Genomic DNA, 55679 nt, shown 5'->3' with positions numbered 1-55679 from the left:
TTAAACAAAGTAGTTCAATGAAATCACACAGTAGCCATTCAACGCAAAAGTTTGGTGATAAATAGATTTTTTGCATCACACTCGGCTATGAACATACTTCTTCATACAAATCGTTTAGACTTCACTCGTACTGCAGCACTTATGACTTTCTTGCCTACCATGGGAGGTATTTTTGGAGGACCGATTTTGGAGGTCACTCTACTCCTATGAAATCATAGAATGTTGTCTTATTTGCAGATTCTTCTCATTTTGTGGCTGGGAGATCTGTTTTACTGAGGATAACATTTGAAATCATATTGTATTTCGAATGATCAACAATTGCCATTCACTTAAAAAAGCCATTTTGTATTTTAGGCCACAGAGAGAAATAGAATTCGAAATAGTTTTATTGTATGATAGTTGATTATCATATTCCGTCTGTTCCATTGTAGAATCCATTCCCAATAATTTATTCTTATGACTTCGTGTTCAACCAGTTCGTTTAGCTCACAAGCACACACTTTCACAAAAGTAATTAGTCTCTTCTGCATGCGCTATAATCGGCTTAGTTTTGCATGTGTTGCTTTGTCTTTGCTCATTATATACTCAACAAGTGACAGATTGTTTTGAAAGTCGGTGCATAAATACATACGCACGCATAATACCTAATTGCTTTTTCGCTTTGCAGCAATACAATTTGCCATAACATCCGAACATCTCATTGGTCCTTCGGCGTTTGTGTGAACAACAACTGTTATTCTTTGAGAGAAAAACAATTTTGCGACAATATTCATATTCATCTTCAAATACTAAAAAAATTACTCAAAAACCAAGAACTTCATCTCAATTTTTGATTCATTTTGTTCACAATTCATGAAATGGCTGGTGTGTTGAAGAATACCGCTGCTTCCGAAGCGTGTGAAAAACTATACCTCAACGAAGAATTTGCTGATGTTCATTTTGTGTTCAACGTCGATGATGAGGGTGAAAAGGTTCCGGCAAACAAAGCCATTTTAGCGGCTCTCAGCCCAGTATTCAAAGCGATGTTCTTTGGGTCGTTGAAAGAGGGAAACGAAGTTCCAATTAAAGATGCAGATGCCGACGCATTCAAGGAGTTTCTGCAATTTTTCTGCCTAGGAGGGGTGAGTCTGACCATGGAAAATATCGAGACCGTCGTTCGTTTGGCTGACAAGTACGATGTCCTCGAACATGTTAATGCGTGTGCCGTGTTTCTCAAACGTGAACTAACACTGGATAACAGGTTCTGGGTTTATCAATTGGCACTGGCTCTCAAAAATGAAGAACTGATCAAGTTCTGCGAGGGCAAAATCATCAATTCGCCGAAGGGTGTTTTCGCCACCGACGCATTTAAACGCTGTGACAAAAGTACTCTGAAGCGAATGCTGGAGCTGGATTTAGTTTGCACAGAAGCCGATGTATTCTATGCATGTCTGGTGTGGGCCAAACACGCATGCGAACAAGACGATTTGGATGCAACGTAAGCGGTGAATTTGAGAACTCAACTCGGCGATTGTTTGAAGTTAATTCGATTTGGCTCAATGACAAACGATGACTTTTGCAAATGTTACGTGTTACATAAAGGTTTATTCACCTCGGTCGAGTTCGAAGATATTATGCATCGTTAACAATGAAGGAATATAAACCGAAAATATTCAATCGAGTTCCAAGACTCGGGGTCTTCATATGGGATGCGAATAATATTTTGCGATGTCAGCGGGAATCTAAAACGTTTCCGCACAAGGATATGCAAACTCAAGAAGTAACTACGTTTTCATCGAATAATCACGTACTATTGGGAGAAATTCACACTGCATGCACATACACTGCATTCACATCTATCAATGAAATAGTCGGAACTGAGGTCAAAGTAACTATCACCGAACGCGAGAACCTTACATTCCAATCAACTGTGTTGCCAAAAGTTCTTCATGAAAATACGTCTATAACGTGGTTTGGAATTTTTAAGAATCAGCTGAAGGTAACGTTGTCACAGCCAATTTTGATTAAGCCACAAAGAATGTATGAAGTTTGTTTGGGAGTTCGATCATCCGATGGATCTTACTACCACTCAGATTGTCAGCCAATGGTGGAAATGAAAGACGGGACTAAAATTCAGTTTCATCGAAATCCATCTCTGGACTACGATAATCTAACGAATGGATGGATTTGTAAATTGATCTTCAACAAAATTTAAATTTGCAATAAGAATATATGAAGAAGAACAATTGAATAATAAATAAACGTGACATGAGATGGAAACATTCTCAGTGGTCGTTAACAGTAAAGTCAATCGACATTGAAAAATAATGATTTTTTATTTGTTTCTTTTCTTGCTTTATTTATAACCGATTTGTCAGCTAAAGTTTTTTACTCGGCTTTTTGAAGAATTTTAATGCATTTTTGATTTACTTTCCTTCAGGAGAGGGCGAAAAAGAATCAAATGTTACGCATTTGATTTGATTTCCAACATCAAGAATGAAAATATTCGACTCCGAAAAGTCAAGGGATATTTTATTGGTGCACACTACACACAATGTTTTAACACTATCCTTTCTTTTCTTTGTAAATCATTCGAATATTATTGTGTCTTTGGTTTATCTTCTGTCATGACTGTAAAATATGAATTCAGATTTGTTTGTCGAACGATTCTACGATTTCAGCTCAATACACGGTCAAAATGTATATGCACCAAAAGGTTGTTGAAGCTAAAAATTGCATGCACTAAATAAGGCCTCGCTGATGAAAATCTTGGACGAAAACTCACGATGAATGTAATTTATCTTCCTGCTCATTTTTAAAGTCTGACCAAAGTGAACCAATTGAGACGTTTATAATGAAATCATTGTCGAATTATTTGCAAAAATGGAACCACAATAAATCTATATTTGAATTGTGTTCAATTTATAATATAAAATTAACAAATTTAAGCTTCTGGTTTGCAAGTCCTGCAGCTAGGCTCAAACATGAAAATGTGCTGAAATCGCTTCTTCAAATATATGCTGTTCACACATCGCATGCTACGAACCAAAGATGCAATCAAACCATATAACCATAAAGTCATTTACAAGAAATATTGGTTCTTTTTTTTGCATCACCGACGAAGAAATGGATGAAAAAATGGCTGTTAATGTGTTTGAACAAGGTCAACAGCAAATACACAACGCACTAATATTCTGGCCACCAAACACAAGACCCATCTCACATGCTTTCTTTATTTCGACGTGATAATTTTATGATTCTGGTCGCAAAAAAGAAAGCCAGCAAAAGGAAGTAACGAAGAGAAATGTGGAAAGAAACCCCAAAGGCAGAGATTGTTTCGCGGAATTTCCATATGTATAAATTTTGAACTTTCTTCTGAAAAATAAAAGAACCGGTGACAATGTAGTCCGTTTCAAACAATTCTACATATTCTAAATCGCGGTAGTTTGACGAAAATTACGTTTTTAATCATGGAATTTTAGTAAGTACATATATTTAGTGCTAAAATTGAGACATTATTAGAATCGAATACATGAGCCAAGTAATTTTCAATTGATCAATCGATTGGCTGTAATCATAAATTGAAATTCCTCCCAGAGTTTGCTACTTTTCAGGAAAATTCAGTAGAATGAGCTGTGAATAGTTCAGTTTGTCTCCTTATCACGGTATTCCTTTTGGTTTTCTTCGAGTTTGTTTATTGTTATGTGTTTTTCCTTCCGTCTTCGCTTTGCTGTCAATGGACACTTTGGCTGGATGGGTGCACCTGCTGTGCATTCGAAAGGAATACAAAAAATAAACGTTGACAACTTTATTTGCGAGTGTATGCCTCGTTTCATGTCGTCACTTCGGCTTCATTTTCATCTTCATCGGGATTGAGACGTCCTGCGGGACAACATGGAGAGTTATTCTGTACTCAGCCGGACTGAGCTGGACTGAGCAGAGCATTTAAAGTGAAAATCCGTGGTGAAACAAAACAAAGCCGTAAATAATTGCAAACATCAATTTGTGACGGTAACATTCCTTTGAGTGACCGGTGAGCGTTAGTTTGGTTTCCAGTTGAAGCGATACCAATTTGCGATTGGATAACGTCAGTCGGACGATGGCAGAACAAAAAGTTGCATGCATTTACAATGTACATAGTAGGCGATTTGTTTGTTTTTGCGTAGCTTACTGGTTTTCAAACGGAAATTCACTGTGAAGTTGTGATATGTTCACGCGTTTCGCTTCCCAAAAAGAATGCCAACAAATTGCATTTTTCGATGTGTCACTAATTTCCTTCGAAGCCATACAATTTTAACTTATTTGTAGATTCGTCTCAATTCGCATTTGGGCGATATTAGTGGGAATATCATTTGGAATCCATCCTTGTTCCGTCTTTTTCATTCCGAATGAGCAAAACAATGAGCATATAGGAACAATGTCCCGTCATAAAATTTCGAATTAGTTCTCATGAATTCGTTTTCAGCATGGGTTTCTGGTTCTTTTTTTACTTTTCCACACGACCATGTCGTGTAAGAAAAGTATTGGGATCGCCCCAGATTTTTTGACCCACTAAAAATCAGTTTTTTTTCGATTTTTGAACGCCGAAAATCAAAAAATCTAGTGTTATTTTAGGGTCGTAGGGTATGTGTGTGGTACACTGTACGCTGTAAGCTGTACGAAAAAAATGAGAATAGCGTTCACCCCAGATTTTTTGATCTATAAAAAAGCAGTTTTTTCGATTTTTAAACGCCAATCTTAGAGATAACAAGATGGTTTTCGGCAAAGTTGTAGGACAGCTTCAGTACTACAACTTCGCCATAGACATCAAGTCGTTATCTCTTATCAGTTACGCGGAAACCGCGAAAACCGCGAATTTTTTCTTATCATTTTTTAGCGTAACTGATAAGAGATAACGACTTGGTGTCTGTGGCAAAGTTGTAGTATTCGATCTGCTCTATATTTCTGCCGAAGAAGCAAGTCTCTTACTTCTTATCAGCTTCACTAAAAATGAGGTGGGAAAATTTCGCGATTTACGCTTTTTTCGCGTTTTTTCGCGGAACTGATAAGAGATAAGTAATATTTGTTGCAGCAAAATTATAGCAAGACTCGAGTATTACAACTTTTCCACAGACACTATTTTGTTATCTCTTATCACAGTCCAGATTTCATATGAAGTACATATGGGGCCCTGGAGTCCCCAAAGAACAGAAATAGGTAAAAAGTGTGAAGAACCGTCAAAGTGTTAAGGTTTGATTAAAATATGATGCTTTCCTAATTTCAATCATTGAATCATTGAAATTCACTGCAAATGTAAGTCACAGGTTCGCATTCTATTCAAAATGTCATTCAAATGTGAAGAAAATGTGCTCGATACTCAATTCTTCGTTGTTCAGTTCGTTCATGGTGGAAAAGTGGAAAATTGCACGCAGCCATAACGGTTTTAAATTAATACTCTGAAGGATGGTAGCTAAACGGCGTAATCAAGCGCGATGAATGCCGAGAACTAAGATCCTGACACAATACACATGCGAAAAATAATGAAAATTAATATCACTTGCCTCGAACCATAAGCGAGCATAGAAAATGGAGAAGCAAAAGTAAAACTGAAATGCGTACAGTATCATTAAATCCAGCGAAATGTGCTAAATGCACAATTAAATTCAGACCAGAGCCAAGTAATATCGCTTCGTCGATATTATTACAGCATCGAAGCATGTTTTTATTCATTCTGCACCGTCGCTTCACATTTGCCTTCGTTCCCTTCCCTTACTCCGCTCCGCTCCGCTCAATTTTCGCTCGATCATTGTGTTGGTGAGAAGCGCCGCTCTGTTGCTACAGCGAATTTATATGAGAATAATTTATGCCGAATTGGCTGAAAGAAATAAAAAGAGAGGTATACGCTTCGTTATCACGCCGATGTGAAAATAAGAGCGAGAGAAGGGGTATTATGTGGATGCTATTTTCACGCAACGCAGCCAAGAAATAAATGCGTAGACTGTTGAGTAGAAGTTGTGATTGCGTGCGAGATGATGTCAGTGTGAAACGGTGTGAAAATTGCCAAAAAATGACTGTCATCAAGATGAGCTGATTGCCTCAATGACTACAAATATACAAAATGAACATAACGGAATCGCTTCAATGAAATTTTTTCATTATACCCATGGGAATAAAGCTTCATTTCGAATATATATAAACAGACAAAAAATCCAATATTCAAACTAACAACATTACAAAGGCTGGTTTAGCGGCATAATCGCTTTAGTGAAGCTTAAGTGTCATAACGATCGCTCACACTTATTAAATTATGCACACGGTTAGTTGTGAATATTTTTGGCTTTGTGAATAAAAACATTTTGCCATACGAAATTACTAATCGTTTGACAAAACGTTAATTTTCCCAAAGCAAAAAATTTATCATGTGCCATTTTTTCAGTTTGGTGAAATACCCCTTACCATCCATGTTTAATTAAAGAATATCTACATTGTTTCAAATTAGCATCGGGATTAAGGCTAGCGAGCTTGATGAAATTTATATAAAAAATCTATCAAGAGAAAAAGTAATAAATGAACTCTTTGCCCGCTTTTTGGGGGAACCTATGTACAAAATTTCGTACAGCATGCGTTCCATTCATTCAAAATACAAAAATTACATTGTGTGCATGCGATGATACGCAATTAAATCCAGTTTACATTTTGATTATGCTATAATTTGTGTGCATGATGATCACAGTATGACACACAGTGAAAGTAAATAGAAAGAGCACTTCCACTCTAATCCACCCACCGTCGTCATCGTCGTCGTCGTCGATTGAATAATCAGGCTCTATTACATGGAAACGGACCGAAATAGAGGGATATGATTCAAAACGCTAATCTGTCATCAGCAGAAAAGGGACGAAAACAACGTCGGCACTCTTCTAACTATATGTAGGGCTATAGACGTAAGCGACGTTCTTGCATAGAGAAAATACACTTTTTTGCTACCTTGCGCACGGTCAACGCCCACATTGTACATACATAAGAACATATACACTCATACTCACATGCGTAGCAGCAATAGTACACCGAATATAAGCAGGGAGCATATTCATCGTAAAATAGTATAGATTCTATACTATCTACACTTATTCTATGGAGCATAGATTTTTTTCCCGTTTACTCATATTATAAATATCATTATTTCTTCAACATCAAATTCATAGAACGGATGATAAATCGACTGAAAATGTGTCGTCCATTTCATATTTCGATAAGTAACAATTTATTCTGCACAATAATCCATAAACCATTCTCTCGATACAAGACGATAAGAATTTCCTCTACCCATACATCGAAACATTTCCATTTGTGTATTTGAGGTTATGAGAAATGCCATTATCACTGAAAACCACCACCATTATTGAAGTTCCTTTTCACAATTTCTATACTCCGTACTATTTCATATTGGATAATCGGCATTTACTACAAGTGCTGTGTCCACGCCCACTCATCTGATGCAAGCATATTTAAAGCGATGCTAAGGATTGCTATGCATCAGTCTCAACTTGAGCTTCAACCAAACAGTTTGTCCTTTTAGTTTGTTTTTTCGTTTCTGCGACAAAACTAAAAACGAAATCAACAATATTTTACCTGCTTTTAATTGTGTATACATATTCAAATAGTGTAATCCAAACAGTCAAACGAAATTAAGTGAAACATTTTGTGAAAAAACAAACATTTAAAATGGAAACAAGCAACGAACATATCGATCCATCGGCTCGCCGTTACCGTACCGCATTCACTCGTGAACAGTTGACGCGACTGGAAAAGGAATTTTACAAGGAAAACTATGTATCACGACCACAACGATGTGAGTTGGCCCTTCAACTCGGTCTTCCTGAATCAACCATCAAGGTGTGTATATATTTCGATTTTGTGTATATTTTCTACCTTTCAATAGAGTGAAAATCGATCGAAAATTAAAATTGCGAACTCATTTGATGATTTTGTCAAATTTATTACGCTAATGATTTAGCTTTTGTTCGCAAATATCGATTTTTTCCTACCCTAGTTAACATTCGATTTGAATTGGTAATTTCCAACTTTACTAATGAACGCATTCTTTGTTCAATTCAATAGGTTTGGTTCCAAAACCGACGCATGAAAGACAAACGTCAACGGATTGCCGTTGCTTGGCCATACGCAGCCGTCTATGCTGATCCAAATTTTGCAGCTTCGTTGCTTCAGGCGGCAGCCAATTCAGTCAGCATGCCATACTACGCACCCAACCCAATGATCCCACAAATGCCAGTGATTCCACCGTCACAAATACCGTCGGCTGCAGCAAATCCTTACCCATACGGCTACCGATACTCTCCATACCAGATTCCGCATCGAAATGCAATGAATATTCCAGCTCATTCACATGCATCACCCTTGTTAACACCCCCTAGTGGACCAATTTTCACGAGAGGAAATCTTGTCAATGGCTTGAACACCTCGTTTGGAAGTGATTATTTACAAAGTCCAAGCTCACCAATGTCACCGCTATCACTATCACCTGTGTCAGATACAAATTCACAAGAGACACAACAGCACCATCAAATCATTCATCATAAAAATAACCACAACAACAACAACAACAACAACAATATCGGCGAAACAACGATAATCAAATCAGAGAAGCCAAAATTATTCAAACCATACAAATCAGAGGAATAAAGTCGCGAACATTTCTTCAATTTCAACATTTATCATATTTACATGGTTCCAAATCCCGGTTCTGTAAATAGTGTAGCCTATTGTAAAAATTGTTTTTAAGAAATTAGTTGCTAAGTGTTTTTTTATCAAAATTACAATATATTGGCTCTAATAGAGTTCTTGTTTTAGAGTAACATCGATTTCATTCGAGAAGAAATCGGAAAATCAGTGAATAAATCGAAAATTACACATAAATCGTAACATGTTTGAATCATTTGTTTTTGGTCTCGTTTTTATTTATCTTCGTTTTCAGGAGCATTTTCCGTTTAAAATGCTCTCGCGTCTCTGTTTGTATTCCTTTTGCCGAGTTAGTTTCGCTTCACCATGAATGAATTTTGCGATTTCTGTTTGAACAATATTTTGTCGTTGAATAGCAACAACTGCAAGCATAGTGTTCAGAATAAATTGACACAACAACCACTTGCTAGCAAAAGCTGCATTGCTCAGAATAAAGAAACAAAGAACAATGAACAATGAGCATCTGTGTCAGCATGAATGAAGCAGTTCTTTCTATTTTCTAAGAGTAGATGTTGTGAGAGAACTGAAAAGAGATTGAAAGAAAACTGAAAAGAGGAAATAAACCAAAAGGCTGACATTGACCGCATTTCAACTATTGTACGATTTTAGCCCATTCTTACCCATTGCGAATCCGAATGAATGAATACATATGGACAAGCTAATTTTCATGGTGCAACGGCGTGAGCAGTGGAAACAATGATATAACATAAAATGCTTCCGAATCTACAGTAGAAAAGAGGGTGTCCACAAGACCGCAAATCAATTCATTTATTGATAAACATTGCATTTATTTTCGATATGGTATTACCTATTATGGTAATATCCACTGTGAGCTTTGGAAATACGTCATTTGTATGAGGTTCAAATGACTGGCTTCGTATTGTACACGGGATTTTGAACAGTGACACAGTGGCAAATTGATTATATTATTAAACAGCAAATGATCTTTAATTTCCCAACGATTAGCGTGTGAATTCACTTTGCGGTCTATACCATCGGTATAATACCAATACGACGTGGTTGTTTAAATTGAGCACGAATTATTCATTTTTCTTGAGAACTAATTAGGGATGACGATTAATTTGGCACAGAATTAAGAGCCTGATATTGAGTGGCCCCATAAAATTCGTAGAACTCTGCGGTTTAATTGGACTTTCTTTTAACCTATAAAAAAACGATAGTTGACGTATGTATGCGCTAAAGCCCAATAGATCGATATAAACAAGAAATCAATGATTTTTTTGGAATCAAAACTTTGTTTGTTGAAATGTTTGAAAAACACATGTTTAGACCGTGTGGTAACTACCTGCCAAACAACTACTCAGTGATACTGAGTACTGGCTCACACTAATGAATTAAACGGACGGGCCAAGCATGTGTGTAGTGTTGGAATGTTCAAAACAGGTAGTCGATTGTATAATTGCTTCAATGTATTGGTACATATTATAAACTAGATTATTGATTTTGTTTGTTTTTTTTTTTTGGTTTTTTCCACTATCGGTTCCATTCGCCTTTCTCCGTGTTTTTCTTCGTATTTAAATAGTCGGTTTGGTTTCAGAGTTAACTTAGTTTCTTAATTGCAGTGAATTTGAACGCACGTCAAGTAAAATATTTTTGAATTTTATACATTTTTATAATAGAGATGGACATCAAAGCTAAAATTGCAAAAAATAGTTAGAGTTGCTGCTATAGAAAATAAAGTGTTTGGAACACTTATTCGAGTGAATTAACGATCAGCATTAAATTCTATTTATTTTCTCCATTTTTTTTTGCCAATATGGCTCATTTTAATGCAATGAAAACAAGACGATTTTGGATGGAACATAGAAACTAGCTAATGGTGTCCATTGCTCTATACTTTACTCATTGCACAAAGAATCAGCATATTTGAAGTCATCGGGAATTGTACATCAAATTGCAATTTACAATTGTTCTTATTTCAGATAAACTCCAGAAAAAAAATTCAAAATGGCAAAATCAACAATTGTGATGGTCCTTTTGCTGGGAGTGGTTTGCAGTTCTTTTGCCCAACAACCAATTTCACCCAAATTTACCCCGGCTAACATCGACGCAATTCTAAGTAACGACCGTGTTCTTACCAACTACATCAAATGCTTGTTGGGAGAACAACAATGCACACGTGATGGTCGCAGTATTAAAGGTATTTTGAATGTTTTTTTTTAAATTTAGGATGGAGACAAGGGGTTTAGAGTCGTTTGTTAAACCTTTTCATCTTTTTCAACTTTTAACAAGATGCGTTTTTCAATATCAAGTAATATCAAATCAGTGTATTAATAATACACTGTATTATGCATAGTCTTAATTTTTCTTAGAAACGTTCGAAAAAAAACACTTCTTGTCTTCGAAATTTGTTGAAAATATAAAAGTTGAAAAGACTGGGCTATATTTCTAACAAAAAAAGGAAATTGGAAAAATTAAAAAACGATCAAAAGATGAACAAAGAAATGAAATTTCTCGAAACTCATTTATTAGCGTACACAATTTGAACTGTAAAGAATTAAATCCGAAAAATATAGAGATAAAAGTAATTAAATTGTGTTTTTACTTTTGCAGATCTTTTGCCAGACATCATCCAAAATAATTGTTCAAAGTGCGATAATACGCAACGGATGAACTCCATGAAAGTGATCAATTACGTGCGAACACATAGACCACAGGATTGGCAAAAATTGATCAGAAAATACGATCCACAAGGTTTACACATCCAACAACTTAATTCCGGCAAATTTTAAACATATCAAATAAATTAAAGGGATCTAGTCTTCATCGAAATAATACCCTAAATCGACTGAAAATGTACCTTTAATTTCCTTCTGTTTTCTGTTTTCTGTCACAGCAAAATTAGAAACCCAATAAAATATGTGAAAGAAAACAACAATTTAATTCCAGCATATTTTTTCTATTCCAAAAAAGTTGACAAGTAATCTTCAATTAGAAAATATTTGCTTGAAACAATACAGATATATATCTGTAGTTCGAATGTTACATTGACAAGCAAGTGCTGTTGATGCAGCTCATTGTGTTCTGGTGCGCCATCAATGGCGTTACTAATCAAATGCAAACATGGATATATGTGTAAATAAATTGATAGTTTCTTCATATGGAGGTGCTGTTTTCTGAAGTTATTTTGTATCGTTTGTGGTCTTTTACGCGCATCATATCGCGCTTGCTCAGTCATTTCATTATAAATTGATGAATTTTATTGCAGCTTGAAATCACTCTAAGGCATTCATCTTGTGAAATGTGTTAATAATGATTTATTTCATCTGATCCAACAGACACGAAACGGCGAAACATGAAAGACAGAGTCGGAAGAAAAACCACTGGAACCGCCGAAAATAAAATGAATATTCCACTTTAGTTCTTGTCAATTGATGAGGCGGCGAATGTTTTCTCTCTCTCTCTCTCTCTCTCTCTCTCTCTCTCTCTCTCTCATATTTGTTACTTTTCTAAATCACATATCGTTGTGTGAGTGTTTCCCATACCAATTTCGGCAATTATTGTGGTGTTTTCACATAAAAATGAGTCAATAGACAAGTGTCATATTTACAATTATGACCTTAATATCACTGTATCTGACAGAATAATTGTTTTCGCCTTTGGTTTTGAATGTGAAATGAAGACGATAAGTCGATGACTCAAATACACAATACTTTCAATGATTTTCGTTTGGTTCCAGTTTTTGTTCAACAGCAACGACAACTATTTTGTCGAAATTTGTCTCGTCCATTGTCATTTTTGGGTGGGAAATATTGCATAAACAAGTAATTGGCGCAATAGCAGGTACAGCAGTCGAAGTAATTTACTTTTTTACACTTCAAGTGGCACTTTTTACGTTTTGCAATTTGAAGTTGCTAATTGCCAGTATCAAAGTAAATGGTATTTCATATAAAATCCAAAGCCTACGTAATAAGCACTTTCAAGTGAATTAACGAACAAAATTTATATTATTTTCAAGTCTATCTATCTAATTAAATATAAAATTGAAATTATTCTATCAAATATTAGATTCTTTGTGAATATATAGAAAAAGGCAATGAATGCGATAAAAATATCGAGAAAAAATACAGTGTTTATTATGTTAATTTAAATATATTAGTGAAAAATGAATGAGAACGCGGTTTTAAAACATTTCAGTCAAGAATGCCACCTACGTACGCCGTTTTATTCCTTTCATCTTACAGCTAGTCGTTAATAATAAGAATAAAATGATTGTGTTTGCTTTGATCTCGCCACCAAGTTCGCTCATCTACGCCATCAAATGTCCAAATAAGCACGCCGAGCTGGCACATTTGAAGCAGATAATCTCTCGAGTTTGCTCGTTTGTTTCGACGGCATTTGTATCACCTAAAATACGCGAATCGTTTTATTTTGACTGCGCCATTCTAAACAACATTTGTTCGGCGATCTCTAAATGTCACAACATTTCCGCTTTTATATTTTGAAATCATAACTCATGATTGCGATAGCAATTACGACGTTCCGTATTTTGTTCACTTCAAATACTTCCTTAATCATTGTATTTGATTCTGAGAACAGCACTCAAGTCGATTTTTCTCCATTCCGTCGTAAACGAGTCGATGGCGAACAGAGAAAGAAAAAACCTCTCACCTTTGGACGAAGACGATATGTAAATATAATTATTACCATTCCGAATGACGTCTTTAACACATTGTCTGCCGCTAATCAGTTTAATGAGTAAATTTAAGAGATCACGAATCATGACCGATTAATCGAATACACACCATCAAATCAATCAACGTATGGAATTTTAACTAATTTCGCATTAAATTTATTTCCAACATCAGGCCAAGAACAAAAACACAGCATATATTTCGGTGGGGCTAATTGAATTGCGTCCGTGCTGACGGCAATCCGCGACGCCCGTAATTAGTGGCAAATTAGACCAATTTTGCAATTTGTCGCCTCCGAACATCCGATAAGAAGTAAGTCACCGATTGTTGAGCCAGTTTCAAAGTGATGGCGTCATTTCATGCCGCGATTCGCACACGACTACCCAATCATTTGTCGCTTGTCATTCGCATCGATGAATGAGTAAATTGACGACGTCATCGACGATAACGCAGTGATAGATCATCAGATAGACGATGTACTCTTTGTTTGTTATTCGGATGATCGGTCGGTCAGTCGATGCGCAAACTGATGCTAATGAACGCATATACCACAGAAATATTATCGACATTTAATTATTACTTTCGGAACCCATTGAGTAGCGCTGATGGAATTTCTTTGTCGGACAGTCGATAAATACCAGATGGTAGTGTTGCTTAGGAGCTTTTTCTGCTTCAATCATATAGAATTACTTAGCGGCAAATTAAATGCTTCGCTTATCGCTTACATGCCGGCCTCAAGCTTTGCTTTTGCTGTAATATGCGATTCGTCTGTTTTGTTTTGCATTGAAGCTAATGCTCACTGGAAATCGCCGATACTCAAAAAAAATCGATAGAAACGACCGATTCAAATGTGAAGCTATACACACATATTTTGAATTATTATCGATAATTGGTAAATAATTTGGGTCCCTATTGGGTCACAATATTCCATGATACGTTAGTTGTGTTACGAAACGCTGCTGCTTCCATACATTTATGTACTATAGCGAGCGGAAAGATCTGGCTGGTAACCCGAAAGTATTTCATTAGGTCTTAGGCGAATAATCCCGAATAATTTGTTCGTTTTATGAGCTTGTAATCTTGGCAATTTGCGAACACAAAATAAATAGCGTGTTTAATATCGACGTTGACTTACAACCAACTACCGAACTAACACCAATAAAGAGAAGAAAATGAAATTATCTTATTACACATAGGACCTGTTGGCGCACATAGCGAAATAATTCTGTCTCGCTTCTCTGGTATTAATAAGAACAAACCAATTGCAGCAGTAGAAATGAGCTAAAACGAGGTTCACTATTGCCAAGATTCGAATTTCTATGTGTTTGCTGTACAATTTTAATACGCTATAGACTGTGTTCAGTGTTCACATTTTGCAGCTTACAGGTTTTGCGGCATTCAAATGATGACACAGAATGCAAGTACATATAAAAGTGGATGAGCTTGAAATTTATATGGAAAATTGGAACACTGCGGGGTGGAGTTGTGTTTATTATATAAGCCAAATACAAAAAAAGGAGATCTGACCGACATGAGCGTAAGGAAACAGTCGGCATCCACACAAAACATACACGACTATTTCTTACCAAAGCCATAACATCGTCCAATATACTTTATAAGCATCATAATTGTCGATTATAAAACACATGAATGCCCTGATGATAAAATATCCTCTTAAAATTCGCCACCAATCATAAATTCACTCCAACGTTCATGCTCACATCTACTCTATTTGCTCGCCATCGCTGAATCACTGCTCCGCATTCCACTCAAAATCCCATTCCGGTGTGTGTGTGGGGGTCGATGAAAATCTGGTCCGCATTCACTTGTTCGTCGTTCAATGTTCAACGATTGCTTATTCACGTTCATGTTGGAAAGTTCCACGCAGCCAACTGTTATGGAATTAATAAACTGAAGGGTGGTACGTGGTAGCTAAACGTCGTAATCAAGCGCGATGAATGCTGGGAACCAAGAGCCAAACACATGCAAAATGTAATGAAAATTAATAACCCTCGCCCCGACCCATAAGCGAGCACAGCAAATGGAGAAGGAACACAAAACGGAAAGGCGAATATGCGAACGGAAGCGACTCCGGTAGTATTAAATCCAGTGAAAAGTGCTAAATGCACAATTAAATTCAGACCAGTGCCAAGCGATATGGCCTCGTCTATATATTATTACAGCATCGAAGCATGCTCTCCATTTTCGCCCTCGTTCCCTTCCATTGCTCCGCACTGCTCCATTTCCACTCGATCATTGTCTTGGTAAGAAGCGCTGCTCTGTTGCTACAGCGAATTTATATGAGAATAATTTAGGCCAAATTTGCTGAAGACGAAATGAAAAGAGATTTCGGGATTGAGGAAAGGGGCCTTATGTACACCCGCTTATTTAATTTCTACGCAACGCAAGCAACAAATAAATGCGTGAGTTTATGTACACGGTTGAATAGAAGTTGTGATTGCGTGTGACGATGCCACTGTGGAACGGTGAGAAAATTGCCAAGAAAAGCGACCATCATCAGAATGAGCTGATTGCCACGATAAACACCACATAAAAAATGGACATTATGGAAATAATTTTCTTCGCTAACACATTTGCTGGTGCGTTTATTATTCTCAGAGGAATTCTGGGACATTTTTATTCAACAAATCCATTTCATAAAGGAAAAAGGGGCATCGCCGCAAAAAAAACTGCGCTATTTGTGTGTGTTTCTTTATTCAAAATATTTTCTACATCGTAGTCAGCAGGTTTTCCAATTTGAAAAAGTAAAACATTATCACCGTTGAATAAATCCATTTGAAGAATTGCCACACTGCCATCTTTGAATCACACTCAATCTTCCCTTGCCAACCTTAACCTTGATGGTTAGTATAAGAGTCCCAAACAAGAAAATCCATCCATATACATTACTCACGATTTCTATTTGACTCACATTCCAAAAAAATAACTCAAACGAAACCCCGAACAAGTTGGACAATATTGAAATCGAAACACACGGACACGTTCAAAAATAGTAGTCTCAACGCTGAAATTAAAAGTAGTGCATGCAATAATGTACAAATTGGTTCAATTTAATTTTTGATTACACTATCACTTCGAGATTATGCAAGTAGCAATGAAACGTTATGCCCATGTATATTGTATATCAATTGGTTCAAGTTGTATGAATTCATGTGTGTGAAAAAGTGAAAATGAATCAAAAAAATCGTCTCTCGTATGGAAGTTGAAGACTTGTGGACCACCCACTAGCGATTAATGAATCAGATATTTCCATGTCGAACAGAAAGAGACAATATCTGCTACTGCCGCAGAGAGAGAACCAAATGGAAATGCATTTTGTCCTTATCAGACTAACACACCGACTGCCGCGCGAGTACATACACCGCGACGCAACTCCAAAATCTAAGACGTTATTGGTTGGTTACGTTCCTGTGTGAGTAAGTATGACGCAGTAATACACGAATACATCCATGGGTAGGAAAATATAGCGCACAAGAATACGTAGCGAAGAAAATCCTTTTATCCAGTTAGCTCATAATAAAATTGGCAGTATGTTTCTGAAAGTGGAACTCATATTCGCATTAGATTCTTCTGTTTCAAATACAAAATTATAGATTGGCAAACGAAATGATTGGATAATTGGATTTTTTTGATTGGAAATAAACCTCATTTATGTTGGTGAATTCGAAATGTTCTTTTGAAATGCCAATTAGATACGAAATTTAAAATGATAAGAAATGCTATGATTACTCGAAACCACTACTATTATTGATACGCTTACAGTTGCTCATTTCTCTCATTTTCCTCGCAGCATTGTCGACGATGCATGTAACATGATATTGTCGCTTACTGTGTGTATATATGAGTAGCGGTTCACGCCCATTTCACATTTCAACTTATTTAAACCGATGCCATAAGTGTGAATGCATCATTTTCAATTTGGTCTTCGTTGACATACGTTTGTATTGGTTGGGTTTTGGCATAATTTTACTATTAAACAGCAATTTGTTTCGTTTTATTTGTACACACCGTATTATTGTTTTTTTTAATAAGTGACAATTGAAGAGATGTCAAAGAAATTCGTGTAAATAAATTTTGTGAAACGAAAATTGTTTAATTGAAAAGTTAAAAATGGATACACTCACCGAACATGTTGATCCGTCGGTTCGCCGTAATCGTACTTCGTTCACTCGCGAACAATTGTCGCGGCTGGAAAAGGAATTTTATAGAGAAAATTATGTGTCACGACCCCGTCGCTGTGAATTGGCTGTACAGCTCGGTATTCCGGAATTAACCATCAAGGTGCGCGCGATAGTTTTAACGTTTAGTTATGGTTGATTCAGAGAAAATCGAATCCGAAACAGTTCCAGAGCAGTTTCTCTTATTATGAATAAGGTCTAGTTGAGAGCTAAAAGCAGTTGATTGATAATTTTTTAATAATGTTGTTCAGTACTAGACATTAGAGAGTCTAATGGATATAGTTTAATATTTAGTAATCAATTTAACGATAAACAGGATTAAATCATTCACAAAAGTTGCTCGATTAATAATTTATATTATCTTCAGTGTCGCGGGAATATTGATTTGTCGCAATAATTCCTTAAATCTTGGTTAAATGTGGTTATTGCAAAGTCTCATTGACTTGTGAAACGTGAACCAGATAATTTTCAGTAAATATCAAAAGCCAATGACCAAAACTCGTTTATTTTTGTCTAAATCCATAGATTTGGTTCCAAAATCGTCGCATGAAAGACAAACGCCAACGGATTGCTGTTGCTTGGCCATACGCAGCCGTCTATGCTGATCCAAATTTTGCAGCCTCCTTGCTTCAGGCAGCGGCCAATTCAGTTGGAATGCCATATTACGCGCCGAATCCGATGATTCCACAAATGCCTGTGATCACACCATCTCAGATTTCATCAGCCACTGGAAATCCCTACACATACGGCTATCGATATTCTCCATATCAGATTCTGCATCGCAGCCCATCAAATAATCCACACTCGTCACCCATGTCAACACAATCGAATCGACAAATACCCATGAAAGATGATCTTAGAAATGACTCACTTTGTAGTATAAGTCTGCAACTCTCCTCTTCATCTCTTTCACCTGTGTCTGAATCGGATAAGGTAAGGGTTTTTTATTATTCTTGCATTTTTCTTTTATTAGAGATATAAATTTTGAAATAGGTTTTGATAAAGAAAAAATGATCAAACGGTTTCGATAGTAAATTTCTCACTTTTTACTCTTTGTTTCAGTTGTTTTCATTGTCAAATTCAAACGCGTCGCTCATAAAACATCATAAAATTAGTCATCAAAGTAGTGTCAACCAGATTGATGTCTCGACAATACTTAAATCGGACAAACCGAAATTGTTCAAACCGTATAAATCGGAAGTGTGAAAAGTGATCTGATTCTGTACTGAAACCTTGATCTCTGAACTGTTTACATTTTTGTAAATGTTTTAAGCATTAGTTTCATAAGTTGATTGAGAAACTCATTGAGTTCAGAAAAATTACGTCATAGCGATTAAATAAAAGAAAATTGGAATTAATTGACACCCATAGAATGAAAGAATAACTTATGAGCTCTTTATCTATAACTAACCATGAGACGGAAAAAAACTTAAAGCAAAAAGAGAAAAATAAAGTTGCAAGCAAAAGTGAAACAACTCAGCATTGTGGGGAAAAGACGTTTTTTTGCCTTTTTCTCGCTCCTGGATAGAGATAGCGATTAGGTATCTTCGGCTCATTTGTGGTTCTTTTTATTTTCTACAATAATGCCAAAAACACCTAATCGTTATCTATTTCCAGGAGTGAGAAAAATGCAAAAAACGTCTTTTCCGCTCAATGTGTCACTTTTACATGGTGTTAGTTATAGATAGAGAGCTCATAAGTTGTTCTTTCATTCTATGGGTGTCAATTGAATTTATTTCTTAATAAAATAATATTAAACTATTTAAAATGTGTAAATGGCGTTTAATAATAATATTCACCCAAATAAAAAAAAACGATTGTTCTTCACACGTTGAAATGCTTGTGTTTAATTTCATGATACAATAACATGAGACTCATTTCAATTAAAGATATCGATAAAAAAATACGTATACGCTAGTATCGTATTTTAAAGTCTTTAGTTCAGCAGAAACAATTTAAAACGGAATTGGTCATTAATTTTACCATAGAACGCCTAACTTTTTCTCTCAAGGTTGAATACAATACACACATACGTTCATTATTTCGATGTTGTTTGAAGAATAGCAAAATTAAATCATGTATACGAGGTAAGAAAATGGCAATGTTACCATATGACTGTATATTCAGTGTGTTGTACAGGATCAAATCGTCATTCGTTTTACATTTTTTCTACACAATGACACGGCTCATCGACAAAACCATTTGCGACCATTGCATTCATATATTATTGTATAGACATTTGATGGATATCGAATGACATTTGCGGAAAATACAAGCATAACAGATCATCAATCGCGCCTGCCATGATATTCCTAATATGAATTTAATGTGACTCCTAATTTCAATATCAATATTTTATCGTGTTTTGGTAAAAGGTAAGTAAAAACAAGCAATCTGATATGATTTAGCCATTCTAAATTTTTTCCTTCTACTAGATGAATCGACAGAATGAGTACAGTATATAATATGATGGAGGGGAAGGCGTGAAATCTTCAACGGTTTGATAGAAACACAGTAGCGTTGTTCGCTGTCTCATATATACCGCAAGTGTGTTGTTCAATCCATGCATTGGTTCACGCCCATTTCGTTGTTACCATCTCCACTTGGCTGAAATGCTATATGCTAGAACAGCATTCAGTTGTGGTTTCATCTTCAAAGGGAAAGCTTGTTCAAATATTGAGAAAATCAATTAAAACGTGTACTCTTTCGGCAAATTTTGATTTTGATTGTTAACTCACTGGATTTGGGACCATAAAACATTTAGACATTATTGGGAGTTATATTGGGACAACGTGCGAAAAAAGTGAATATTGTTTTGATTCGTGACAAAGTAGTGAATTTTGATAGAAAGTGATTTTGACAAGTGCAACAATGGATACAAACAATGAACATGTTGATCCGTCGGTTCGTCGATATCGGACGGCATTCACACGTGAGCAATTGGCTCGATTGGAAAAGGAATTCTATAAGGAAAATTATGTGTCACGACCGCGTCGCTGTGAATTGGCCATTCAACTTGGTCTTCCTGAGTCAACCATCAAGGTGTGTGTGCGTGTGTGTTTTTCTGTCAGTCTTTTGTGATTTTCGATCATTTATTATCATTGGCGTAATAAAAATCAAATTCAGCCGTGAATCATAGCGCAAAATCATTTGATATTCACCGCCGGTTCAATGAAACGTTGTATTTTATTTTATTCGGTATTAATCACTCAATCAAAAGCCCCAAATCGAACAAATGAATGAATCTCGCGGAAGATGAAAAGACTCATGCTAAAACGCTTCAAATTTCACACTATTACCAGAAGAAGAAGAAGAAACAACACCATCAGTTCATAAATGTTTTAATTGAAGGCGATTCCATAGCGTTGGTCGCGCTCAGACCAACCCAAAACCCATCATCCGTAGATGGATGATGAATTCGATCATAAAAATTCTTGTGTTTTTTTTCTCTTGCTTCTTTTTCATCGAAACTCATATTTTCGATTGTAAATTGCGTTGCGGGTGAAATGCTTTGGCGGCACATATTTCTTTATCTGCTAATTTCTCTATTATTCACTATTCTTCTTTTTTCAAAACGAATGATGAGTTTTGGCTACCGAAAATCCATCGCTCATTTACCTCACGCAATAAAATTCTAATAAAAAAATTAACTCGATTGTTGCTGTGTATTGGTATTCTCTCGACGTATTCTGTTTATTTATTCGGGTTATTATCAATTTTTTTTAAGGTTTTCGGACATTTTTAGCTTTGATTTCCTTATGGGAGCTTCGTGTAGCTGACTGACTTATGCTAAATGATTGAATGATTTCGATGTGAATGAAACGAATGTGAGAAAATAATTTGGATGCCAGTCGATCTCTTCACCCGCTTTTATTAGTGAATTTTTATCACTCATGTGCTAAGTGGCCAATCTGATGCTTTTAAATGTGCGTGTAGTGGATGTAGTGCCATTAATATGCTCACATGTATATTACCGAATGATTTTCTTTCGTCTGTTTTAATTCAGTCTCAAAGACGAAAATCGAATTGTTAATAAAGCAAAGCAGCGTAAAATATTATCGATAATTAAAAAAAAAGAATATAACGATTTGATTATTATCATTATTAGCATAAGTCAGCAGTGACCATTACCTTTTCTTGTGCGTCGCTCTCTGTGTATATACTTTCTGTTGTTTACTCTCTCTTTCCTCCTCTCTCTTTCTTTCTCTTTCTCTCTTTGGATGATTTCGCGGTTACATAAAGCGAAACATTGCTCGAGATCAAAATGAAGTGTTTACTTTTCCCATCATTTGTTTGTTTGTTTACTTTTCGAAACAAACGATTTTCCACCAAATGCTCAATTTAAATTCCTTAAATATTTACTTGTTTGTCTTTTGGATTTGTTAGACTAACCGAACCATCTGAACTAATTTATTTTGACTACCGTTCAAAGAAGTTTCGGAATTTCGGTTCTTCAAAACAATGGCTTTAAGGCATTTTAAAATTGCTATGTCTCTTTGTGTGTGTGTTTTTTGTTTTTGTTTTCAATGATTCATTTTACTCTACTTGTTACTGGAGCAACATTATCCCCGGCATAGAAGAAAATCGACTCTCAATTTAATTTAATATCTATCAAAATCATTGTTTTTATTTCAAATCTTTCAAAACCTTAAATGCATTAAATGAACCTATTTTCTCGTAGGTCTGGTTCCAAAATCGGCGCATGAAAGACAAGCGCCAGCGGATTGCTGTTGCTTGGCCATACGCAGCCGTTTATGCCGATCCAAATTTTGCAGCGTCGTTGCTTCAAGCGGCGGCCAATTCAGTTGGAATGCCATACTACGCACCAAACCCAATGATCCCACAAATGCCTGTGATCACGCCATCCCAGATTCAATCAGCCACTGGAAATCCCTACACATACGGCTATCGATACGCTCCATATCAGATTCCGCATCGAAACCCAACCAGCATTCCGGCACATTCGCACTCCTCACCTTTATCAACGTCTCCGAGTGGAACAATTATTACGCGAAATGACATTGGAACAGGCCTAAATAACTCATTCGGCAGCAGTAGCGATTACTTGCGAAGCCCTAGTTCACCGATGTCACCACTCTCACTTTCACCTGTATCAGAATCAGAAAAGGTATTTTAACCCGAATTCATTTTCAATTTTTGGTTTTCCCAAATTCATTTTCAGAAGGTTGGATTCAATATTTTTTCTGGAATTTTACGATTGAAAATGTAAATGATTAATGTGCAAGTGTTTTCTCTTTCATTTTCAGTTCGCACCAATACCATATCATTCAAATTCACAGTCAAGTACACCGCATCAAATCACAAACCATAACAACAACAATATTGGTGAAACGACGATTCTTAAGTCAGAGAAGCCCAAATTGTTTAAGCCATATAAATCCGAGTAATTTTACTGCACCGAATTAGATTTTAAATTGAAATAATTTCTATTTTGTCTGCCATACATCTTCGTATCATAGTTTAAATTTTTAGTTCTGTAAATAGTTAATGCATAAGCTGATAAGTCAAATCGAATGTTCTAAGAAGATATATCCTGTAAGGCAACGAAACAAATTGTTGAAAATTAAACGCCAATTATTTATATGTGATCGATACAGTTGAAGTTGATTTGACGTTGTTTTCTTTTATCTCATTTCGAATTAGACTGATGCAGTGTTCAACATATGTTTTCAGTGGCAATAATACTAAACCAGAAGTTATTTGTTTTATCGTATTATCTTCACTTCCTTCCATTCGAGTCGATTTTTTTCAGACACTTTGAAACATCCCGCTGAGTCTCTTTGAAAAATGTTCGCCCATTAAAATCCGGTAGCAATTTGTTGCGACCGTTTCAATGTCGAATTTTGATTTATTTCTGGTGGGTTTTCTTTTATAAGGTCATCCGCAAATAGTTTCCACTTTGATTTTACTCTATGAATTGAAAAGGGTAGCAGTACTCGTGGACATCCGCTCAAGTTTTCACTTATATAACAGACATTTGGTTCCCGTTCACACTGACATAGAAATAAACGAAGAACAAGATTAGACGACGGATAAATCTTATTCAAAGCCATGGAAACAAAGAGAAACAGAAAAGACTGCTTCTGGTTAGTTTTGCTCAAAGCGTTGAATGTTTTTGAAGTGATATATTGATATGATGACTTTTACAAATATTCAAGGCATCTTATTTGGGAATTTTGCAATTCTGTTTGGAAAATCATTTAAACTTCAAATTCTATAATTGCTTTAAAGAAAGAATAAACCGAACTATGGAATTTGTTCCATAATGTAAATGATCGTAATGGTACTCGTGGACTTCGAGGAATCAACGTCTTAATCAAATTAAATCGCATGAAAAAAAAACTACAGGGATTTCATTCCATTCGATAAAATAAAGGCGAATGTGTTAGCGAAGAAAATTATTTCCATAATGTCCATTTTTTATGTGGTGTTTATCGTGGCAATCAGTTCATTCTGATGATGGTCGCTTTTTCTGGCAATTTTCACACCGTTCCACAGTGGCATCGTCACACGCAATCACAACTTCTATTGAACCGTGTACATAAACTCACGCATTTATTTGTTGCTTGCGTTGCGTAGAAATTAAATAAGCGGGTGTACATAAGGCCCCTTCCCTCAATCCCCAACTCTCTTTTCATTTCTTCTTCAGCAAATTTGGCCTAAATTATTCTCATATAAATTCGCTGTAGCAACAGAGCAGCGCTTCTTACCAAGACAATGATCGAGTGGAAATGGAGCAGTGCGGAGCAATGGAAGGGAACGAGGGCGAAAATGGAGAGCATGCTTCGATGCTGTAATAATATATAGACGAGGCCATATCGCTTGGCACTGGTCTGAATTTAATTGTGCATTTAGCACTTTTCACTGGATTTAATACTACCGGAGTCGCTTCCGTTCGCATATTCGCCTTTCCGTTTTGTGTTCCTTCTCCATTTGCTGTGCTCGCTTATGGGTCGGGGCGAGGGTTATTAATTTTCATTACATTTTGCATGTGTTTGGCTCTTGGTTCCCAGCATTCATCGCGCTTGATTACGACGTTTAGCCACCACGTACCACCCTTCAGTTTATTAATTCCAAACTGTTATGGCTGCGTGGAACTTTCCAACATGAACGTGAATAAGCAATCGTTGAACATTGAACGACGAACAAGTGAATGCGGACCAGATTTTCATCGACCCCCACACACACACCGGAATGGGATTTTGAGTGGAATGCGGAGCAGTGATTCAGCGATGGCGAGCAAATAGAGTAGATGTGAGCATGAACGTTGGAGTGAATTTATGATTGGTGGCGAATTTTAAGAGGATATTTTATCATCAGGGCATTCATGTGTTTTATAATCGACAATTATGATGCTTATAAAGTATATTGGACGATGTTATGGCTTTGGTAAGAAATAGTCGTGTATGTTTTGTGTGGATGCCGACTGTTTCCTTACGCTCATGTCGGTCAGATCTCCTTTTTTTGTATTTGGCTTATATAATAAACACAACTCCACCCCGCAGTGTTCCAATTTTCCATATAAATTTCAAGCTCATCCACTTTTATATGTACTTGCATTCTGTGTCATCATTTGAATGCCGCAAAACCTGTAAGCTGCAAAATGTGAACACTGAACACAGTCTATAGCGTATTAAAATTGTACAGCAAACACATAGAAATTCGAATCTTGGCAATAGTGAACCTCGTTTTAGCTCATTTCTACTGCTGCAATTGGTTTGTTCTTATTAATACCAGAGAAGCGAGACAGAATTATTTCGCTATGTGCGCCAACAGATCCTATGTGTAATGAGATAATTTGATTTTCTTCTCTTTATTGGTGTTAATTCGGTAGTTGGTTGTAAGTCAACGTCGATATTAAACACGCTATTTATTTTGTGTTCGCAAATTGCCAAGATTACAAGCTCATAAAACGAACAAATTATTCGGGATTATTCGCCTAAGACCTAATGAAATATTTTCGGGTTACTAGCCAGATCTTTCCGCTCGCTATAGTACATAAATGTATGGAAGCAGCAGCGTTTCGCATCACAACTAACGTATCATGGAATATTGTGACCCAATAGGGACCCAAATTATTTACCAATTATCGATAATAATTCAAAATATGTGTGTATAGCTTCACATTCGAATCGGTGGTTTCTATCGATTTTTTCTGAGTATCGGCGACCAGTGAGCATTAGCTTCAATGCAAAACAAAACAGACGAATCGTATTTTACAGCAAAAGCAAAGCTTGAGGCCGGCATGTAAGCGATAAGCGAAGCATTTAATTTGCCGCTAAGTAATTCTATATGATTGAAGCAGAAAAAGCTCCTAAGCAACATCACCATCTGGTATTTATCGACTGTCCGACAAAGAAATTCCATCAGCGCTACTCAATGGGTTCCGAAAGTAATAATTAAACGTCGATAATATTTCTGTGGTATATGCGTTCATTAGCATCAGTTTGCGCATCGAATGACCGACCGATCATCCGAATAACAAACAAAGAGTACATCGTCTATCTGATGATCTATCACTGCGTTATCGTCGATGACGTCGTCAATTTACTCATTCATCGATGCGAATGACAAGCGACAAATGATTGGGTAGTCGTGTGCGAATCGCGGCATGAAATGACGCCATCACTTTGAAACTGGCTCAAAAATCGGTGACTTACTTCTTATCGGATGTTCGGAGGCGACAAATTGCAAAATTGGTCTAATTTGCCACTAATTACGGGCGTCGCGGATTGCCGTCAGCACGGACGCAATTCAATTAGCCCCACCGAAATATATGCTGTGTTTTTGTTCTTGGCCTGATGTTGGAAATAAATTTAATGCGAAATTAGTTAAAATTCCATACGTTGATTGATTTGATGGTGTGTATTCGATTAATCGGTCATGATTCGTGATCTCTTAAATTTACTCATTAAACTGATTAGCGGCAGACAATGTGTTAAAGACGTCATTCGGAATGGTAATAATTATATTTACATATCGTCTTCGTCCAAAGGTGAGAGGTTTTTTCTTTCTCTGTTCGCCATCGACTTGTTTACGACGGAATGGAGAAAAATCGACTTGAGTGCTGTTCTCAGAATCAAATACAATGATTAAGGAAGTATTTGAAGTGAACAAAATACGGAACGTCATAATTACTATCGCAATCATGAGTTATGATTTCAAAATATAAAAGCGGAAATGTTGTGACATTTAGAGATCGCCGAACAAATGTTGTTTAGAATGGCGCAGTCAAAATAAAACGATTCGCGTATTTTAGGTGATACAAATGCCGTCGAAACAAACGAGCAAACTCGAGAGATTATCTGCTTCAAATGTGCCAGCTCGGCGTGCTTATTTGGACATTTGATGGCGTAGATGAGCGAACTTGGTGGCGAGATCAAAGCAAACACAATCATTTTATTCTTATTATTAACGACTAGCTGTAAGATGAAAGGAATAAAACGGCGTACGTAGGTGGCATTCTTGACTGAAATGTTTTAAAACCGCGTTCTCATTCATTTTTCACTAATATATTTAAATTTACTCACGAAAATCATCATGTTCTGCTACAAAGATTCGAGCGTTCATTTGAAAACGTTTCAATAAGCTTCATATACGTTATGTATGTGACACAAACCACGTGCTTGCCACAAGAAAGGAAGTTTTTAAAACACCCCTCGGGTATCGTAAGAACTTGTAACTTTTACCACCGCATGAAATGAAATCATTCGAATTTGTCTGCATAATACATGCTATATAACCATGAAAGTGATTGAAACCAACGTACATTGTTGTGCCCAAGAAATGTTGAACACTTCTTCGTATTCCAACACATTGATGAATGTTGAAAGTAGAGAAAAAGCAATAAAAAGGAACTGAACAACAAAGGAATCGAGGAAAACCAAGCTGGAAACGTATTCATGAGAACTTATTCGACATTTTATGGCGGGCCATTGTTTTTGCTTATTCGGAACGAAACAGACGGAACAAGGAAGAAAACCAACATGAAAACCCACACAAACCAATAAAACTATTTCGTGTTCTATTCGTTTCTGTGGCCTGAAAAATAAAATGCATTTTTAGAAGAAATGTGTTCGTTGATCATTTCCAAAGAGCTCATTCATCAGATTTATTCATGAAAAACGATGGACTTGTCAATATTTCCGATTTTTTTGATCATATGGAAATCAAATTCACATTACATATGGCCAATACTCAATCGGATGTTTCGAATATTTCAGAAGAACCGTGACACATTAATGAATGTAGTGTTTAGTTGACATTCTGCTTTGGAGACGATACACTACACGCCTTTACAATTTATTTTCTAAAGAATGGCCATGCAAGAACAAGCAAAGTCTTAAGAGTACCGCCTACCGTACACATGACAAACTACTTGTTTCGACCGGCTTCTATGTTTCATCCGGCGACTGACGATATCGAATCGCAAATTGGTATCGCTTCAACCAAACCAATGCACACCGATCACTCAAAAGAAATGTGGGTTACCGTCACAAATTGCTGTTTACAATTATTTGAGGCTCTTTGTTTTGTTACACCACGGATTTTCACTTTAAATGCTCTACTCAGTCCGGCTGAGTACAGAATAACTCTCCATGTTGTCACGCAGGACGTCTCAATCCCGATGAAGATGAAAATGAAGCCGAAGTGACGACATGAAACACGGCATACACTCATAAATAATGTCGTCAACGGTGACTTTTGGTGTTGCATTTCTTTCGGATGCACAGCAGGCACACTCAACCGGCTACAGTGTGCTTTGACAGCAACACGAAGACGAAACGAAAACATGCAACAATAAACAAACTCGAAGAAAACCAAAAGGAATACCACACTGTGGATACGAGTTGAATCGAATAGCTCATGCTATTCAATTTTCTTGAACGAAATTGAAAAGAAGCCCACTCTGGAAGAAATTAAAATTTATGGCTTCAATCAATGAGGAAAATTTCGCTAAAGTCCCAATCATCAGTCAATTTTCACTTTCGTGTTTGAAAAAGTTGGCATTATATGAAAAAATCATTTTCACTCATCGACCAAAAATTTAAACCAAAACCATTCTAGTCACAAATGCCATTTTCTAGAGAAAACAAAACTTGACAGTATTATAAAACTAATTCTGCGAAACAATCTCTGACTTTGAGGTTTCTTTTCACATTTCTCTCCATTTCCTCCTTTTGCCGGCTTTCTTCTTGCGACCAAAACCATAAAATTGTCACGGCGAAATAAAAAAGCATGTGAAATGGGTCTTGTGTTCGGTGACCAGCATATTAGTGCATAGAATGTTTGCAAATCGACCTTGTTCGAACCCATTAAAAGTCATTTTTTTTCATTCATTTCGCCATTGGTTATGCAAAAAAGGAACTAATGTTTCTTGTAAACGACTTTATGCTTATATGGTTTAATTGCATCTCTGGTTCATAGCATGTCACATGGTCGTGCTGACGTTGCGTTGTCAATACGAAGATCGACATTGTCGAAATCTACAGCAAGCGCTATAGCACTTGTGCCCCCAACTTTCCCACAAAATCAGTCGACCACATTTTAACACTCGATGCGATAGAAAAGTTTTTTAATTGCTTAATAGAGTCACCGAAAATAGAGCCATCATTACAAATATGAATGTTTCGCCTATTGATCTTTGTTGTGTCGAGACCGATTGAAACTATGGGAAATACTTGAAACAGATACTAGTAGATGAGAAATATAGTAAGTGATGTGCATAAAATGATTGCTTCCGACGAATTGTGATGTCGAATTCGAATTATAATGATTTTTCTCCTCACTCAATATTTCGGCTTTTTAGTGTTGACTCAAATGGCTTCTTTCTGGTCACTTTAAAGCGCTTTCAAGCAGCCATAAAAGTCATCAATTCACAATGAATCGACACTGAATGAGTGAACGTGAGTGAAAAGCCGCAAACGGTGTGAAAATAACGTTGACAAACAGTGGCAATTAACATTTCATTTAACACATCCTAATCTTATTCGAATTTAAGAAATGACTTTTGGGTATGTATGAGTTGTGAAGGAGCGAGATAGCAAGAGTGAGGCAGTGTCTTGTGCCCCAAGTTAATTCATCCTCCGCCGAAATATCGATGGAATGATGTTGTTGTTGACATGAATTGCATCGGAGCTAAAATTGGTTCAACTGAATCATAATATTCTTTGCTACGTCATAAGTAGACTCGACTTGAACACCAACATCATTACACGAAAACGAATTTTGAAATTAAAATATTTCTGCTATCCACTTGAACATCAAATCATTTTAACGGTTGGGTTTTTTTTCTGCTAAAGAGAAACCAAAATATTCCGTTTGAAAATCTCAAGTTTTTATCAAGTGGAAACGGAAGAAACTAATAAAACATAAAAGCCGAAACATTTCTGCTCATTTATTCGCAGATAAAAATATTATTAGTTGCAGCAAATTACGAGGTGTTCGCTTGTGCTGGCCATTAGCACAGGCAATCCAACATTTTAGGGTATGTCAAATGGTTCCGCAGTTGATCGTTTCGTATGTTCATCGACTCTGGACGTTATTTTTAGATTTGCACTTCATAGAGAAGATCATGATTGGGTCCAATTCTTTTCCGTTATATGTGTGCCATACTTTTACCTCGTTGTTAAACGCCAAAATTGTTGGTCCCAATCACTTTTACTGATCATCGGCGCGATAGAGTTAGGCAATTGACTGATCGGTCATCATTTAATCTGATATAATTTCATAAAAAAGTTCACACCATAAAAAAATTCTTTGATGGTTTGGACATACAAATGTTTCCCTCCCATTTCTCATACTTTCTTGATTTCACATTCAATACGAGTATTGGTTTGACTCTGTGTTTTACGCACATTGTTTTTGTGTTGCGTTGTTTGTTTGTCCTTTGTTGTTGTCGTCTTTCTCTTCGCACTCTTCAGCTAGTCTCTTCTTACCTCTCGACCGAAAGGCACAGTTTACGTCTCATTTTTCTTCTAATTGTATTCAATCCTGTACTTCTTTCCTATTAAGCAATATAAACGTCGATGCGCTGCATTTGAACACAATGTGCGAATACAGCAGAAGTGGCGACATGCGGTGCACGAGGAAATGTTTATGGCAACACGCAATTTGACCATGAAGCGATTATCAAAAGTCAATGGTTTTTCTTTCTTTTGGTTTAAAAATTTGTTGACCAACGTTCCGGTTTACTTGAATAGTTGAGTGGAACGCCATTTGACTGAGATGAGACTATGACAAATGTTTCACTACGAAATCTTTTGAAAGTTGCACACACAAAATTTCACAGTTTTTCGGTTGAACCTGCGTTTGGTGACCACTGAGAATGCTGGTTTTGGATATACTTTTTTCTTAGTTTTCTCCTTTCGTTTGGCAAAGAGAAAAGACAAATGTGAAAAATGTACATGGAAATTTGCGCTGTAGCACAAAAAGTGGTAGTCGCTCTTTCCCACCCTCTTTTAGTCTGTCTCTTTTATAGTAGACCGTGAATAATTTATTTTGTTGTAATGCGCAGGATGGCTGACTTTTTAAGAATCATCGCAGTCGTGATTTTTTCAACATATCCGCATCGGAATTTTCTACTATGTGCATGGCCAGGACCACTGTAACCGATTTCTGATTTGTGGTGCTGTCAATTCATTGTAAATGGCAAGCAAGCGGTTCCTCTGCATGTTGAACGAAATTGTAACGCACGCAGTGATGACTAAAATCTTGTGACCAGTATAAATGTGGTTTATTTTTATAGGTTGATAGGAAAGTGCTTGACCAAAATGGGAAAGTGCTTGACCAAAATGGGAAAATGTTTGACGAAAATCGGAAAATGATTGACGAAAATCGGAAAATGTTTGACCAAAAACCGGAAAATGTTTGACCAAAATGGGAAAATGTTTGACGAAAATCGGAAAATGCTTGACCAAAGTGGTGGAAAATTGTCTGACCGAAATGGGAAAATGTTTGACGACCCAAATTTTATTCAAAAAAAATGGAAAAACAACACATTTGGGATATGAAAATGTAGGTCTGGACCCATTCAAGGCATCTTGTGTTTGCTAGTTTTAAAATAAAAATAACTGGAATTTTTTATTCGCATATTGCGAATTGGTCTATATTGCATTCACAATTTTAGAGAATCTACTTCGAAATGAATATGTGTAAATCGCTATCTCAGTTTGGCGTTAGAGTAATGACGTGGCATAGTGTGAGGTGTTTTCAAGCAAACGGTTTCGAATCCGATGGAGAACGAAAGTTCCCGCCGATTCGATGACTGAAAGCAATTTCAGCATGGAAAAACCACGCTGTTCTAACGAACACAAGTGTAAAAAATGGTCATTCAACTCATAATACAATCTCTAAAATTGTGAATAAAAATAACTGTAATTTATCACAGGTTTTAGATAATTTAACTTGAAAACTATTCATAGTTAACAATATTTCAATATGGTATTCGTTTAAATACTTGAGCAAATCTAAGGAAAATATTGAGCATTTTAATATGAACTTTACCGCTGAACGAGAATGCACTATGAAATTTATTATGTATATTATAGATGTTAACCAAAGAATATTTTTTTAAAATTATATAGTACAATGTATTGTAGTTCGTTGGATGGGAGGAGGAGAATTATGATTAATTATATTATTTATGTTGTGAGAGAGGTAGGAGGATTTTATCCCGCGCGCGCGCGGCGCGATTTCTGCTCCACCAGTATTTTGTCTGGGATATACCCTGGCTGGGTTTCCGCCACTAAAGAAGGATTCTCTATTCTTATTCACATTCTTTTTTTTATTATTATTATTATTATTCTGCACCATACAGCGTTTCTTCGCCAGAGGTGGTTCATTTGATATGAATATTCTTTTATATATTTACATTATATAACATTAATTGAATTGCTACACAGAGAAAAATAAAATCATTTTCGCGTAGCAAAATATTGTAATGTGACGAATTCCAACACATGTTGAGATTTTCACAACAAATGTTTTGTTCCATACTCACTCAGTGAATGAGGAAATTTAACTCAAGTATTTGTCAATTGAGTGACCGTTTGCATACGTTGTCTAATTTGACAAGTAGTTTCACTCAGTTTTGAGATTGTCATTTGTGTATATTTGCATAAAATTTATTGCTCTCTCCATAATCTATTTCATTTAAAATATTCGTTAATTCTCTGTTTAACAGTATTTGTACTCGTGTTAAAATCAATTAAAAAAGTATCACAGACTGGAGTAGGAACATTATGATAATTCTTATTTTCTTTATGAGTTAAAGGTGGCTTAATTGGCACCAACTTGTTATAGAAATCATTCTAAGCATTGTTTACCCATTTTTCCGCGCCACAATTGAATGCATTTATACAAAATATTATTATATGTCACGAACACATCGAGAATTTAGAATGGAATCAAAAAATATATTCATTTTTTTTAACAAATTCACATTTTTTAAAGTAAAATGCGCTTGGTCAAGCATTTTCCGATTTTCGTCAAACATTCTCCGATTTTCGTCAAACATTTTCCCATTTTGGTCAGACAATTTCCCACCACTTTGGTCAAGCATTTTCCGATTTTCGTCAAACATTTTCCGATTTTCGTCGAACATTTTCCAATTTTCGTCAAACATTTTCCCATTTTGGTCAGACACTTTCCCATTTTGGTCAAGCAAAATCAATTTAACCATTTTTATATAGAAACGAGTTCATTTTTGAATCCGTGTAACATTTTTTTACTGGCTAGTCAATAATTTGGGACTTTCAGTCATTTTATTTCCACATAGGCTTTCTAATTCAATTATTTTTCTACATTTGGAGAAAATCAACACAAATTGGGAATCGAGATATTCAATCAGTAGATTGAACTGATTAAAAAATTGGTCGCGTTTGTTCCTTGTCACATTTCTCTGGTGAATCGATGAAAGAACACCTAATAAAAACATAAAATATTTATGACTTTCTGCATATTCCCTCACTCACAGCCCTTTTTTCTGTTGACAAAGAAAACATTTCGAATACCTAAAACTGCCTGCAGCCCATGCAGCAACTGCAGAAAGGGTATGCAAAAAAGAAGACAAGGGTTTGAATTTTTTATGGCAACTAATTTTTATATGACACCAAACGCATTGACATCGTAGCAAAGAAAAGTTATTCTCAGTTTATATCTTCAACACTAATATTACGTAGTCGATTATACTCACACTCTTTCATACACTATCAGTACATCTTCTCTCCTTTTCTCTTGCTTTTCCAAAACCGTTGTATGAATTTCTCCTTTCTTTTTTCCCTTTCCCCTTTGTCATCCATTCATTATTGCTAACAATGTCGTTTTATGGCGAGGGTCTCAGGCTCATATTTCTTCTCCTTTTCCAATACCTTCACTCTTTTTTATGGCAGAAAGGCTTGGCGAAGGAAAAGGAGAAAGAAGAAAGGAGACAGAAAAGAGTGAATGAGTTAGAACCTGGGTGGAAAAGAGTGAGCAATTGTTGTCGTTTGGGACGACCATTAGTGCTGGTTATGCTCGTCCTCAGTGCAAAGAGATTCGGAACACACGACGAAAGGTTTTCATGAATAATGAACGAAATTTATACGTTTATGATTTTATTTCACGCCATTCACCTCCGTTTTTCCATAGAAGCATCGCAACACACACGCACTCTTGCATCGCTTTTTGCATGGCTCCTTTCTTCGCATCATGCACAGACGCACACTCATCCGTATGAAAACCAATACACTTTTTGTCTACTACTTCTTCTTCTTCACACTATCGTACACACAATCGTGCACAATGGAAGCGGCCATATTGAATATTTTTAGTGTCCTCAGTTTGCATACGGACGCGCACACTTTTGGCTGAGTGAAAATTCGTTTCATTTTTATACCATAATTCTCGATAATTTCTTTGCAAATAAAATGCGTTGTTTTTTTTGTTGCGAAATGCAGAAATTTATTGTTCGTTCATTGGCTTTTCAAACCTTTTTTTCGGAATCGTAAAACGGTGCTTTTGCTAAATCGATGAAAAAGACAAAACAGTTTACAGTTTTCTACTGATATGCAATGAACTTGTGTTATTTGCAGAAATTACTGCAAAATAATCATTGCTATTCTGAAGATTATGAAGTGGCCATAATTACATAGCTGTAGATCATTGTTTCATTTTCAAATGGAATAGTTAGAGAACGAATGTTGAACTTCGTACAGTTTTTTTTGGTCAAACAAATGGTATTGCTCATGTAAAAAACGCAACAAAATTTCAAAGAGTTTTTTTATTCAAAGATACCATTGCATTTTAGTTATCTGTAATCTGTCTTGTGATGGAATGTTCTTATTTGCAGAAAAGTCAATTTATTGGACACGCTTTTTTCCCCTAACCAATGATCGATTATCCATTTTGCGGGAAAAAAAGCTTGGGGAAATTAAATTGAAATCAGACTTTTAATCGCAGGGACAAAATAGAACTACAAAAAATGATCAGTTTTTTCTGTTATGAGCGTCTTTAGTTCTGCCTTTGATTTGTATTTCTTACAATTTGAAAATTCCCGATTGGAACGCATTAAGGAAAAGTTGAAAAGAGTTGAGATTCAAAAGAGCCATCCAAAAAAGGTTAATGACTACATAGTCATCATTCAAATTGTCGTATGCAATGTGTAGAAGCCCAACAACGTGTTGTTTCTAAATTTCTCGTTGGGTTTCAATCTTATTTCCATATACAATCGAAATGATTGCAATTGTACTGGAGCTACAAAGTGAAGGAAGCGCGCGGTAGCACGAAATCAGTGCTGGTTTCACGGAAGAAAAGTAACGAAAGAATTTATATAAGAAAACATATACATATGTTTATTTCGTCTCATTATTGCAGCGAAAATACTAACCCATGCATAAATATGTGATGATACATATCTGATCATCGCAATAGAAAACTTAATTCATATATGACATGTATTATGTTGCATTTTTGGTGCAGTCGTTATTATGAATAAAATATCTTAACGAAGTGAACGCTTCAACCAAGATGATTTTCTTCTTTATTAGTGCAGCTAGGTGAAAAAGTAGCATGTTAGTTGTAGTTAAGTTGTTAGTTAAATCGTAAAAAGTCGGATTATTCAAAGGAAGAACACAAATTATGCTTTTGATATCGTGCCAAACCAGTTGAGCGTATTTTTGTGGCCACCTCATAAGTTTTGAATAATATTATTTAGAATTTTGTTCTCCAGTTGAGAATCTCCACACTGTTGATGAATTCAAAACTTAGAGCCATTTTTTGTTTTAATAAATTTGTTGAGATCGGTGAAATTTTCAACAGATTCCTGATTTACTGACAGAACGAGTTGTTTAGCATACAACTTTGTTGAATGAACAGTTTTTCTGTTAGAAAAGACAGTCAATTTCCTCTTAATATTATATCAGAAACGTTATTATTTTAAAAATGATTAGTTTTGATGCACATGATTTGCTCTTCATTATAAATTCATGAAAACACGAAACGTGCGTTTCCGAATATTCGTAAGGTTGATGAAATGTACGCTATTCTGAAATATCCAAAATCATGGAATGAACACCTATATATGAATGCTCTGCTTACCAATAGAAATCGACGGAAAATACTCTCAGAAAAATATTTCGTGCACATACCATTCAGTCATTAAAAACGACAACGACATGATCGTTGATTATGCACAAAGTTCAAAAAAATATGAATTTATTTTTTCAAACACACTAATTGACTTTAAGCTGTCGAAGACAAAGGCCATCGCAAACAAAGCGAATATGGAAACGATTCAGAGACTTATTTGAGCCCATAATAAACTAATAAAATATCGTTTAGTATTTTATGATTTCTCTATGGAAATGGCATAGAATTTCAGGTTTTGAACAAGAATTGCAATTTGTCTGTATTCTGTCGAGAATATTTCAAATTCGTTCTTCGAAATGAAAATTCTTTGTTTGAAAAAAAAAACATGAACAACGAGCACATGAAACACGGCATATAATCGATGTTGGTAAACGTTGAAAGACTAATGACTTAGTGAGGCTAGGAAAGAAACGAACGATTTTCCGTTCGTACACGCAGTGCGAACATCATATAATCATAAAAACATTTTTGTGACACTATCGTAAAAAACAGCCCTCAATATGTGTACAATGTACATTCAATGTACATTCAATGCATAAATGCGTTGTATTCCTGCTTTCAAGGATGTTTGTCATGATGTCATGAAAGCTGAGAAAATGTATTTAAATTTCGCAAATCGCTTTAAATTACTAAATTCATCTTGGTTCAAATATTTATGCAGAAAATATTATATGTAATGGAATAAATTTGGGTTTGAATGAAGCCGACACTTTATACTTGTTGTAATTTTTTTGCAATATTTCATGAAACATGCCAGACATCCAAATGTGGCCATTTAAGTATATATCAACTGTTTTGCGATACAATTCAAACAATAAATTTAAAACACCCCAATTTAACTTTGCAAAAAGTGAATCCTGGCATTCAGATCACATGGAACAAATACCAATTGATTGAAATGCCATCACATCTGTTATCTGGCATATGCAATTGGGCTCGTTTTTATCGGCGCAGTGGCAACCACATACATGCATCCGACCAATTTGGTTGCAATCAGGGCTATTAATTTCCTGTGAACCAATAATAATGCACTATGGTGTAGGCGCACTGTTTGCCAGCCAAAAATCCGTTTTCATTTGAACGGAAATTTTGCGATTAATTTATATTTATTGCCAATTGTCATTCGCTTTAAGTGCCACAAACGGGAAACGGTGTTGTGCTGTCGCACACACTTTATTTTGATTTGTTTCCTTTGCGACTTGTTTTGGTGCGTGCGGGTGTAAAAACAGTTCCAATCGTGTATTGTCCATTTTCACGGCATTACAATGGACCATCAATTTGGCCAATGGACTATTGACCACATTATTGTTACGCGTAAAACACATGGAATCACAGCCATAAATCTTACAGTGGCTCTATTCATTCCGTCTCGAACCAATTTTATTTGTTTAGATATCTGTATTTGGTACAAATATTGGACACTAAACCATTTCAGTTGTGTTATAATGTTTGAACGATGACATAAATTAAAAATGAACTAGTTTCTATAGATAGTTGATTCGAACACTGGTCAATAAAGGAAACAACTGGACAGAGAATGGATGCAACTAAATATTAAAACTACAATTTAAAAAAAAATGTTCGAAATCGAAACACAAATTTAAAAAATTCGGGCCATTATTTATCAAGGAATCTATTCAATTTTCACAAGATATAAAGCCTGATGAAAAAATGGAAAGTGTTCAATGTGATGAACAATTGGGTCATCTAACCAATTACAGAAGTTAATCAAACTATTAAACAGATCGGATGCCGAATGGCAGAAGGGTGCGTCGCGCATAATTACAATCACTGCATATGGTGCTCAATTGTTTTCCTCCCCTTTGTTATTTGTCGCATATGTTTTTGTGAGTGTTAAAAAAGTGCTATCCGTATATTGTTTTGATTTTGATGCTAAACAAAAAACATGTTCTCTTGGATTAGCACCACGGGAATAATAGTGAACACATAATAGAAATCGTATCGAAAAAAGTGTCAGAAAAAATCCAATCATTTGTTATCAGCTGCGGGAGATTGCACACTGTGCAAGCACACAAGTCCGAAACGAAAGTGATTTCGTCCAATTATTCATTCGGTTACAAGCTTGAATCGGAGCAAGGGCTCATATTTTTTATTGCGTGCGTTTTTTAAACAACATTTATTATCCATTTCACCATAATTTACTTTGGGATATTTCGAGGGGATCGTAGACTGAGTTCATCTATGATATGGACGAAAAATAAACATACGAGACAACGAATTGATGCGCTTATGATGATTAATTGTTATTCTCAATCAAAATGCAATCTTTTTTCGAAGACTTATGAAAATGAAACTTATGACTAACTAGTAGAGCCGTCTATTTTGAGACATTTTGATCGAATTTTTGTACGTATTGAGATTAAAATTCCAATCGATTGCAAACAACTTTGAACAAATGCAATCAATGTACGTACCAAATATGTTGAAATGTCCAAAAATGGTTGACTTTTGAAAACGCTAGTCACTCAAAAGGGCAGTTTTGGGGTGCTAAGCGACTAAATCTAATCGAAGGGTTTTAAAATAACCTTATAGTCGCTTAAAATGTTTTTTATTCAAAACAATTGTTTCGACACTCAGAGTCGAACGCCATAATTGTGGATGTAGAAACAATTAATTTGGATAGAAAACATTTTTAGCGACTTTATGCTTTTGTTCAACTCTTTCCGATCGCTAGCCACTCATAAAGTCTCATCACTAGTCCACTGCGAACAATATCTCTTTTATTCTAGCGAGTTTGTGTGACAGTTAGTGTGAGAGAGATAAAGTTTGACAGCAGATAATTTGGAAGGTTCCATTTAAATGTTATTTTGAGGTTCGAAATAGTTTACTCTTCAATCGTTTGAATTTAAGTTCTAAAACTACTAACAAGTTCTCAAATCGATATCTATGAAAATAATCCTCCATATAAAATAAGCATTTTTCGGATATTTGTTTGTTTGTTTATTCAATATTTTTCCAATGAGTTGGATTGGGATCTCTTTTTTTAACGTGTAATAAATAAGTTATATAAAAATTGGTTCGAATATTCGTCTATTTATCCAAGCTTCCACCACTTGCGCTTCTTCTTCTTTGGTTTGGGTTTATTCACTTCGTTGACTTGTTTTAGAGTTGCTTGCAAACTATCTATTTCCCGTTCGAGTCGTTCGCGGAACGGATTAAAAATGTCACCTGTGTTTCCCATTTTTCTTGCGTTGAACTGGAAAATTACAATGAATTTAGATTTGGATTGTAATTTTTCAAACACTTCAGTTTAACAAGTATTTGATACTCAATTTAGTGAAATTTTGTTGTAAAATTTAAACCATTATTACCTCATCCAATGAACTTTGTTTCGATCCCATGAACAGATTAATGAAATCATTGTCATTCAAATAATTGGGTCCGATTCCATTTCGCACTTTGACTTCAAATGATGCTCTTACCTCCCGGCAGACGTTATCATTGTGCACGTTTGCTCGTTGCTACATTTGTGGAAATATTACAAATAAAATCGTAATTATTCAAACACTTCCCACAAAGCGTTGATGCTTGAGTTTCAAAACTTACAACAAAGTTGGCATATTTAGCGGCATTTCTCTCTTCAAAAATTCGGATTTTCCCCTCGAGATTTTGATCAAGTTTGTGTTGAATAGTGAATTTCATCTCTCCATCCAGTTGGGAGGTCTGAATAAACTGGTTTTAAAATAGAATAAATTTTAATTACGTTCTCAAAACAGGTCGATTTCTTTTGGCTTAGTAGCACACCTGAGATATTGCTTCACTTTTAACTCGTTGGTGAAGGTTTACAAAATCAGCCTGGTGGTAATATTCAACCTGATCAAGTGAACTCTGCATGGAATTTGTATAATGATTCAGACGTTCATTGAAGTTTTCCAACGTCTTTGCCAACGCCGCATTGAAATTATCCAAATTTTGTGAAAGTCCCACACGGAAACTATTGGAAATATCAGCTTCACCCATTTTAGTTCGGTCAAACTGATGGGAAAAGGAATCAAATTGGTCAAGTTAAATCAATATTGCAAGAAAATCGTATTATGTTGTAAATGAACTAACCTCTTCCAAAGCGACTTGTTTCGCTGCATTAAAACCATTACTCAAATCAGTGATTTTCAAATCTGGGCCTGAATTTTCCGTTGCACTTTGCACTTTTTTCTTGGCCGCCTCGAAAATTTCACCAATTATTTTCGCATTGTGTATGTTGGCTTTTTGCTGTGTTTTTTTTAGAGAGAATTCAAGTTAAATGATTAAATTGATCATTTTCGGGTCATAAACCACAATGAAATGTTCAACTCACAATGAAATCTTGACGTTTCCTCTCATTTTCTGCCTTAAATGCAACGAACTTTTCCTGTGTGCTGCTTTCGATTCTCTTCATGAATTTTGTAGCCAGTTCATCGCCACCAAGTTTTGGCTTCGAAGCAAACTGTTTTGAATGGAAAAAGTTTAAATGAAAAAACTTCTTTTTTGAATAAAAATTCAAACAACTAATTCTATGCATCGTACCTGTGCTAATGATTCATTTTGAACACGATTATGTAGTTGCATAAGCGCTTCTTCACTCAGATATGATTCGACTGCATTGAGCGAATGTTGCATTGAATCGATGTACCGATTTAAACAATCGGTGTAAACAATTTGATAGTTTGCTTCAGCGGTAGCCTATAAAAATGATCGTTAATCATTTCGTAATTCAAGCATCAAATATTTTCAGAACATACCATGAGCACCGTTTTTGGTTCGGGTAGTGTGTCTCCATTGAAAATTTGTGTATAACTTTTTAAGTACTGAATTAAATCGCGAGCTCGAACTTTCTCCCCATTGATCCGTTTAACGATGAGATTCTCTGGTGCGAAAAGTGCTGGTACCAATTCCTTGACATATTTTATGAATTCGGGCGAAATTTCTGCCAAATTTCCGGTAAAATTGCTTCCTTGCGTTACGGTAAAACCTGGATGAGGCATTAAATATGCCTGGATTTTCTCGAAGCTGGTCTTGATGCGTGCTCTCAGCATGCGCATCTCTGGTGTTTGATCTTCATTTTCGAGTAGAAAATCGTCAATCACTTTGTGACCATCCCAACCATAGGGTGTTTCGAATGCATACGGCCAATCGCGCACAATGAATAACAACTTTTGGAATGGTTTTTCATTGGAATGTTCAAGAGCCAGTCGCCCATATTCCGTAAATAGCTCCAAATGCTGAACGTCATCCTCTCGAATATTTTGCATGATATTGTAGCATTGAACTGATGATAACATCATGCTTAAGGCAAAAATAGTCGTGCAATCGTGTATGCTACTTTTGCTGTCGAAGATCCCTTGTGTGTCCACCAGAATAATTGCTACTTTTTCTCCATTTGGGTAGTCATGGGTGAATATCTCCGACCATAACCAAATACCAATCGTTTCAGGTTTGCGACCGCCTCGGAATTTAAATCCATTCACTGCACTGCTACTCTCTTTCTCGCCAATCCAATCGGATACATCGTGACGTTTATACTGTTTAATAAAGACAATTTAGTTCATGAATGAGATTGTTTTGTTACTTTCATTTCGGGTTCTTCCAACTATTCTCTCTTTATTCAAATGAACTATTTACCTGAGCATTTAAGTACTTGACGAAAAAGTTCAGCAGAAACGATTTGCCTTGACGAAATGCACCGGCAATGGAAACAACAACAACATGTCGATCTTTGATATTATCATTTTCCAAAATTGGCTTTAAATCATCCACTTCCAAATGGAATGTATGGTTCACTGGATTTACTATTCGAACGGCTCGTGGTGAGTTCAGCTCTTCAGCCGATACTTTGTAATGCAAAACACCGAGAATTAACGGTAAGCCAATTGCCCACGAAACGATCCTCATCGTGGTTGTTCGTAAACTGAATGAAAACCGATCGCTACTGATTATTTATAGTCGATGCTTGTCTTTATCGCAGACCCAGTGTGGTTCAAAATTTCCAAAATTCTATTTAAAATTCCCTGAAAGATTAGTCTACGATGATGATTGGAGCGGACAGGGTATTTTGCATTGGATGCTATGATAAGGGGATTTTTCGGTATCACTTGAACAGTTGAAGCGTTTTTTTCTTTCAATTTCATTTAATCTCGGAACTGTTTCCTCGTTTATCAATGCTCAACACATCAATTCAAATACTTCGTTTCATATTTTTGTCGACTAAAAACTTGGACATGGAAAAATACTTAAACAGCAATTCTAATTTAATGACGTCAGACGAATCAATCACTTTGTGCGACGATCGCTGATTAGTTTTCGCGCATTTTTCTTTCAACTCATTCTAAACGAATGAATCGACTGAGCTGAAATTGGGGAAAGTACCGACGTGTTTAGATTGAAACAGATTATTTTTTGTGGTTTCTAATCGAAGGTTTTAATACGACATGCAGAGATTTTACGCTAAGATTTTTATTGTTGTTATTTATACAGTTGTGATTACTTTTTCTACGTTGTTTTCAAATATAACATAAAACACGATTATATACATTGAAATGAACAGCTGTTGCCATTGTCTGCACCGATTATTTTAACTTACACGATCGTATTAATGCACTTGTTTGTGCTTTTTGATATGTTGATTTATTAACAACGCTAGCAATAATAGCTACTAACCCAGCTACTAATTAATTACCAGGATTCTTATTTTGTTTTCAAATTGCGATACTTTCAAATACTATCAATTTTGGTCTAAAAATAACAGTAGACTTCGCAAATCGTGAGATATGAGTCCCATTTATCTTTAACAGCGATAGAAAAATTGAAAATTCAGTACAAATTTGTAGAATTTCTTAGGGGATTTTTTTTCCAAAGACTCTCGGAAATTTGTGCCTAGAACGTCAAAGCAATTGACATTTCAATGCTTTTAAGTCAGTAGAATGTCAATCTTGCTAATGACATTGACGTTTTAGCCAAAAGTAACATTGGCGATTTCAGAGAGCTTTTCTGGTTTCATTCGATGATCGATCCGACCAATTTGAAACGTTTTTATTGATTTTGTAATATTCTTATTGGGAAGTGTGAATTTCAAACTTTATTTTTAAAAAAAATTAATAAAATTCCCCATCTGGGGAGGGAGATAGACCCTGAGAAAAATATCGAAAGTCACTGGTCGAAAAATCGACCACTGGTAGTTAATGGGTTAACCCATTCGACGCGATGATATTATATGGCATCAGTGAGAAAAGTGCGCAAAATTCACGCCAAAAACTACCGACTTTAAAAACTTTCTTGGTGATGATCAGCTTTAATTTCTTATATTGAAAAATAGAATTTCGATAGATTTTTCTAGAGATATCAACGTTTGAAAATAATTTGTACATATTCAACAAAAATTGGATTTATATTTACGTATTTTATGTCCCTCTGTCAGGTTTCACCGGAAAAAAATCGTAAAAAAATTCCTGCGGAGATTAGGTTAATGTACCATTTCAACAACTTTCGCTATGATTGTCAAAATATTTTTATAATATTTCTTTGAATGGGCACAAATGGCTTAAGGCATTAATGATATGGAGCACATTGACGAGATAGAAAAGCAGTCATTGTACGAACTTGATGGTTTTGAGATTGAATGTTAGCTGTGATTTGATAAAAATGGTAATAACAGCGTGTGTTTTGATTTCAAGGAAATATTTATGTTTAATTCGCATTTTCAAGTACATTCATATTAATTCAAATATTTTACAAATATTATTTTCTAAATGTTGCTTAAAAATTTAATTGAATTTATGACATAGAACTACCATTTGCTAGCTTTCTTTTCTTTTATATTCATAGAGGAAACTAAATAATTTCTGTTTATTTTGTTTTCATGTATTTATTACGATCCAAATAAAATAATATTTTTGCTTATGTACAATTTTGTCCACATTAAGAACCGCTTTTGGCAATGGCGGCTGTTGCTATTTTTCCTATTAGATCTATGATTGCAAGACCAATTGAGTCTTTTCCTCCTCCAGTTTCTTGTTGTGGTGGCTGTGTCGGTTTATTTGCTTCATTTGCTTGTTTTAACGAAGCTTGCATACTATCCATGTCTCGTTCCAATCGCTCTCGATAGTTGTTTGAAATATCTCCGTCACCCAACTTTCGTGAGGCAAACTCATCCAAAGCGGACAATTTCGAAGTCATGAACAAATTGATGAACGAATCGTCATTTAAATAATTTCCACCGATTGAAGTGAGCACTCGATTCTCGAATTTGGCCTTGATTTCTCCAACGATGATTTCGTTGTGTGCTTTCGCTTTTTCCTGAAATAAACAGAGATCGTTTAGTCTATGGAGACTAAAAATTGGAAAAAAATTTAAATCGATTTTGATACATACGACAAAAGCATTCTGCTTGTCTGCATTCGATTGCTCGAGGGCTGGTAGCTTTCCTTCGATTTCATTTTCGATTCTACGATGGAAAGTCGATGTCAGGCCGGCAAATTTATCGTTTAAATGTTTGGTATTCCCTTCAAACTATGGAGAAAATTGATCAAAATGAAAAGAGAGTTTGACAAAAGAAAAGAATTTAGAGTCATACCTGTGCTCTTGCTTCGTTCTTGGTATTTTGATGAAGTTTAATTAGATCATTTTGACTTTGGTATGAGTCACCATCAACCGATTTATGAAGGGTATCACTATAGTACTTCAAGCATTCATTAAATGATTCCGATACTGTTACAAGAGCCGACTGAATTCCCTCCAAGTCTTGTTGGAGTTTTTCACGAAATTCACTGGACACTTGATCATCACCCATTTTCTTTGAATTGAACTGCAGAAAAACGATGAAAATTATGTTTCAAATGCAAAATTCATGAGGCAAGTTCGATAATAAGTCGCGAATGATGTACCTCTTCCAAAGCGGATTGCTTCAAATTTGAAAACAAAGCATTCATATCCGAGAGTTTCAACGGGAATGGCAGATTTTCGATTTCACCAATTAATTTCCTTTGGCACGTATCTTTTATTCCGCCGCAGATTTTGTCATTATGCAAACGGGCTTTTTCCTGCAATCAGAGCATCGAATTAATTTATAAGCACAATAGGCAGAAAAAAGTCACAAGCTCAAGGCAATGGAAATGTAACATTTACCACAAAATTTGTGTATTTCGCTTCATTCGTTTCGTTAAATGCAACGAATTTGTCATCGATTTCAGCTTCAATTTTCTTCTGGAAAGAAGATGCAAATCTATCGCCGCCAAGTTTCGGTTTTGACTGGAACTATTTTCAAAAGTGGGAAATTGAAGATATTGATTCATTTGATTGAAAATCAAAAATGTTTGAAACACTAACCTGTGCAATCGCTTCGCTTTTTGTGTTTTGATGAGTGGTTACGAGATCACTGTAGCTGAAATAAGAAGCCGCTTCATTGATTAGTTTCTGCATCGTCTCAACGTAATAATGGACGCAGTCGGTGAGTAATATTTGCATACTCGCCTCAGCGGTGGCCTATCAAAAAAATGAAAATTGGTCAAGTTATCGATTAAACAGACAAAATCATTATCATTTCACACATACCAAGAATACGGTTTTTGGTTCGGGCAAATCGTCACCGTTGAAAATGTTCAAATATGCTTGCAAATATGGGATCACATCACGAACGCGTACCTTCTCCCCGTTTATTTTCTTAACAATGAGCTTGTTTGGAGCGAATATTCCCCGCATCAATTCTTTGACATATTTTCGGAAATCCGGCGAAATTTGCTTTACATCACCGGTGAAATTGTTTCCGCGTGCAACAATTGATCCTGGATATGGCATCAAGAATGCGCCAATATCATCGAAACTCGAATCAATTCGTCTGCGTAACTGTCGCATGTCGTTTGATTGTTCACCATTTCCAGCCATGATTTCATCAATTATCTTCTGGCCATGCCAACCGTAGTCGGTTTCAAAGGCGTACGGCCAGTCTCGAACGATGAAAAGTAGTTTCTGGAACGGTTTTGAAGTCGAGTCTTCCAGTGCCAAGCGTCCATATTCAGTGAATAGCTCCAAATGTTGCAAATCATCTTCTTTGATATTCTGCATCAAATTGTAGCACTGAACCGATGAGAGCATCATACTCAAGGCAAAAATCGTCGTGCAATCACGGACCGTGCTTTGATCATCGAAAATTCCTTGTGTGTCCAGTAAAATGATCGCAACCTTTTCGCCGTTCGAATAATCATGGGTGAACACCTCTGACCATATCCAAATTCCAGTGGTTTCACGCTTCCGACCACTGCGCCATTTGAACCCTTCCAGTCCATTACTATTCTCTTTTTCACCAATCCAATCGGTTACATCATGCTTTTTGTACTGTTATTGAGAAGAAAAAAAAATCAGTTTTAGGTTTTTTTTTATCTTTTTTGGATCAAAATTGTATTCCAAATCTCAATTTTACCTGAGCGTACAAATACTTTATGAAAAAGTTCAACAAAAAACTTTTTCCTTGACGAAAAGCGCCAGCAATCGAAACCACAACCACATTTCGATCTGTGATCGAATCATTCTCCAAAATACTCTTTATTCCGTCCAATTCCAAGTTGAACACATGATCCTTCGGTGTGATAATTTGAATTGCTTGACCTGCGTCTAGCTCCTCACCGGATGCCTTCTGGCAAAAAATCACCACAGCTACTAATAATACACAAACGATCTTCATGGCAGCAACATGTAAACTGACCCAAAAATTGTGTGTTGATGTTATTTATAGAGATTCCTTATCAGAAGCATGTACTTCACATTGTGGCTATAGGACTTCCCCGCAATCAGTTCTCAATACTTGAACAGATTTTTGACAGGCAAATAAATCAATGTTGCAAGCATTTTCATGATAAAAATCATATCAAAATGAAATAGAACAACAAAAAATAAAATACAAACTTTACAATTTTCTTTATTCGTTACTTTCTTTTCAAATGTTCAATAGATAACTGAATGCTCGCCTCTTTAAAATGAATCTTATTAATACTTCTTCATTCTTCGAGCATTGATAATTACTGTACATATGACTCACTCAGTTCGTAGCTCTGTTTGTTAGCTTGTCTAGCATGACAGCGGGTCACAGTGAAGTTGTTTGGATGAATCATTCATATGTTTCGCTAAATAAAACGGTCTAAAACCGGTTCATAATCGAATGCTTATCGTCATCAACCGTTGACCTTATTCAATCATATGTGATTCACCGTTTACATTGACGACAGTTATTCTCTTTATTTTGCGTAATTTATTTGATTTCTAAATATCATTTGACATTCAGATCCCAAGCGCATGCAAATATTATAGACGATCGTTACAGCAATGCCGTGTATGACTGACAGAAGATTCTTCTGAGAAGAATATGAATCAATCAAGTTGGTCTTTTTTTTGTTGAAACCCCCGTTGATGTTGCAAAGAGTATTGAGAAATACATGATAAACTTTGTGTAAATTCAAGAAGATGCTTGTTAAAGCCGGCAGAATAAATCAGATTGTGCATTGAGTCATTCTTCTGCTGAACAAATATTCCATTTCTACCAGTATTGCAAACAACTGATTGAGCTCGAATTGCTCTAAAACTTTCATTCTCATGATGTATTGACGAAGAATAAAATGAACTCTCAATCCACGATATACAAGCAGGTTCTTCTCACTTCGATGCGCAGCTAAGGAATATAAACAAATTAAATTCATGGTCATCAGCAGGAAATACACATACAAATAGAAACAGAAAACTCGCCCATCTGGCTATTGAACCCATGCTTCCTGTTTTCACCTTTGTTCACTTTATACTGTTCAATGAAAGATACAAGACAAAATGAAAATGTCGCCATCAGATATTTACAAAAAATGTAATTGAGTTATTACCTCAGCGTTTGAATATTTGACAAAAAAGTTCAATAAAAACGATTTACCGTACGGTGCTTGTCAGAATGATGTTGCATAACTAACGCCACAACTGCAAACGACGGCAAAGTGTCAGAACTATTGTGTACGTGCGCACTGAATGATTCTATTGTGTCATCTGAAGCATAGTAGAGCAAACACAAACAAGGCAGAACACAGCAAACAACGTACGGTGCTGCTATGCAACAGGCTCTTGTACACAGTTCTGTACACAGGCTCTTATTGGGCACAATCACCGGACGCGATTTACCTTGACGAAATGCACCGGCAATGGAAACAACAACAACATGTCAATCTTTGATACTATCATTCTCTAAAATTGGCTTCAATTCCACCAGTTTCAAATGGAATGTATGGTTGACCGGACTTACTATTCGAACGGCTCTCGGTGAGTTCAGCATTCAGCTCTTCAGCTGACACTTCGTAATACAAAATCATGGGAATTATCGGTATGCCAATTGTCCATGCAATGGACCTCATCGTAGATATTTGTAAACAGAATCAAAACTATGTTCGTGATTCAATAAAGTGAAAATTGATTTTAAGCGACAATCGCAGAAAATTTCGAACAGATGGTCTTGAGTCTTCGATAAGAAAATTTCCATTGAACTTTTCGGTGGCCGTGAAGTACCTTGTTATTAAAAGAAGAATCGCCTTCAAAATTTCAAACGTTGAATATAATACAGACGGAAGATGTCAATTGTATCAATCAATCATATTGACAACCATTTCGAATTGAAACTTTTTTAATTATGATACAGAAAAATACCAATCAATTGACAATTTCGATCTATTGAGATTAAATCTGAATTCCGTTCCAAATATAATTCTACACACATTCACTCGGGGAGAGACTTGAAAATTAAATTCATAGCAAATATGTTGTTATTCTTGTTTTTATTGACACACTTTTTCTTCCAACGTTATACCATTCAGAAAATCAAAATAAATTATCTTTCTTAAATAAAATGTGAACTTAAGCTGTATCACAAGGCTAAATTTTCATGGCATATGTGCCATTGGTTGTCCACCATTGATTGTTCTTCATATCTTATACTCCAGAAGCTATGGCAGCGCCAGCCACATGTGCTGCAGCATTCACTACAGCTCCCACAACTTTTTTCCAGCCCTTTCGCTTCTTCTTTGGGGGTGGCGGCGGTTTGTTTGCTTCGTTTCTTTGTTTCAATGCAGCTTGCATATTATCCAAATCTCGTTCCAATTTTTCACGGAAAACATTGGAAATGTCTCCATCGCCCATTTTTCGTGTAGCAAACTCGTCCAATGCAGCGCGTTTAGAACTAATGAACAAACTGAAGAATGAGTCGTCGCTCAAATAATTCGTTCCGATTCCATTCAATACTTGATTATTGAATTTCGAGCCAATTTCTCCACTGATGATGCCATTGTGTGCATTTGCTCTTTCCTAAAGTTGGAATTATTAGATAAATGGGTGAGAATTTATACTTTGACATTTTTCCAACTAAAAACTGAACTCTTAAGTAAATGTTTCAGACTTAAAATCGCTATACATACCACAAATGCATGTCGCTTTCCTTCATTTGATTGTTCCAAAGCGGGCAATTTTGCTTCGATCTCATTTTCGAGTCTATGTTGAAGAGTGGATGTATATTTGAGATCCACAAGTGTCGTCCTCTCCGAAAACTGCAAAAAGAAACTACGTTAGAAAAAGTGACCAACCAAGAAATGATCCGAAAAACAAACCTGGTCTTTCGCCTCTTTCTTTGCATTTTGATGAGCTTTGATGAGATCATTTTGATTGAAAAATGTGTCGATGCTTGCAAGTGATCTTTGTGATGCATCCGTATAATGATTCAAACATTCATGATATGACTCCGATGCTTTAATTATTGACGATTGAATTCCGTCCAAATTCTGTGTAAGTTTTCCCCGGAAACCATTGGATATATCTCCATCGCCCATTTTCTCTGAATCAAACTGTAAAATAAATCAAAAATCAATTGATTGAATTCGTCAAATTCTACAACTATCCATATGAATTACAGAGAAGTAAAAATAACGGCCTAACAGTAAATCATAACAAAGTGGGAATAACATGAGAATGGCCTACCCTTTGCAATGCAGATTGCTTCAAGTTCGCGAGCAAATTGTGCACATCTGAAGATTTCAATGATGACTTATCGATTTGATTGACCAATTCATTCTCAAATGTGGCTTTTATCTCAGCACAGATTTTGTCGTTATTTAAATTGGCCATTTCCTGTAGCGAAATGATTAAATTCAATAATTGGAGATTAAATAAAAACAAACAATAATAAAGAAATTGATAGGAATTAGCAAAGCAAAATGATCACAGAATAGTCTAAATAAAACCAATCGACACTTACCACGAAATGTTTATATTTTGCCTCGTTGGTTTGATTAAAAGCTACGAATTTTTCTTCAATTTCAGCTTCAATTTTCTTTTGGAAGGAAGACACGAATCTATCGCCGCCTAGTTTTGGTTTTGACTGGAACTATTTTGGAGAATTGAAATTGGAACGAATTATTTTATATTACCAAAATATCTAAAACACTACTCTACACAGTAAAAAATAAAAGTCCACACTTAGGCGGAATTTCGACTGGTAGAGTGGGCGCCTTATATTTTGCCTAGTAAATTGAGTTTCAGACGAAAAACCGACTAGATTATAAGCGGAATTTCGCCTGCAGCTCAAATTACTAGCAGCAATATCGGCTGAATGCGTTTTTAGCTGAAAAAACGGCTAGATGTGGACTTTTATTTTTTACTGTGTATTACTGAACACCAACCTGTCCAATAGCTTCGCCTTTTGTTTTCTGATGAGCCGTTATGAGTTCGATTTGGCTAAAATATGATGTCACTCCGTTGATTAGTTTCTGCATCGTATCAACGTAATAATTTACACAGTCGGTGAGCATTATTTGCATACTCGCCTCAGCAGTGGCCTATCAAAACAAATGAAAATTGGTCAAATTATCGATCAAATTGACAAACTTATCAATACACACATACCATGAATACGGTTTTTGGTTCGGGCAATGCATCACCGTTGAAAATGTTCAAATATGCTTGCAAATATGGGATTAAATCACGAACGCGTACTTTTCCACCATTCATTGTCTTTACAATGAGCTTGTCCGGAGCGAATATTCCCCGCACCAATTCTTTGACATATTTTCTGAATTCGGCTGAAATTTGATGGATATTGCCGGTGAAGCTGTTTCCCCGAGCAACGATTGATCCTGGATGGGGCATCAGAAATGCGCCAATATCATCGAAACTCGAATCAATTCGTCTGCGTAACTGGCGCATATCATTTGTTTGCTCTTCATTTCCAGTCATAATTTCATCAATTATCTTCTGGCCATGCCAACCGTAGTCGGTTTCAAAGGCGTACGGCCAGTCTCGAACGATGAAAAGTAGTTTCTGGAACGGTTTTAAAGTCGATTCTTCCAGTGCCAATCGTCCATACTCAGTGAATAGCTCCAAATGTTGCAAATCGTCTTCTTTGATATTCTGCATGACATTGTAGCACTGAACCGATGACAGCATCATACTCAAGGCAAAAATCGTTGTACAATCACGGACCGAACTTTGATCATCAAAGATTCCTTGTGTGTCCAGTAGAATGATCGCAACCTTTTCGCCGTTCGAAAAATCATGGGTGAACACCTCTGACCACATCCAGATTCCAGTGGTTTCACGCTTCCGTCCACTGCGCCACTTGAACCCAGTCAATCCACTGCTGTTGTTTTCTTCACCCAACCAATCGGATACGTCATGCTTTTTGTACTATTTTTTACGAAGGAAAAATGAGTTTTAGGTTTTTTTTATTTTTTTTAGATCAAAATTGTATTCCAAATCTGAATCTGTTTTACCTGAGCGTACAAATACTTTATGAAAAAGTTCAACAAGAACGATTTTCCTTGACGAAATGCACCGGCGATAGAAACAACAACAACATTTCGATCTTTGATCGAATCATTCTCCAAAATACTCTTTATCCCATCCAATTCCAAGTTGAACACATGATCTTTAGGTGACACAATCTGAATGGCACTCACGGAATCTAACTCATCACTAGACACTTTCTGGCAAAACACCGCCACAGCCAATGTTAATACACAACCGATTTTCATGGCTTCAGTTTGTATACTGACTCAAGAATCGGCTTCTGCCATTATATATATAATAACGATTCATACATTTCTTATCGACGAATGTTGGTCAGCTGTTTAGACGGGGATTTTTTCAAAAATAGAAATCTTCAATCTTTCAGTGCTTCAATCTCACTTTATACGCAGAAAAAAAAACCAACAACCAGTCAGTACGACAGTGCTTAAAAGCATTTGATGATAAAATCTAACCGATCAATTGGAGTGAAAAAAAAAAATCAAAAATTTTGCACACATCATAACATAAGCGTAGTATTCCGTTATCAATAACATTGAATAATGATGAATACTTGAGACTCTTAATCAGGGGAATAACTTTTTACGTTCAGCTGTGATTTTTTTAGCAACATCACATTTAATGATTGAAGTAGTATTTATGTTCATTTTTCGTCGTAAATGCTCAGAATAGAAGGAGTTACAATCACAAGGCCCAAACCCCCTCTGAATTTGTTCAAAAATAATCTATGAAAATTAAATATAATCTCAGAAATATGGTGAATATTATTTATTTTCAGAATATTGTAGAAAAATGAGATAAAATTAAATAAAGGAATCTTTTTCTATATTCCAGGGAGTAAAATAAGCGTGATTCAAGCACAAAACCGGTAGTTAAGATTTCATTTCGGTAGTCAAAAATTGTATTTTCGGTAGTCCAAATGAATGTGACAAATACAAAAACAATACCGATTTTTCACATCAGATCCGAAGAGAGAGAAAGAGAAAGAAGAATAAAACACATTCACCAGCTGATAAATACAAACATTTTTAATATTTTGGAGAACAAGTAAGAATTGAATCATCATATCAATTCTGCGAAATACATTTTTTCGGTTCCAGCGTTCTCTAGACTTTGATTTGTTTATGTTCATCTTCAGTCGGCTTCAGAAGCAACTCCAATCGGATGAATTGACACTAATCGCAATGAAATCGCACATCGACTCAATGCTAAGATCTTTGAATGACATGAAAAATAACCAAAGTCCAGGGGGTTTTGAAAGGAATTTATCTTCAAAATTGGTGCATAAAGAGGATGAAGACCAAGTTTTCTTCAAATCAATTGAGCTCAAATTTGGAATTTTCGGATGTAGGACGCGCCAATGTCGAGCGCGAATGAATGTAGCTGATGTCCGCACAAACAATTTGGTTGCTCTTTCTGATTTCCTGACCAATAGTTTCGTATTTAAGGGAGTTTTCTCGGAAGCGCGAGTATGCAAAGATGAAGAAGATGACGACGATGAAACTAATAACGATGGAAACAGCATTTTTGATTTCTAAATTCATGATTTGTCTTGATTTTCCTAAATTCATTTCACATTCATTACAATGAATGATGAAATTTATATACATTTTGATGTACGAAAAACCAAATATTAAATCTAATAAAACACTATGAAAAAAATGGTACTCAACGAAAAATTTCGGTAGTCAGAAATTTTTTTATTTTGCTCTCTGCTATATTCTATAGACTATAGACTTTAGTGTATTATCAAAAATTCAACATGAATCATATATTGGATCAACGGCGTTGATTCAACGCTAAAAACATAAAAGTCCCAAACTCCCAACATCAACATTTTTAAACTAAAACATTGAGTTATTAATATACGTTGGAATCGGGGATTTTTACTGTTCCTAACATTGATTAATTAATTTATTCATGCTGAATCATCTAAAATGCTATCTTGCTGGAAACATTTCAAATGAATGCAAACCAAACATTATCACTTTCACCGTGTCATTATCATGACCAGTGTCGGTATTGTACGATATTCCGCAAAAATCGACTGGAATTATTTCAAACGATCAGTTCAATTGTGAAAAAACCTTTCACAACGTTCAATGAAAATCCCGAATATGCAACTTCAATTGCGAGTTAAATGACTATTCACCTCTTTAAACAATGCACAAACAATGCTAGGGACTAAATTACCAGGTGATGAACTATGTGTAAAAAAACCGCGGTGCTTTGAATGGAGAGTATTGTTCCTTGCACAATTCACAACGCAATTTATTTGATTCACATTTTCTTTGATATAATGAATAATTTTTAGGTGGTCGATTACGACATTACTGTCATTTAGTTTTTTTGTTATTTTATTCCAGTCCACCAAGCTTTTACATAATTAGCAAATATACACACGGGAATATTTCTAAGATCTATTGTATAGATGATTTTTTTCCCCAAAAATAAACCAAAATTAAGATATTTAAATTAAAAAAAAAATCCAAAAATCATTTTCTTCGATATAGCATTTATAAATACACGTAATTACAATAATAACATAACCGGATCCATTTTTTGAATTTCAAAACAACGCGTTCTTAAACGACAGGCGATGCGACGGCATTGTGCTGTGAGCGATGAGCAATGAGCATCGACGTGATGCGTATTTACATGCGCACGAAAGAGAGGAATATATAGGACACAATGTTGTATATCGTTGCTCTCATTCACGCTTGTGACTGTTTATATAAATATGCACAAGTTCACCTTGAACACTTCTATCAACGACATAAGCCGCAACTAGGAGAATGATTGCGGATGTACGTCTCATCTTTTTCTAGTAAAACTAAAAAATTTGCAAATTAAAAAAAATGAAAACAATTAAGTTGATTAAAAAGCAAAGAAGGACGCAAATGAGTGAATTCTCCCTTACAATGTAAATGCGTAGTTCAATTCCTTCAGTAGCGACTTTTGGTGTTCTTTTCAATACAAGTTTTTGTGATTAGTTCTGATCACATTGAATATGATTGAATCAAATTATAGGCCTAACTCGAATCGGACGGTTAACTTTTAATAACATCAATTTCGAAATGATTTTAGAAATGTTATCATTCAGTAACGATCTACTAGCTTTCATTATAAAAAGTCTAGGTATTTCGAATGTTAAAAATCACTCATTATCAAATGAAATAATCAATACTTGAGAAAGCACTGATATTAAATTTGGACTTGAAAGCGAATAGTTACAACGAAATATCATGGGTTATGGTGAATAATTTTTATCCGCAGTTGTTAATGCGAATGACGTATTCAAAATGTTCCCCAATTCAGATTTTTCGGAAACGCATAAATGTAAATACCAAAATGCTATGTTGTTTTTACATTACCATCATTAGATAAGCCATACCCGGGTGTAAATTTTTGCTACTGAATTGCTACTAAAAAGCATTGATGAATCGGACAGTTTTGCTTCTTTTTTCTGAATTTCTTCTGAATCCGGCGAAGCACTTCTGAATGCTCCTGAATTGCTTCGTTTTCATCTGAATTTCTTCTGAATCCAGCGAAGCACTTCTGAATGCTCCTGAATTGCTTCGTTTTCATCTGAATTTCTTCTGAATCCGGCGAAGCACTTCTGAATGCTCCTGAATTGCTTCGTTTTCATCTGAAT

At 35.8% G+C, this 55679-nt stretch overlaps 8 protein-coding genes across 8 annotated transcripts; 5 read left to right on the top strand and 3 right to left on the bottom strand.

Annotated features, from left to right (window-relative positions):
• Positions 1-857: 857 nt before the first annotated feature.
• Positions 858-1481, top strand: LOC129573112 (BTB/POZ domain-containing protein 6-B-like). Its single transcript, XM_055453341.1, has one exon. It carries the CDS (start codon positions 858-860, stop codon positions 1479-1481), a length of 624 nt encoding a protein of 207 aa, XP_055309316.1.
• Positions 1482-7656: 6175 nt separating this feature from the next.
• LOC129573130 (segmentation protein even-skipped-like) lies at positions 7657-8807 on the top strand. Its single transcript, XM_055453400.1, has 2 exons — positions 7657-7854; positions 8080-8807. The coding sequence occupies exons 1-2, from the start codon at positions 7684-7686 to the stop codon at positions 8659-8661; spliced, it is 753 nt and encodes a 250-aa protein (XP_055309375.1). The 5' UTR covers positions 7657-7683; the 3' UTR covers positions 8662-8807.
• A 1487-nt stretch (positions 8808-10294) lies between these two features.
• LOC129573132 (ejaculatory bulb-specific protein 3-like) lies at positions 10295-11616 on the top strand. The gene is made up of 3 exons (XM_055453401.1): positions 10295-10321; positions 10662-10879; positions 11293-11616. The coding sequence occupies exons 2-3, from the start codon at positions 10687-10689 to the stop codon at positions 11469-11471; spliced, it is 372 nt and encodes a 123-aa protein (XP_055309376.1). The 5' UTR covers positions 10295-10321; positions 10662-10686; the 3' UTR covers positions 11472-11616.
• A 5722-nt stretch (positions 11617-17338) lies between these two features.
• Positions 17339-19221, top strand: LOC129573116 (segmentation protein even-skipped-like). Its single transcript, XM_055453344.1, has 3 exons — positions 17339-17675; positions 18098-18505; positions 18635-19221. Exons 1-3 carry the CDS (start codon positions 17505-17507, stop codon positions 18776-18778), a joined length of 723 nt encoding a protein of 240 aa, XP_055309319.1. The 5' UTR covers positions 17339-17504; the 3' UTR covers positions 18779-19221.
• A 1012-nt stretch (positions 19222-20233) lies between these two features.
• LOC129573119 (segmentation protein even-skipped-like) lies at positions 20234-23154 on the top strand. Its single transcript, XM_055453350.1, has 3 exons — positions 20234-20614; positions 22254-22700; positions 22840-23154. Exons 1-3 carry the CDS (start codon positions 20444-20446, stop codon positions 22978-22980), a joined length of 759 nt encoding a protein of 252 aa, XP_055309325.1. The 5' UTR covers positions 20234-20443; the 3' UTR covers positions 22981-23154.
• A 16003-nt stretch (positions 23155-39157) lies between these two features.
• LOC129573111 (atlastin-like) lies at positions 39158-42131 on the bottom strand. Its single transcript, XM_055453340.1, has 9 exons — positions 41840-42131; positions 40960-41739; positions 40745-40900; positions 40536-40664; positions 40295-40450; positions 39986-40216; positions 39788-39913; positions 39553-39702; positions 39158-39437 (listed from the first exon to the last, which is right to left on the bottom strand). The coding sequence occupies exons 1-9, from the start codon at positions 42107-42109 to the stop codon at positions 39276-39278; spliced, it is 2160 nt and encodes a 719-aa protein (XP_055309315.1). The 5' UTR covers positions 42110-42131; the 3' UTR covers positions 39158-39275.
• Positions 42132-43874: 1743 nt separating this feature from the next.
• Positions 43875-47129, bottom strand: LOC129573110 (atlastin-like). Its single transcript, XM_055453339.1, has 8 exons — positions 46629-47129; positions 45764-46543; positions 45539-45694; positions 45338-45466; positions 45097-45252; positions 44787-45017; positions 44585-44722; positions 43875-44509 (listed from the first exon to the last, which is right to left on the bottom strand). The coding sequence occupies exons 1-8, from the start codon at positions 46887-46889 to the stop codon at positions 44132-44134; spliced, it is 2229 nt and encodes a 742-aa protein (XP_055309314.1). The 5' UTR covers positions 46890-47129; the 3' UTR covers positions 43875-44131.
• A 1860-nt stretch (positions 47130-48989) lies between these two features.
• Positions 48990-52281, bottom strand: LOC129573109 (atlastin-like). Its single transcript, XM_055453338.1, has 8 exons — positions 51991-52281; positions 51125-51904; positions 50902-51057; positions 50478-50606; positions 50201-50350; positions 49834-50067; positions 49645-49773; positions 48990-49534 (listed from the first exon to the last, which is right to left on the bottom strand). The coding sequence occupies exons 1-8, from the start codon at positions 52249-52251 to the stop codon at positions 49163-49165; spliced, it is 2211 nt and encodes a 736-aa protein (XP_055309313.1). The 5' UTR covers positions 52252-52281; the 3' UTR covers positions 48990-49162.
• Between the last annotated feature and the right edge of the window lie 3398 nt (positions 52282-55679).

The sequence above is a fragment of the Sitodiplosis mosellana genome, unplaced genomic scaffold (genome assembly GCF_009176505.1).
Source record: "Sitodiplosis mosellana isolate CC-2019 unplaced genomic scaffold, AAFC_SMos_1.0 Smas_scaffold_5948, whole genome shotgun sequence".
Classification (NCBI taxonomy): Eukaryota; Metazoa; Arthropoda; class Insecta; order Diptera; family Cecidomyiidae; genus Sitodiplosis; species Sitodiplosis mosellana.
The sequence above is the reverse complement of the archived record's forward strand: the minus strand, read 5'-3'. Positions and strand labels throughout refer to the sequence as shown.

What these genes read in the sequence shown, in the direction of transcription:
- LOC129573112 (XM_055453341.1), top strand. Translation starts at nt 858, where the DNA reads ATGGCTGGTGTGTTGAAGAATACCGCTGCTTCCGAAGCGTGTGAAAAA.
- LOC129573130 (XM_055453400.1), top strand. Translation starts at nt 7,684, where the DNA reads ATGGAAACAAGCAACGAACATATCGATCCATCGGCTCGCCGTTACCGT. An exon ending in TTCCTGAATCAACCATCAAG is followed by an intron (nt 7,855 to 8,079) that starts GTGTGTATATAT and finishes TCAATTCAATAG; the next exon opens with GTTTGGTTCCAAAACCGACG.
- LOC129573132 (XM_055453401.1), top strand. Translation starts at nt 10,687, where the DNA reads ATGGCAAAATCAACAATTGTGATGGTCCTTTTGCTGGGAGTGGTTTGC. An exon ending in TGATGGTCGCAGTATTAAAG is followed by an intron (nt 10,880 to 11,292) that starts GTATTTTGAATG and finishes TTACTTTTGCAG; the next exon opens with ATCTTTTGCCAGACATCATC.
- LOC129573116 (XM_055453344.1), top strand. Translation starts at nt 17,505, where the DNA reads ATGGATACACTCACCGAACATGTTGATCCGTCGGTTCGCCGTAATCGT. An exon ending in TTCCGGAATTAACCATCAAG is followed by an intron (nt 17,676 to 18,097) that starts GTGCGCGCGATA and finishes CTAAATCCATAG; the next exon opens with ATTTGGTTCCAAAATCGTCG. An exon ending in CTGTGTCTGAATCGGATAAG is followed by an intron (nt 18,506 to 18,634) that starts GTAAGGGTTTTT and finishes TCTTTGTTTCAG; the next exon opens with TTGTTTTCATTGTCAAATTC.
- LOC129573119 (XM_055453350.1), top strand. Translation starts at nt 20,444, where the DNA reads ATGGATACAAACAATGAACATGTTGATCCGTCGGTTCGTCGATATCGG. An exon ending in TTCCTGAGTCAACCATCAAG is followed by an intron (nt 20,615 to 22,253) that starts GTGTGTGTGCGT and finishes ATTTTCTCGTAG; the next exon opens with GTCTGGTTCCAAAATCGGCG. An exon ending in CTGTATCAGAATCAGAAAAG is followed by an intron (nt 22,701 to 22,839) that starts GTATTTTAACCC and finishes TTTCATTTTCAG; the next exon opens with TTCGCACCAATACCATATCA.
- LOC129573111 (XM_055453340.1), bottom strand. Translation starts at nt 42,109, where the DNA reads ATGAGGATCGTTTCGTGGGCAATTGGCTTACCGTTAATTCTCGGTGTT. An exon ending in AAAATGAATCATTAGCACAG is followed by an intron (nt 40,665 to 40,744) that starts GTACGATGCATA and finishes CATTCAAAACAG; the next exon opens with TTTGCTTCGAAGCCAAAACT. An exon ending in GGAAACGTCAAGATTTCATT is followed by an intron (nt 40,451 to 40,535) that starts GTGAGTTGAACA and finishes AAAAAAACACAG; the next exon opens with CAAAAAGCCAACATACACAA.
- LOC129573110 (XM_055453339.1), bottom strand. Translation starts at nt 46,889, where the DNA reads ATGAAGATCGTTTGTGTATTATTAGTAGCTGTGGTGATTTTTTGCCAG. An exon ending in TAAAGTATTTGTACGCTCAG is followed by an intron (nt 46,544 to 46,628) that starts GTAAAATTGAGA and finishes TCTCAATAACAG; the next exon opens with TACAAAAAGCATGATGTAAC. An exon ending in ACAAGCAGAATGCTTTTGTC is followed by an intron (nt 44,510 to 44,584) that starts GTATGTATCAAA and finishes TGTTTATTTCAG; the next exon opens with GAAAAAGCGAAAGCACACAA.
- LOC129573109 (XM_055453338.1), bottom strand. Translation starts at nt 52,251, where the DNA reads ATGAAAATCGGTTGTGTATTAACATTGGCTGTGGCGGTGTTTTGCCAG. An exon ending in AGCAATCTGCATTGCAAAGG is followed by an intron (nt 50,068 to 50,200) that starts GTAGGCCATTCT and finishes TTTATTTTACAG; the next exon opens with TTTGATTCAGAGAAAATGGG. An exon ending in AGAAAGAGGCGAAAGACCAG is followed by an intron (nt 49,774 to 49,833) that starts GTTTGTTTTTCG and finishes TTCTTTTTGCAG; the next exon opens with TTTTCGGAGAGGACGACACT.